Source organism: Cricetulus griseus, chromosome 6 (assembly GCF_003668045.3).
Source record: "Cricetulus griseus strain 17A/GY chromosome 6, alternate assembly CriGri-PICRH-1.0, whole genome shotgun sequence".
Classification (NCBI taxonomy): Eukaryota; Metazoa; Chordata; class Mammalia; order Rodentia; family Cricetidae; genus Cricetulus; species Cricetulus griseus.
In genome coordinates this window covers 143,541,845-143,612,137 of record NC_048599.1, presented here as the reverse complement: position 1 = coordinate 143,612,137, position 70,293 = coordinate 143,541,845, and the positions used below count along the sequence as shown (strand labels likewise).

Below are 70,293 nucleotides of genomic sequence, written 5' to 3'. Positions count from 1 at the left end.
GGTTTTCCCCAGAGCCTCTGGTCCCTCAAAGGGGAGGTGAAGGCCAAGGGCAGGGAAGGAGCTGGCAAGCCCTTGACGGAAGTGATATAGAACCGCCTTGGCTTTCACGTGGCTTTATTTTGAAAACGTGAACTTTACAAATGTCAGAGGAAGGCGAGTTCCCGTCTGGGACTGCACAGCGAACCGCTTAGCATTTGCATGGCTTTGCTAATGGAGCTCTTCTGGGTGGTGGGAAATTTATGTCCCGCCTGCTGGGGCCCCTACTGAAGGCTAAGGCCAGGGGACATAGAAAATAAAAGTGTGGATGCCAGATCTGCGTTCCCCAAAGGCGGTGAACAGAGAGAGGGGGGCAGAGAGAGGGTGGGCAATGAGGGGCAGTGACATTAGAGGTCCCCCCTCCTGCCCCTCACGGTCATGGGATCCCTCCTCAGGATGGTCCTGTCAGGGAGAACATTAGGCCCATGCTACAGGAGTAGAAACTGAGGCTCCTGGAGGCCAAGGGACTCACATAGTCAGAGAGCCAGGCAGGAAGTGAGGCTACCTCCAGCCCTCCCATGATTCACTCACATTCCCCCTAGAACAGTGGTTCTCAACCTTCCATAAAATTATTTTTATTGCTACTTCATAACTATAATTTTACTGTTATGAATTGCAATGTAAACCTGATGTGTAGGATATCTGAAATGCAACCACTGTGAAAGGGTTGTTTGATCTCCAACAGGTGGAAACACATATTGGTCCAGCATCCTTGGGTCTGTGTTGGGAGCTCCTGCTGAGCTTTGGGGCATGGTGAGCAGCCAAGGCCACCCCTGGTGGCCTCATGGTGGGGTCTCAGCTAAAATTGCTGTCTTCCTTGACTGCACCCTTCTTTGCAACCCGATTTTCTCGGGTGACTTGACTTAAAGGACAGTTAAGGATTGTGGGACTTTCCAGTGGGCCTGGGGGCAGGGACAGGGTTTGGGGACACATGGTATGTGGGATCCGTGTTTGTGTGAATGACATGTGTCTGTATATGCAGGCATGATGTATTTGAAGGCTGTGTGCATGGTGTGTGCATACACGTGTATTTGGAAGTAAATATTTGTGGGTGCGGTGTGGCTGTATGAACACATGGTATGTATGTATACAGATGTTTGTGTGTGCTGTGGAAGGCTATGCTGTGTGTATGCATGTAGTTTATAACATGGGTGGTGTGCACATGTGTGTATATGTGGTATGGCATATAGGTGTACATGCTTGTGATGTGTGAGTATGTATCTGGTATGTGAACATGTGTTTGAGGCTCTGGGGTACATGACACACGTGTGCTATATATGTATCCATCCGTGCACCAAAGTCACCCCAGGACTCCTGCTTTGTCCTATTACACACTGGAGCACTATCCCTAGTAGGGACAGTCCTGGGAGTCAGCTATTAGAGCTTTCTGTCACCACCAAAAGGGGGTCATTGCGGGCAGGACATTGCAGTTCCCATGGCCATTAGTGCTTTACCTTATGAGTGCCTGCATCTCTGTGCCTTGCATGTCTGGGCTCTTCTCATCTCCAAAAGGAACCCAAGGGGCTGGCACCCCTTCTGGAGGACATGAGCCTGTGGTATGGGTGACTCAGCCTGGGTCCTGGAGCTGAGTGCCTCCGAGAGGACACCAGTTATTCCCTGGAGCAAAGCCTCCTGTCAGGCCGCCTGGTATGCATGCAGGAGAGCCTGACAGGTGACAAATGCCAAGTGCCCGAGGTGCTCTCTGCCCACACGAGAGTCGGACACCCTCTCCTTAGCCTCGAAAGGAGGTAGGCAGAGGGATATCACAGCCTGGTGGCAGGCAGAGGACAGGCAGGGCAGGCTGCCAACTGAGGCCCCTAAATAACCGACTGACCGGCCCTTCTGCAGCTCATCCCAGCCGAGGGACAGGCTCCGGCTTCATAACGTGTGATCGATGGGCCTAATATGGGATTGGAGACGCCGGGCTGGCAGCCCCGGCCTGGCCTGCCGGCTGCCATTCGCCCATATATTTATTTATTTATGGGTTCTCCTCGGTGGCAAAAATCCAAAAACAATAAAAGAAATTGAATTGCATATCAGATAGGACATCAGAGGGAGATACGGCCATAAATCGCACCGTATTTATTCCATAAATATCAGCGCCTCACCAGTAGCCAGTGCCCGTTACGAAGTTATAATCAGAATCTGGTCCCCCTTGATACTCACTGCCAGCCCCTCCCCATAGGACAAACAGGCTGGATCCCCAAAATCCATAACAATTTGCTCAGACCACCTGCCCCCATTGAGGCAGGCATCTGTTTGTCCTGGCTACCCCACCCAAAGAGAAAGGACTATGAGAAAGGACAGGAAGTAGCTGTGTGACTGGCTGCCTAGTTTCAAATGCACACAGCTTGGGGTCGGTAGGGAGTATCCCCAGGGCCTCTGTCGCCTAGTGCTACAGACTATGAGTTGATACACCCTTTCTCATTCAGAACCACTCTTTCTATGGGGCCTTGGGTTCTCTGCCATTACTGTAACAATATACTATAACAGAAATGACAATTTATAACAAAGGAAGGTTTGCTTTGGTTCCCAGCTTTGCAGCTCTAGTCTGTCATTGGTCAGCTTTGTTGCTTTGGGCCTGTGATGGGCAGCACACCATGGCAAGAGTTGGGGTGGGGCATAATCTGTCCTTGTGACTGGGAACTCACTCTGTAGGCAGAAGAATTCAGGTGAAAGGAATCATGTAACGGGGGCTCTTGTATTGCTTTCTCATTTGTTCCTCATTAATATGTGTGAGTCACACGCCTGTCATCGATATTGTCTGTGTAGTTGTCCACTGTAGGAAGGTACATTCATTCACCAGCCGTCCTAGGTGGACACTGGACCATTTCTGATCTGAAGCTACCATGAAGAAAGCTGCTATGAACACCCTTATGTGAGACCTTTTGTGAATGCCATTGGTCATCGATGTGATATTCTTCAAAGTGGCTGTGACATTTCATCCCCCTACAGTAATTCCTGAGAATTCTAGGTGTCCCACTGCGCTCCAGCATTCAGCAGTGACTGGCTGTGCACAGGGATACCCATGGTTGTGATTTGCAATTTCACCACCAATCCTGCACAGCTGTCTGTTCAGGCTGCTTACCCCTGCCCCATGACAGCCCTCCTACACTCTGCCCTGTCCCATCAGCCAGAGGGACCTTGCTGTCCCCTCACCCCTGTTGGCTGAGGGCTGGGCTCTGGCCTCCCCACAATGCCTCCCTGGTTCCCTTCTCCCTCTGCCTGCCCTTCCTCCTACCCCCATCTCCAGCCTCTCTGGTCTCTCTGATGTTAGCTTGCTGGTAGTCACGTGACATCCAGGACCACAGGACAGAGGAGGCTTCACCCCACTAGGTTCTCCTGCAACAACAGGCTGCCTCCCCACAGACTCAGGGTGGCAGGGTCTGCCAGTTGCTAGGAGCTCAATCAACAATTGAGATAACCTGGCAGGCAACTGATAGGCACGGCCTTAGCTCCTAATGAAGGCAAAATGTGCAGTCTGTGAAACCCACTGTTCCGCTCACCCGCAGCTGTGCAGGCACGTCAGCTGTGTCACATGGTGGTCATCTTGCCAAGATTTTGTCACCTCTCATGTGATCTTAGTTTACTGCCTCGAGAGATTGACCCCCAATGTTTGCTAGGCAAACATTCTACCACTGAGCTACATCTAGCCCTCTTTATTTATTTTTTTTTCTTTTTGAGACAGGGTCTCATTCTGACGCTCAGGTTGGCTTGGAACTTCACGTGTAGCCCAGGCTTTGTTTATTTTATGTGCACTGGTGTGTGTGTTACAGACAGAATTGAAGTTACAGACAGTTGTGAGCTGCCATGTGGGTGCTGGGAATTGAATCCAGGACCTCTGAAACAGCAGCCAGTGCTCTTAAAGTCTGAACCATCTCTCCAGCTCCTCAGACTGATTTTAAATTCATGGAGATCATACTGCTCTCTGCTTCCTGAGTGCTGGGATTGTAGGTGGGCATCTCTAGGCATGAACCTCTCTGAGCTTCTCCTCCCTGCCAGCCCTAGGCTTCTCAGTCTGGAAGTCTTCCTGCAGTATAACGGATGACATCAGAATGTGCACCCGGGCTGGGGAGATTCGCTAGTTCACGGAGTGCCTGTCACAAAAGCAGAAGAACTTCAGTGTGATTCCTAGAGCTCACATAAAAACAAAAGGTCAGAATACAGCCCTGGGGAGACAGAGGCAGGAGGATGCCTGGGACTCCCTGGCCAGTTAAGCCAGCTGAATCAGGAGCTCCCAGCCAAAGAGACCCCCCTTGTGTTTAAAATTGTTTCATTACCCCGTGCGTTGGTGGTTGGTGGCGCACGCCTTTAATCCCAGCACTTGGGAGGCAGAGGCAGGTGGATCTCTGTGAGTTCGAGGCCAGCCTGGTCTCCAGAGTGAGTGCCAGGATAAAAGTTTCATTATATTTATCCAGGGTGTGGCTATGCAAATGACACAGTCGGCTTCTGGAGGTCAGAGGACGACTTGTAGAAGTTTTCTTTTTACCAAGTGGGTCCTAGGCAGCAAAGTCAGGACTTCAGCATTGGTGGCAAGTGTCTCTATATGCTGAACCCTCTTATGGACTGAGAAACTGTGTCTCAAGAAACCAGGGGCAGGGGCCAGGGAGATGGCTCAGTGGTTAAGAGCACTAGCTAATCTTCCAGAGGACCTGGGTTCAATTCCCAGCACCCACATGGCAGCTCATGACTGTCCAGTTCTAGGGGATCTGACGTTCTTTTCTGGCCTCTGCAGGCACCAGGCACACAGGTGATAGGGAGAGAGGGAGGAGAGAGGGAGGAGAGAGGGAGGAGAGAGGGAGGAGAGAGGGAGGAGAGAGGGAGAGAGGGGAGAGAGGGGAGAGAGAGAGAGAGAGGGAGAGATGCACAATAATAAAAAGTAAATATTTGAAAAAGAAAAGAAACAAGGGAGACAGTGCCTGAAAAAGGACATTGTATGCTAATCTCTGGCCTCCCACACACATGTGTGCCCATACCCCCCCCACACACACACATACCCTATAGACACGCCGGAAGTGAGCTAGCCGTGGGAATGGGATGGCTCATCAGGGCTACCACATAAGCTGGATGCCCCACTGCCTCTCAAGTGGCCATTCCGAACTTGAGAAGGAGACAGTGAAGGGCAGTGGCTGATTTTCTGCTCATTGCTGGGGGCTCTGCTGGGACAGTGTTGGGACAATCCAGGGTGACCTGGCTCTGTCATCTCACACTTCCAGCCTGTCTCCCTTCCACCCACAGAAACCTTTCCTTCCCTCTGGCTCCTAGCTGGAGGAGGGGAAGAAGACCCAATTTATTTGGCAACAAATAAAGAGCTGCCCGATTAAGAGTGGGGGGGACAGTTTAAAGGAGGAAAGATACGTCGGTTAATGCCATCTCCTGCGTCTTTATATTCTGAAGCGGATCGTTCTGGACGCGGGCAGAAGGCCTGATTTAATATCCTCATGGAAAATACTGCACCTGATCCAATTACCACGGGAATTTTGATACAGTCAGCAGTCAAGATGAAAGATTCGGAGACGCGCACGGCAGGAGTAAACACACAGACCGAATTACCCACGCTCCTCCGGGACGACTTAGGAGGCTCGGGTCGTGATGAGGGCACCTCGGGCCGGGCCAGGGGGGCTCTGAGGAGGCCAGCCGCACAGCCCCTGCCGGGAATCCTTCAGGCCACGCTTTTCTGTCCCATGCACGCGGCCTGACATGTGGGAAGTCTTAAGACCTCGCACCAGTATGATGGAGTCCAGCCTGGTGCTCTCACCCTTTCCCACTCCTAAATGGTACCCCATCTGCCCATTCATGCCAAGGCTGGACAGGTTCCACCCTCATTATCTGGGTTCCTACAGTGGCCCTGCTGTCTCACCCTGCTGTCCTCCAGGACGCCTGTGTCCCTCAGCTACTCACAGCCTTCCAGTTGCTTCTCACTGTTCTGAGACCATCCACCCAGAATGCACCTGCCAGACTTTGCCCGCCTGGTCCCACCCCCATGTCCATCCCCTACTGGCCTCCCTCTAGGGTAGTGGTGCTCAGTCTGTGAAGGTTGAGTGGGTCCACCCATGTCCCTCTTGGCCACATACACACATCCAGGAGCCCAGGTTACAGGGTAACAGGCTCCTTTACATCCCTGTTCCCATCCACCCCTGGCTACGCCTCCCTGCCTTCAGACCAGGCCAGCCTCCCCTTACTGCTTGGCTCCACCCTTTGTCACAAAGCATCCTCCAGGGCTGTCCCATGAGGCCTGTGTTCCCCGCTGGGTTTGGACCACAGAGAGGTGAGCAGTTGCTTGTCCTTGGCCAGGATGGCCCTGCAGACAAGATCCCAGCCTCCCTGAGCCTCAGGTAACTAGTCCATAGAATGGAATAACCAGGTCAGTAGGCAGAGGTGAGGGAGGATAACCATATGAGGGACTTGGCAGACCAGCTGCCCAATCAGATCAGCGCCTGGTGGTTCTGCAGGGCTGGGACTCCTCCCCTGTGACAGTAGGGGCAGTTAGAGAGTTGGCATCTTCCAGGCTCAACACAGTGTTGCCTGTAGCAAATACCAGACCTACTTTAGAGCTCATAACCCCCCACCATTGCCGCTCCTCCACCCCCACTGCCCCATGCCCCTCCCCACTCCCTGACTTGCATCCTTCCATTAGTACCCTGGATGCTTCCTGAACAAGGATTGGGCTCCAGGAATCTCCCCATTCCCTACTGTGGTAGGGTAAACAAAACCTATAAAGGCCCCGTGTGGGAGAGCAGGGTCCCCCACTTCTGGTTTGGGACACCCAGGCTTGCTTACACCTCTGAGGGCTTCCATCTCTTGGGTTTATACCATGAGGTATAGTATAAATAGGAAGGATGCATCTTTTGTTTTACTTTAGATTTTTTGGAAGGTTTTGCTTTTATTTTTGTTTGTTTTGTGTGTGGGTTTTTTGAGATAGGCCTCACATAGCTCAGGCTGGCTCACACTTGCTATGTAGCTGAGGATGGCCTTGAACTGTGATTTTACATGATTTTATTATTTTAGTTAAGAAGTGGCTCATCAATAGAATGTCTGCCTAGCACGAACAAGGGTGTGGGTTTGATTCCTGGAAAAACAATTAAAAAGAATTAAATGAAGCCAGGCAGTGGTGGCGCACGCCTTTAGACCCAGCACTGGGGAGGCAGAGGCAGGTAGATCTCTGTGAGCTCTAGGCCAGCCTGGTCTACAGAGTGAGTTCCTTGCCAGCCAGAACTATAACACAGAGAAATCCTGTCTTGAAAAACAAAAACAAACAAACAAACATTAAATGAAATGTATCTTTTGGGTATTTAAAATAATAGAAAAACTCAAATCCCTTAGGTCAGGGGTGTGTCTCAGCATTAAATCACTTCCCTGGCAAGCATGAATGCTCAGATTCATAAAAAACTAACAGTATGCTCTTAATATATACGTGTGCGTGTGTGTGTGTGTGTGTGTGTGTGTGTGTGTGTGTGTGTGTCTTGCCTGCATATCTGTGTATCACATGCATGCCTGGTACCCTCAGAAGCCAGAGGAGGGAGCTGGATTCCCTAAACTGGAGTTACAGATGGTTGTGAACCACCATGCGGGTCCTCTGGAAGCACAGTCAGTGCTCTTAATTATTGAACCATAGTTCCCCTCTGTTTCTGGTGTAGCTTTGTGCACAGAACAAAAGTTCTTCGGCAAGAACTTTGGTTTTAACACTGGTATTGGGTTGATGAGTGTCGCACACACAGATGTACTGGGGTTCATCTTACACATGACAGTTATGCAGTCAGCACACCCCAAGGCAACTCTTAAGAACTATTAAATTACTGTTTGGCCCCACCTACAGGGCTAGTCCATGATGGTTTTTAAACACTTGTAATTGTGTAAATAAACCACTAATATTTGGTTTTCTTTTTTAATGATTTATTTATTTTTATTTTATCTGCATTGGTGTTTTGCCTGCAATGTATGTCTGTGTCAGGGTGTTGGATCCCCTGGAACTGTAGTTGCAGACAGATGTGAGCTGCAATGTGGGTGCTGGGAATTGAACCTGGGTCCTCTGGAAGAGCAGCTGGTGCTCTTAACTGCTGAGTCATCTCCCCAGGCCTCTATACTTGGTTTTCTAAGTCTTCGGTGCCCAATGAGAGAACAGCCTTGCTGCCAACCCAAGTTCATCACCTGCTCTTCCGCTCACTGCACAACATGAACCTCAGCGCTGCTGGTACTTTTTTTAAAGACTGTAACTCACAATTCCATGTCTAAAGCAGGGCCAGGTGTCCCAGGGAGAGCCAGAGGCCAAGCGCCTGCCTCCATCAGGGTTCTCTACAACTCCATCAGTGCTGAAGCCACCATGGTGTGCACACGGCACAGAATCCTCACACAAGTGTCTGCTTCCCCTTATGTTTACACTGAACTCTAAGGGGCGAGTGAGGCCAGCTTAGCACTGACATGATTTCACCATTCCAGGTGACTGGAGGATTACCTTCTCGGCTGATTAATGGTCTTGCTGGCCACAGTGGCCTGGCTGGACACACCCTTCTTTCAACCCACCACCTCCAAGAGCACAGAGCCCCTGAGTGGCCAGGGCTCCAGGTCAGCCAGTCTCTAATTTCTGTCTCTGTTCTTGCTAGCCTGAGCCCCTGCCCAGGGCCCCTGACTTGATTGCTTTGGGCTAATCCATTTACAGCTTCATTCTGCTCCGGTTGCTCTGTGTCCTCCTAGTTGGTGCAGGGACTATGGAGGACATTTAATGACAATGATTGGATTCTGTGGCTCTCCCAGGGTTTTGGTGACAGGCTGAGGTCACCCCAAGTAATGGAAAGCATTATTGCCCAGGAAGAGACATGAGTGGGGGACAAAATGTGCTCCCAAGGCCATAGGAATGCCCTGTGCTGCTTTGGCCAGTTCTAGACACAGCATCTGGCTGGAGCCAGCACCACACATACTCGGGAAAAGACGCTAGCTGCAGAAAACCTTGGGCTTCGGGAGCACAGGTCTGGGGAATACTCCTGCCGCCTGGCTTTACCTTCTGACTGCTGTTGGCAAGTGGCACACTTTTCTGAGCTTCACCTATGAGTTGGAATAGCTTTGAGTCATGGCTTTACCCAATCTTCTAGACAACAAGTATGAGTGCTAAGCAGCAGGTGTGAATGCAGAGCAGCAGGTGTGAATGCAGAGCAGCAGGTGTGAGTGCCCAGCAGCAGGCGTGAATGCAGAGCAGCAGGTGTGAGTGCCCAGCAGCAGGTGTGAATGCAGAATAGAGGTGTGAGTGCCCAGCAGCAGGTGTGAGTGCCCAGCAGCAGGTGTGAATGCAGAGCAGCAGGTGCGAATGCAGAATAGCAGGTGTGAATGCAGAATAGAGGTGTGAGTGCCCAGCAGCAGGTGTGAGTGCCCAGCAGCAGGTGTGAATGCAGAGCTGCAGGTGTGAATGCAGAGCTGCAGGTGTGAATGCAGAGCTGCAGGTGTGAGTGCTCAGCAGCAGGTGTGAGTGCAGAACAGCAGTGTGAGTGCCCAGCAGCAGGTGTGAGTGCCCAGCAGCAGGTGTGAGTGCCCAGCAGCAGGTGTGAATGCAGAGCAGCAGGTGTGAGTGCCCAGCAACAAGTGTGAGTGCCCAGCAGCAGGTGTGAATGCAGAGCAGCAGGTGTGAGTGCCCAGCAGCAGGCGTGAATGCAGAGCAGCAGGTGTGAGTGCCCAGCAGCAGGTGTGAATGCAGAGCTGCAGGTATGAGTGCCCAGCAGTAGGTGTGAATGCAGAACTGCAGGTGTGAGTGCCCAGCAGCAGGTGTGAATGCAGAGCAGCAGCTGTGAATGCAGAGCAGCAGATGTGAGTGCCCAGCAGCAGATGTGAGTGCCCAGCAGCAGGTGTGAATGCAGAATAGCAGGTGTGAATGCAGAACAGCAGGTGTGAATGAAGAGCAGCAGGTATAAGTGCCCAGCAGCAGGTGTGAGTGCCCAGCAGCAGGTGTGAGTGTCCAGCAGCAGGTGTGTGCTGAACAGGTATTTGTACTGAGTGGCAGCTGCATGTTGAGGAACAGATGTAAGTGCTGAGCAGGTTTGATCACTGAGTAGGCCAGGTCCTGTGTTGCTCTGCGTTCAGGCCAGCTGGTTTTATGTCATTTCCTCTGTACTCTGCCCATGGATGGCTCGCTTGAGGGAAAGTGGTCCTTGTGATCACAGTGGCACTTTCATGCAGTGCACACTGGGCCTTATTAACCTCTCAGGGGTGGCCATCCACACCTTCTCATTGCACCTCACAAGACCACAGAGGCAGTAAACAGCATGTCCAGCAGTTCTGAGGCTCCGACAGATTAAAGCACTTGCCCAGACTCTCACAATGCAAGCAGAGCAGCTGAGATCTGCAGCAGGTGGGTGTGACTCACTGGCCCCTTCCCCAGGAGATAGGGTAGCAGACAGCAGAAAGAACAGTGTGACTGGATGTCTCCACAGTAAGAGGATTCTACCCCCTACTCCCACCCCCAATTCCTTGCTGCCAGAAGCCTGGGGGAACCTAACTTGTCAACTGGGATCAAAGTGCAGACAGCAGAGCTAGGTATAGCTCTGAGACACCAGCCTGGCCCAAGGTGAGGGTGGGGCTGTGAGGGGTGGGGTCTCCCATCTGCCCTGCCTTCTCTCTAGCCAGCAGTGAGCAGGAAGGTTGTGTTGGTAATTTATGGGAGCCTCTTGATGGATTATTATCCCCCCTGGGATGAAAGGCCCAGGTAGTCAGGAGTGGAGCAGTATGAGTGGCTTCAGCCTTTGGCTCTGAAGCTGGAGGAGCCAGGTTTGAGCATAGACAGGAGGTCTCCACCCCTAAACCCCATGATCTCAGTCTTCAGATTATAAACCCAATTCCTCCCAGGACCAGAGCCTATAGCTCTGGGATGGAGAGGCTCCTGCGAGTGCCAGAGCTCAGGATGCAGGGTGGGCAGTCACTCCAGCTCCTTCCCACCACGGTGCTTACAGATGTGCTGGGCTTTCCTTGGCTCTGAGCACACTCAGAGGGATGCATCCACCCTTTGGAAGATTGGGATGCAGAATGGTCAAATCCAGCCTGACCTTCAGGAAGACAGTCATCCAAAGAGGACTGGATGAGCTGAGCAAACTGGCTTATTTCTTCTTTTACCCCTTCCTTTTATATACAAGTCCCAAACAGACTTGAGAAATCCTCTCTCTGGGCTGAGGAGGAGCCAGAGGCTTCTGATCCTCTTCAGGAAATGACAGTAGCTTCTAGAAGGCTGGGGCATCCTTTCCATAGCACAGGTCTCTTGTCCTTGGTCATTCCTGTGCCCTAAATAACAGGGGCCTCATGGGACAGCATTTAAGATGCAGGGGTACAGGGGGTGCCACTTCCCACAATGCCAAGTCTCTGAGATTGCCCAGCATCAGGTTCCACCACTGAAATGGGTGCAAGTTGGGGAGGGGCCACAGCCACAGCTGTGGAGACCTCCTCTGAACTCAGTCTCCATGGCCACCAGTGCCTTAGATGGAGATCTGCTTCTAAGTACACACATGGGGGCTTATCAAAGTGAATGTTCCTCAGTGTGAATAAGTGGGGTGTGAATAAAGGACATTAGGACCCTTCTCGTCTCTTGCTTTTGCTGTTTATTTGTTTTAAGGCAGGCTCTCATTATTGTAGCCCAGGCTGGCCTGGAGCTAGAGATCTTCCTGCCTCTGCCTCCCAAGTGTGATCTTAGGATAAAAGCAGACAGATGGGGACCAGCCCAGTCCTTGTTAGAGATGGGCAGCCTCCTCCCCACCCCAGGAGCACTTCCCTCTCTCCTCCTACCTCTTGGTCCCTCCCTCCCTCCCCTCCTTCCTCCCTCCTCCTTCTCTCTCTCTCTCTCTCTCCCTCTCTCCCTTCTTTCTGCTCTCTCTTTCTAGAGCCTTAAATTCACAATCCACACGTGTGAATTATCTACTACAGTGTCTGGCTCTAGTAAATTATTAATGCAGTTTAAAAAATGAGGTGTCGCTTGCTCCTCTGCTGCTTCCTCTTCTTAGGGTCTACACTGAGTGCTCCGGGCCACCCACTGATGGCTGGACTGCAGGCCTGCTCCTCTGAGCCCAGAAACCACACAGGTGTCCTTGCCGAAGAAGAAGCCATACCTGAGATGTGATTGAAGGTTCCTCAACCTGTCCTCCCAGGCCTGTAGTCACCCCCTCCATGACAAATGTTGGCTGCTCCAGGCCCCAGAGGGAGTTTCCTACAACAGGGGCCATTAGCAGCAGAGTTCTCCAGTCCCATTTTATCTCTGTTCTGTGATCTCATGTTTCAGATCTGGTGGCTGCCATCCTGTTTGGCAGTGTCCAGTGCTGGCAACACACCAGCATTACTTGGTAAAACAGAAAAATCCGGATTTCTGGACTCCTCAACACAGACTTGGATCTCAGGAGGCTGTGCACAGTATTCCATTATATAAAAGCTATAGTTTGTACTTTATAGCTACACTATTTCATTCTTAGCATTGTGACAAAACATACATAAAGTCACCATTTTAGCCACTTTGTGGTACAGGACGCACTGACATTTAGCACCCTCAGCATTGTATGACTACCATCTCTACCTAGCTCCACAACTTTCTCAGCACCCCACACAGGGACTAATTGAGTGGGTATGCCCCTCCCCCATGCCCAGTGCCTGGAAGTTGCTGACTTCTCCCCATGGCTTGGTGGCTTCTGGACATCTCCCATTAAAGGAATTGTGGCACACAGTCTTTCCGGTCTGGCTTCTTTCACTAGGCAGGATTTCAAGGTTGGTTCATAGTTTAGTGCATGTGGCAGTTGGTTTTAATTATCAGCTTGACACATTCTAGGGGTCACAACCCCTTAGAGGTCACATATCAGATGTCCTGCATATAGAATAGATATTTACGTTATAATTCGTAACAGTAGCAAGATGACGGTTATAAAGTAGAAATGAAAATAAGGTTATGGTTGTGGGTTGTGGCATTAGGAAGGTTGAGAACAACTGCTCTAGAGTTAGCTGGGGACAGAGTTTCTACAAAGGATTGTCTCGATGTAGATGTGTTGGGGGTTGTCTGATGAGGGAAGACCCAGCCTGGATGGTTCCATTCCCTGGTTTTAGGTCCTTAATTGCCTAAGAGTAGGGAAAGGTGTGCTTTGTGCGTTCCTTCTCAGCTCTTCACTGTGGGTGTGGCCAGCTGCTTTGTGAAGAGTAGGTGAAGTCCTGTGTGAAGGAGTGTTGTCGACATGATCATGGCTTGTCAGTGGCCCCAGTGCCTCAGACCCATGGGAACGTCCCCTGGTCTGTACACAGATGTTGATAGTGTCTATTGGAAACATTGGCCACAGCTTCCTCCCTGTGGATCTTTACAGTAAGAGACTACTGTCCTATGAAGATTAGCTACACCTGCCTCCTTGTTCATTTGTATACAAAAAAGCCTGTCTCAGTTCAGATGCATGAAATAAATGCACTGGGTTTCCAAGCTGTTGGTGCCTCTCCACCAGACCATGTGGCCCAGGGGGCTCATGGCCCACTTGATCCCAGCTTTCCTGTATGTGTGCCTATTGTTTCTTCATTTCCCATCCCCCCAGTTAGGTCAATCCCTAAGCCATATGGGTTACAGTACAGCTTTAAGACCCTGTCATTCTCATTTTCCCACAATGATAGATGGTAACCTGAAATTCTGAGATAAAACCAACCCATTCTCCTTAACTTGCTTTTTTCACCAGGGTGTTTTGTAACTCAGGGTGTTTTTGTTTGTTTGTTTGTTGGCAGCATCAGAAGTGGAGAGTATGTGTTAACAGTTCCTTTTATGGCTAAATAGTATTCCATTGTATTGTGTGTCAACGTGACATTTTCTCCTGATTCATCTGGAAGGATGTGTCTTCACTGCCTGACTATCAAGGAAAATGTTGTCTTGGACACGGGTTTGCATGTTTTTGTGTGTCTTTGACACAAGCATGCATGTTTTTGTGTGTTTTGTGTGACTTGAACATGGGTTTGCATGTTTTTGTGTGTTTTGTGTGACTTGAACATGGGTTTGCATGTTTTTGTGTGTTTTGTGTGACTTGAACATGGATTTGCATGTTTTCATGTGTTTTGTGTGACTTGAACATGGGTTTGCATGCTTTGTGTACATGTCTATTCATTTCTGTAATGCATACACCTGAGCAGGGAATGACTGACTTAATGGTTTGCCACACTCTTCACACACAGTGCTATACTATTTGGCTTTTGCTCTTTGGGCCAGCGGCTGCACAGGTGTGAGCGCCTCTCCCAGCAGCTCTGCCTGGCATTCGTATGCACCAGAACCCTCAGAGTGCTTCTACTTGTGTGTCCCCACCTGTCCATTTCTCGGGTCATGCTGGGAGGCGAGGCTCCCATAGAACTGTCATCTGTCCTGTTCCCATCAGGGAAAGCCAGAGGTGCTCAGGCTGTGAGCCTTCCTGAGGTCTCCACACCAGGCCCAGGACTGCCACCTCTGCAGACACAGTGCAGCCCCCAGAGTAGGCAAACCAGGACTGTCAGGGTCACACCCTGCCCTGCCTGCTAGCCTTCATCCCTGTGCTGAGAATGTTTGGCTTTTAAAAGCCTTTCGAAAGAAATAAAATCAAAGATGATTGAGCAAAGTGTAAGGTGTTTGTTGTTTGGCTCTGTGGCTTTGAGGGCTCCTGCTCAGCTTAGTGGGATGACTGAGAATAGAGCCTGCCGGCCTGGAGGCTTGGACATGAGTTAAGAATGGAGCAGTGCTTCCAAGGTGTGCCTTGCCCAAAACCTAGGCACTGGCTGAAGACCTCATAGCCCAGACTGCCCTCAGCCTTGCCTCTGCCTGGGTCCCCAATATGTTCTCTTCCACTCGTCCCTCCCTCATCCCAGGAGGAGGTAAAGAATGTGACACCTCAAAGTGTGGCATTAAATTTTAATGGCGGCCGATGCATATTTAATAGGGCTTAACAAAGCGCCCTTAAAGACATCCTAGACAGCCCCTGGGGGCTAGGGGCAGGCTGCCACAAAGGCCAGCCTGCCCACCATAGCCTGTGCCCCCTCATCTGTCTATGGTGGCATCTGGGGATGACTTGGCATTCCACACTCCTGCCAGGGCCCAGCGCAGGCTCTGAATCTCTGAGGGAGCCATCCTTTCATCATTAATATTACGGAGCTCTCTGATGAGCCCCTGAGGCAGGCAGTCCACACACACGCTAGAAATCGCAGGCTCAGGCTTGCCCCTTCTCCCTTGGATCCCAGCTAGTGTCAGGGACCACTACTGGAGGTAGAGGGTCATCTGGAGACATCTGGGTGGGAGAAGAGGCATGGACAGGTCCCCATGAGGCTCTGTGATGAGGTCCCTCTCTGCCGGACCCATTCTTAGAACCCTGGTGTCTTGGATCAGCTGCCAGTGGCCCAGGCTGACAGCTCCAAGGCCCAAAGGGTCACATCAGCTCCAGGACATTTCATTCACTGTCCCCCACCCCCAGTCTACTCTCAGATTTACTGTAGATGTTTCTGGGGCTCTCCAATGGGGAACCCATCTGTCCTCAGGGATAGCCACCGATGGAGGAAGCCCCTCCTACCCTGGGTACATGGAATCCTTAAAGGCCCACCCCAGCACCCTGGCAGTACCCTTGCTTTCTGGTTGGGCAGGTGCACAAGCCAGAGTCTGTACCTGCAGCCCTTCTGGGCTGGGTGACTTGCTGCTTCCTTGCCTCTGCTGTGGGGCTTTTCAAGGTCTACCCTGGCTCAGTATGTCCCTCCTGAAGCTTCAGATTGGCTCAAACCTAGTCCTGGCCGAGCTTCCCCTCCAGGGAAACTGGTCCATGTCAACATGCTCAGGCTGAGTGCTGCTCAGGACCATTCTTCATAATCACTTCTCTGACACCCATGGCTGAACTGTCCTGCTCCAGCCTGTTGGCTCTGTATCCCACACACACAGGGGCCCAGTGATCATTACTTGTCCTGACCCCTGTACAGTGGCCAGCTGATACCACTGCAGCAAGGCTCTGAGTCCCTGGCTCTCTCTGGAGGATAAGCACCCCTCACTCCAACCCAGGTGTAGACCCTTTCTGGTCTCCAGTACTCCCCATACCATGAGGAGCTTGGGGTCACAGGGATACACAGACCAAGTGTTTCACTCTGTGCTGGTCAAGGGCTGAGCCCTAATCCTTAGACCCCAAGGCAGTACTAGATAACCACAAGTCTTCCAGGGCCCACCCTCAGAATAGTTAATAGACATCTTCTGTTGTGTGTATATATGTGTGTACATATGCTTGTAGAGTTCAGAGGACAGCCTTGGATATCATTAACCTTTTATTGTACTTATTTGTTATTATTATTTTGAGACAGTATTTCTCTGTGTAAAAAGCAGATGTGAAATCATTCTTTATTTTTTATTTTCTTTGGTTTTTTGAGGCAGGGTTTCCCTATGTAGTGCAGGCTGTCCTGGAACTCACTCTGTAGACCAGGCTGGCCTCAAACTCAGAGATTCATCTGCCTCCCGAGTGCTGGGGTCAAAGACATGTGCCACCACCGCCCAGCTTTTATTTTTAGAGATGAATCTCTCACTGGCCTGGAATTTGCCAAGCAGACTAGGCTGGCTGTCCAGTGAGCCCCAGGAATCCACCTTTCTCTACCTTCCCCAATGGGTTCTGAGAGTCGAACTTTGCTGGCTGAACTATGTCCCCAGTCCCAGTGAACGCCTTCTTCCTCTTGTCACCTGCCTCAGCTGGCATCTGGACCCTGGCTCAGTGGCCATAGCCATACAATCACTGGCGAGACTGGCACAGGGCCCAGATCTGCTTAGAATCTTAAGATTGCCTGCTACTGTGTTAGGAGAAATGAATCTATGCTGTGGACCAATCTGGGGCATTGGGGCCAGAGATCTAGGTCAATGCTTGCCTGGCACACCTGAGACCCTGAGTCCAATCTCAGCTTGAGAGGGAGAAACAGAGAGACAGAGACAGAGACAGAGATAGAGAGACAGAGAGAAAGGCAGAGACAGAGAGAAAGGCAGAGACAGAGAGAAAGGCAGAGACATAGAGACACAAAGACAGAGACAGAGAGATTGCACCAAGAAGCATAAATCTGTGCTCACAGTCTCTGGCTCTCTGAGGAGACTTCTCTGTGGGCCTATATTGTGTAACTATTGTACTCTGATGGAGACTCAAGAAGCTGGGCATGGTAGCCCATGCCTTCAATCTTCAGGGGCAGAGACAGACAGATCTCTGTGAGTTTGAGGCCAGCCTGGCCTACATAAAGAGTTCCAGGCCTGTCAGAGCTATGGAGTGAGCCCCTTCTCCGGATTTTGGCTAAGCAAATTTACAGGGCTCAGGAATCAGATGGATTTAAGCAGTTCAGAAGAGGCTAGTGAGATGGCTCAGGAGGGCAAGATGCTTGCTGCCAAGACTGAGGACTTGAGTTTGACCCCTAGGACCCAGATGGTAGAAGGTGAGAACCAATTCCTACATGCAACCCCTACACATAGGCCATAGCTTGCATATGTTCCCCCTCCAAATAAATAGGTGTAATAAAAAAAATTAAGCTCATAAAGTTGCCAGTTTCACAATTCCCCTCTTTAAAGCTATAAAAGCAGTAAGCAACTGTTAGAGAGAGGAGCCTGTCTGGTGCAGCTGCCTGGCATAGGGAACTGCCTCCCATCCTGTGGTCACCCACACAGACTTGACTGGCGTCTCGGGTCTGTCACTAGCCCTATCTGGTGAGCAGGAGCTTACTCATATCTCCCCAGGAGAAGTCAAACAACAGTAGTCAGGAGCAGATGAAGGGGACATTGAGGTGATCAGGGCAGCCCAGACTCTTCAAGAATGGCTGACCCAGAACAGCTCTGCTGTTTTCCTTGGGGCGGGGGGGGGGGGGGCTCCCAGATCATACCTTGTTTGAATGGAGCATCACAACTGAAGTCATGCCAGACACTTCATTTGACAGATGGGGACAGGATATATATGGCAGGAAGGTTCCTCCGGGAGGGGCTCAGGCGTGTCCTGGGCTAGTGGGACCCTGCAGTGCAGAGGGTAGAGGGCATTCTGCCACCTCGGAAGCAACTTGCCACATCTGGGTCATTGCTCAGAAACAGGTGATCTTGTAGCTTTGCTGCCTCCCAAGCCCACTTTGTGTTTCCACCCCCTCCCAGGCAGCCCACACACACCCTCCAAGCTGGCATGCACAAGCCAGCTTCACATGTGAGGCATGTTTTCAATTCCTCTACCATTTGTTATCTTAAAAAAAAAGACAATATCATTCTTCCAACCATCCTTAGAGGCCTGAGTTCATGTCCAAGATGCTCTGGTCCTCAGACTCTGCCTGGAAGATTCTGGAGATGGGTGGGTGCCTGTGCCTGGGACCGAGCCACACAGGCAGTGGAGTCCATCCTGGTCTCAGGACACATGGGAAATGTAAGGAAGTTCCAGTGCAGGATCCTAGCTGCTGTTTTTTTGGGGGGTCCAATTCGAATATCTTCACACATGCATTCCCCCTGTCAGGGACAGGGGCTCAGTGGAGGCCATCTCAGGTCAGTTGGACCAGGACTGACATGGGGCCTCCTCCCTGGAGGGCGGCCTATGTACTGACATACTGAGCACCCTGCCAAAATTCACCCCATCTTCCTTCCTGTGCCTGAGTGCCCTCTCCTCCCACAGGGCCTGGGAGGATGTCAGCCACCCAGCCCTGGCTCTCAGACTTGCCCTGGAGCCTCTAGAGACACAGGGTGGGCACTTTCAAGGTGGTTGGGGCGGGGGGGGGTCACATAGGCTACTACACAGGTCACTTTGGTCAGGACAGTGTGGGTAAAATTGTAAGGAGTAGATGGAACAGTCCAAGGAAACTTCCAGAGCAAAACAGTCAAATGTACTTTCACCTCCCGTACACTGTCAGTGTCCCTGAAACCCACCCTCCTCCAGGGCCTCAGGGGGAGTGGTGCCCGGGCTCGGGGAAGGATAGCAGGGCCTTGGTGAAACCTCCCTCACCCTGTCTCTTCTGTGGCGAGGGTCCTAGAAGTGGGGACAACTGTGGTTTATTCCATTGGGCTCTTTTGTGAGCCCTCTGAAGTTCTTAATTTATGGGGACTATAAGGGACAGAGTGGCAGGTGGGAGCCATGAGCAGTAAACCTAGGCCAAAAATAGGCACTTGCTTCATAATCAGGCCCCACAGGTGGCCCTGAGCTGGCATAGCTTCGGAGCCTGGTAATCAAGGAATTAATACCGGGTCTGTGAGTGGGCATGTTTTAGCTCTGTGGTACTTACTGTTCAAGGGTGCAGATTAAGCCTGGCCCCGGGAAAGTATCTGGTGTCTCTGCAGAGAGCAGGGCATGGAGGCCTGCATGCAGGGCAGTGTGAGGGGTGGTAGAGACAGTGCCGGTGGCAGAGTGGACGTGGCGGAGGTGAAGGTGCTGCTGGTGGCAGTGATGGCGGTGGTTGGAGTGGTGATGGGTGGGAGTGACGGTACAGGGTGACTGTGGTAAAGAAGGTGATGGCACTGACGACAGCGGTGATCGTGGTGACAACGGCGAAGATGAAGGTGCTGATGGTGAAAATGATGATGGCGGCGGCGGTGATGGGAGACAATGCGGTGCTGGTGGTGGTGGTGAGAGACTGATGGTGGTGGATGTCATAGTGGTGAGTTGGGGATAGCAATTTTTTTTTTCAAGACGGTTTCTCTGTGTAGCTTTGTAGACCAGGCTGGCTTTGAACTCACAGAGATCCTCCTGCCTCTCCTTCCCGAGTGCTGGGATTACAGGTGTGGGCCACCAATGCTCAGCAGTGCATTTTCATGATTAATGATTGATGTGGGAGACCCCAGCTCACTGTGAGCGGTGCCACCCCCAGGCTATTGATCCTCAATGCTGTAAGAAAGCCAGCTGAGCAAGCCACAGGAGCAAGTCAGTAAACAAACAGCCATGGCCTCCATGGCCTCTGCATGAGAGAGAGAGAGAGAGAGAGAGAGAGAGAGAGAGAGGAGGGAGGAGGAGGGAGGGAGGGAGGGGAGGGAGAGAGAGAGAGAGAGAGAGAGAGAGAGAGAGAGAGAGAGGAGAGAGAGAGAACGCACCACAGAATTGCCCATTGACCAATCTGAGGTTGCCTCTTTCCAAATGACTCTAGCCTGAGTCAAGTTGACATAAAACTAGCCAGCACAATGAGCTAGGGGTATGATGGTGATAACAATAGCCCTTGTACATGTCAGGCCCGTGCTGTACAGCCGGCTGCTGTGTTTCATCTTTATGGGTACCCAGGCAGGTTTGTCCTATTGTACTTTTTTTTAATCTTTATCTACAGATAAATAAGTTGAGACTCTAGGAGATGCTGTCTCTTTCTCTCACCCAAGGTCCCTCAGAGAAGCAGGGCTGGACCAGCACTCGGGACAGCTTGCCTCCACTGCTCTGGATACAGAGGTTGGTCAGTCAGAAGGATCCACCAAAGCCCATGTGTCTACCTCTGGTGATTGACATTCCCCCTTGCCCAGCCGCCATGTGCACCTGTGACTACTCAGGAGCCCTTCTGCAGAGTAGCTGCATGTCCCTTACCTCTTTGACTTTTGTAGGGAATTTGATTAACAGATGGAGAAACTGAGGCTGGAGAGAAGACAACAGAGGTCACAGAGTACAGACAAGGACCCTGCTGACCACATGCTCAGGGTGTCTGGCTCCCAGGTTCTCCCCAGCCTCCCCAGAGGCCAGGCAGAGCTGCCTCCTCAAGCTGAGACAGAGCAGGGTGTCTCCTGAACATGGCACCAGCACTGGTACTGAGCTCTGTTTGCCTGCCAGAAGGAAGAGGACCCCATGCTCACCCCACTGTTCCTGTGGTGAGTCCTCCAGGCGGGGTTGCCTAGCCAGGCTATAGTCCCCAGTGCCCAAACTGCTGAAGGCAGTGTGAAAAACAGAAGCAGATGTCTCTCTGAAGGCCCCTGGCGTTCTCTCCACTGGAGGCAGGACTCCCCAAATGTTGTACTTCCTCTCTCTGCCTACTGGCTGCTGTCTCTAGCTCCCCCACTGTAGGAAGACACTGTAACCACACCTCCTAAGGGCTGGCTACAGGTGTGCCTGACCACGCCTGTCAAGGCGTGGTCAAGGTGAGGTCAGCATGGGCACTTAAGGGACCACGGGCACATGGGAGCCCCTCTTTCTGCTTCTCCTTCCCCTTCTCCCTGGCCTCGCTGCTTGGGTGCCCCTGGCACGCTCTGGCTCGCGTTTGGCTGGTATTTATCTGAATAAAGGTATCTTGAATCTACAAGCCTTTTCCATCACCCCCCACCCTGCAGGTGACAGTCCCCAAGACAGGCACCTCCCAGCCAAACTCAACAGCCAGCAGGCCTACAGTTCCCCTTAACTTCCAAATTGCTCTCACTCACTGCCAGGGCTCTGCCTGTGACACAGACTTCGCCCTCCCCAGGGAGCCATACCCCTGGCCAATCTATCCACCCCTGTGCCAGGGCCCTGGTCTGCCTGACAGGTCCCACCTACCTCTTATCTTCTCCTGAGAAGCCATGGCCTTTGCCAGCCCCCAGAGGCCTCCTGCGGAGGAAATGAGGGCCAGCTGTGTTGGAGAAAGGTGACTTTTGTCACCTCCTGGGCTCAGCAGAGCAGCAGGGAAGGAGCTGGGTCTCTTGGGAGTCCTGCTGGTTTGTCCATTGGCTTGGAGGAAAGTCGGGTCTGCAAGCAGCAAGCGCTGGGTCTTGAAGACCCTCCTTGGGCTGCCCTCTCCCAGATGACCCTCCATGGCATGGCATTGGTCCCAGGGTCTCCTGGAGAAGGAGCCACAAAGGGGCTCTGGACATGCTGAGGGTCCCTGCGGGCCTCAGTTTCCTATCTGAATATCAAGAGGGCTAAGCTGGCTGGCTGTTAGCAGTTCTTCCTGTTCTGACATTGCAGGATTCTAGAACAGTCCCCCCCATCCCACCCCACCCCACCATGGCCCCATCTCCATCACTAAGAAAGTAAAAGGGAAAAAAACCCCACCACCCACCCCATCTAATCCTTTGCCGGCTTATACCACGCAGCTCAGCTCTCTCGCGGCTCCTCTGGGGGATGATGGAAATGTGAATTTAAATAGAGTTATGTTGAAAGAACATTACCTCGCATGGTCCCAGCAGGGAGAAGCCCTGCCGAGATGCCGAGGCGGCTGTGAGGCCGGCTGTTTATGAGCAAGGCCAGCACCTTTGGACAATTACAATCAGGACAGCTTGATTAGCCCTCCCTCTCGCCTCACCCCTTCCCATGAATCTCTTTAATAGCTAGCTGCTTTCTTTTGGGGCACTGGGGCCTGCTGCTGGGAACTAGCCACTGGTAGATAATCTCCAGGTGGCACTACGATGCCATTGGCCGCCAACCCAGACTCAGCACCAGCTTTCTGGGCAGCTGGCTCCCCCGCCTAGTGGGGTGACCACCAGCCTGGGACAGGATTAACATGGCTGTCTGCTCTGAGCTGAGGCTTCAGACACGGAGCACTGGGCAGAATGGAGTGGGCGTCATGAGCTGGGGACACCCCGGAGGCCCTTCTCCCAGTGCACAGCCTAAGCCTGGATGGTCTCATACTACCTGAGTGACCAGGAGAGGGACAGAGTCTGCCCCCTGGGCTGCTGGGTTCAGAGCGGGTGATGCAGCAGCACTGTGTGACATACTCTACTTGGTAGCATCAGGGTTCACTGGGAGAGGTGGAAAGCTGCAGCTGGCCGTGTCAGAGGTGCGTCCCTTCAGTCTAGAGTTCACAGTAAGCCTCCAGGGGACGGTCAGGAGCAGGGTACAGTGTAGGTATACTCCGAGAGACTAGCCGGTTAGAACTGAGCTCTAGGGTAGTTACATTGGAAGGGGGGGCACTCTGGGAGGAAACCAGACAGGCAGAGGGAGCAGGAGTGGTCTGACCCCAGCTGGCAGAGGCTAACATGGTTAAGTAGCTGTTCAAGTAAAAGCCAGGTGTCTGGGATGAGATGAGTCTGCTGAGGGATACCGTTCTTTTTTTTTTTTTTTTAAGATTTATGGGCTGGAGAGATGGCTCAGAGGTTAAGAGCACTGACTGTTCTTCCAGGGTCCTGAGTTCAATTCCCAGCAACCACATGGTGGCTCACGACTACCTATAATGAGATCTGATGCCCTCTTCTGGCCTGCAGGCATACATGCAGGCATAACCCTGTATACATATTAAATAAATAGATCTTTAAAAAAATAGATTTATTTATTTTGTATACCTTGTTCTGCCTGCATGCATGCCTGCAGGCCAGAAGAGGGCGCCAGATGTCATTACAGATGGTTGTGAGTCACCATGTGGTTGCTGGGAATTGAACTCAGAACCTCTGGAAGAGCAGCCAGTGCTCTTAACCTCTGAGCCATCTCCAGTCCTGAGGGATACAGTTCTAAGAGATACAATTGACCCCCAAAGTAGTGATGGTGATGATGGTGGTGGTGGCGATGGTGGTGATGGTGATTGGTTGTGGCAATGGTGGTGATGAAGATGACAGGGGTGGTGACAATGGTGATGATGACCATGGTGGAGATGAAGCTGATGATGATGGTGGTGACAGTGGTGCAGTGACAATAGCTGTGACGTGACGGTAATGACAATAATGGTGGGAGTGCAGCCAATGATGATGATAATGGTGGTGATGATGAGATTGTGGTTGTGATGCTGATAACAATGACGGTGAGGATGAGGGTGACATGGATTTGGTGACCCACCTTCCCTTCCCCACAGTAGCATGCTGCCTTCCCCATGTGGGGGCTGTGACACCTGTGACACCAGATGAGGGGGCTGGTCCACAGGCAGCTGCTCTGTAGCTGGAAGCAGATGAAGTCAGCATTCATTCATTCATTCATTCATTCATTCATGACCAAGCCCACTGTGTGCTGAAGCAAGCACTGTCCTTCATCACAGCCCTGCTTCCCTGTGGCCCCCGTGCAGCGCCAGCCTGCAGGACGGGACCTGAGATGTTGGGATAGAGGTTGCCCTATGTCCTTGGCGGCAGAGAAGGCTATCAGTGTAGGATAAGGGTAGGCCAAGGCTGGAGCCTTCCCACCAACCCAGGGCTCTAGACACTGTGGGAAAGAAATCCTGAGACCTCAGAAGCAAGGCTGGGCTGGGTGAGGGGATGGAGTGTCTTAAAGACAGGCTTGCCCTTTGACTCGGTAATTCTCTTCCTGGGAATCCATCTTAGGGAATAATTAGTGAGGCTGGCTGAGATGTGTGAGGCTGTTCTGTGATACAGGCTGTTCATGGTTTGTTGTTTATCAACAGCTACAAAGTGGAAATAAATGTCCAAAAAGAAGCAAGATTTACAAACATGCAGCCCTGCCATTTCAACTCTGGAGGCAGACCGCGCATGTGTGTGTAGGGAGGCGGGGGGGGCGTCCCTGTGTGGCCTTTTTGGGGCCTCTGTTCCCTCATCTGTAAATGGGGTAACCTTACTAAAAGATGGATCCCTGTGGAGGGTGGACGAGTTGGTACCCATGGAAACTTAGCCCAGCTCAGCTCTGGGCACCCAGAATACCCTCTGTACACATCACTTAATGCCAGTGTCAAACAGATTTAATTACTCAGGAAGTTTGGGATATTTAACATGGTGTCATCAGAATTTGCTACTCATATCTCTCTGTTCCTCTGCTGACCCCGGTATTCTTCGGAAGGCTTCCTAAAACCACAGGCCACACACACCCTTCTGAAAGGTCTTTGATGGGCCACATAGATGTCTCAGAGGACAATGGCACTTGCAGCTGAGCCTGATGACCTGAGTTTGACTCTCAGAATCTGCAAAGTGGAAGGAGAGAACTGATTCCCAAAAGTTGTTCTCTGACCTCTACTTGTGTGGAACACAGTATACACATGCATGTACACAATACATGCACTCATGAACACACACACACACACACACACACACAATAAATAAATGAAATGTAATAGAAATTTAAAAATAAAGCAAATGTGATTTTAAAAGCTTAAGAATATGGGGACCATGCCGAGCAGTGGTGCATGCCTTTAATGCCAGAACTCGGAAGGAAGAGGCAGGAATATCTATGAGTTTGAGGACAGCCTGGTCTATAGAGTGAGTTCTAGGACAGCCAAGGGTCCACAGAGAAACCTTGTCTAGAAAAGCAAAAAAAAAAAAAAAAAAAAAAAAAAGCAAGCAAACAAACAAAAAGAATATGGGGACCTTCTCCCAGCTGGGTAACACAATAGCATATGTAGTTAAACACAAAGGCCACCCCTGCTCAACCTGCGGGCACCCCCCCCCCTTTTGCAGCAGACACTGATGCAGCATGCCCTCATAAGCACAGCTCTTGGCTGGTGTCATGCCTTGGCAGTGGTCTCTAAACACCAGTTAGATCAGAATTCACTGAGAGTGGCAGGAAGGACTAGGCAATGCCGACTAGTCTGCACACATGGCATCGACTGCCTCGTGGGAATTGTACATGCAAAAGACAGATCCGAAGATGACTTCTGAAGCACTGAAGTCAAAAGGGGATGATTCGGGGAGGAAAAGAGACCATCATGGGCTCAAGCCTACAAGAATCCAGGAAAGAGGTCAGCACTGGCTTCCCCAAAGGTGAGGGAGCTGAAGGGGTCTCTCTGAATCATCCAGCTTCTACATGTCTGTGACCGAGAGCTGCCTTGGGATCAGGGTGCAGCCACATGTTTTGGTGTGGCAAGCACAGAGTGTCCACAGAGCTGAATATCCACAGGCCAGAGGTCTGACAACACAGGCTGTGCTGGGCTGTGGTAAATATTGATTAAATGAACTGCCATTTTCCCATCTAAACCCCAAGGGGCTGCACACTGACAAACCCTCACTCATCGTACACTCCCCAAGCATGGATTCCTAAGAAGTTTCCATCTGGGAGTGCAGTATGTCTGTGGTCTCCAGCAATGACAAAGCACGCACTACAGCTGGAGAGCTCAGTTGTTGACTGCCTACCCAGCATTCACCAAGCTCAAGGCTCAATCCCCAGTACTATATAACCCAAGTATGATGGCTCTGACCTGTAATCCAAACACTTAATAAATGGAGGCAAGAGGATCAGGAGTTCAAGATCATCCTCGGCCATGTAGCAAATTCAAGACCAGGCTGGGTTACAGGAGACCCTATCTGAAAACAGATAAAGAAAACACAGATTTGGAAGAAGTGCTCTAAATCAGTAACAAAGATGGTTTCTAGATGCAATAGTAGGTGATCTTTATGACTTTATACAAGACTGCTTGCCTCTGTTTGTGCATTAGTCAGCTATGGCTCTGACAATGCTGTATAACAAACATCCCCAACACAGCAGCTTACTAAACTGCATCTATCTCTCTTTCTGGTAGCTCAGCTGGGCTCAGGATTCTATCACAGTCTCTCAACTTTGGGAACAGTAGCTTCTCAGAGCCCTGAGAGGAGTGCCGGAGTGCTTCTTATGATCTGTGCTTTCCTGGCTCCATCCTGCTTTCTCTTTTCCCTGCTTCCTGCCACATCCACAACGATGGACTGTCTCCTTTAAAACTGTGAGCCCAAACGCATCTTTGGGTCCTTACGTTGCTTCAGGTCACAGCAGCACAGAACCGAGTGACACAAAGCCCTTCCCCTGTCTGCTGTCTGCTAGACCTCCTGGCTCCAGCTAGCCCTGTCCTACACCTGTTCCCTTGACCATTTCTTTGATCACCAAAGTCCGAGCTGCTCCACCTCCAGCAGTAGCAGCAGCCTCCTTAGTGACCTGCTCCAGATGCCCATAGAGTCCATGCAAAATGTGGAGCCTAAAAGGAACTGGCAAAGACGTCATTGGATGCTGCCTCACCTCACTGCCTGCTATGTCCACATGGCTTCCCATCATGACTGCTATGAAATCTAAACGTGTCCCCTGCCTTGCATCATCCAGACTTCTTTCTGTCTCTGATCCCATCTCTCCATTATCCTGTTCCCAATACCTGCTGGTTCTGTTGGGACCCCAGGGCCTTTGCACCTGCTACTCTCTATGCCTGGAGAGAGATCTCCCTCGGCACCTCCTCCCTTCTCTGACGGTTACTGCTCAGCAGCTCTTCCTTGGCATCATTTTCTCAAACACACACCATTTAACTGTAGCTAACATCTCTAGGCTTAAACTCCACACTTCAGCTTAATAAATATTTGCTGAAGGTGCTTGCTGGTGGATTGCCTGTGGCTGGGGTGAAGCAGAAGAGAGAGCTAGAGAGATAGCTCTGAGTTTTTAGGAGCCGAGGGGTCAGCTGAAATCTCTGTGAGGTTAGGGTATTATTTCTGCCCAGTGTCACCTGTCACTCCAACTGAGGGTCTGAGCGTGACTCAGAGCCCAAACCCAAGGCCAGCTGGGAGACAGAAGCCAGTCAGCCATGCTTGAGTCATTGTACCCATGCAAGGGTGGGTGACATGGGAGGGGGCTGGGATTCTACCTGCACTTGGGAGTGTGGACTGGTCCAGCTGTACAGGAAAGAAATCAGGCAGTTTGGGGCAGGGGACCAGTGCTGTGTGTTGGCATTGGTGGGGGATGGGCCCTGAAGCCCACAGGACTAGAAGGAGATGATTGGCGTGCCCTTCCTTCCCACTGACACTGTTTCTGAGTGTTGACCCAGGCGTCAGCCTCCTCAGAGGCACAGTGACAGCTGAGCTGCCTGCCCTGCTGCAGCATTAAGACCAGCCCTCTGTCAGGCAACACTGAGAGAGGGTATCCATGGGGGCAGCTTTCCCTGGGGACAGATACCCCTCAGTCTGAGGGTCTACACTGAATGAGGCATGCTGTCCTGCAGCAGTGTGTGTGGTGAGGTGATAGGATGAGGGAACCAAAGAACAGAGTAACAGGCCTACCTTGGGGCACATTACCACCCAGCTTCCCACTGAGCAGTGGGGAAGGGAACCAGGTTCCTGGACTCTGCCCTTTGTGCTGAGGGTGAGTGGTGGAGCAACCACCATGTACAGCAATTTGGTCAGTTTTTTTTTTTTTTTGGACTTAGACACCCTCCCACTCTGTGATTCTCCAGAGTGCCCAGAGGTCAAGTATGAGGTGTGTGTGTACCAGGAGCACGTGTACAAGTGCTCACAGCAGCTCACACCATTCCTCACAGCAGCTCACACTAGTGCTCACAGCAGCTCACAGCAGTGCCCACAGCAGCTCACACCAGTGCTCACAGCAGCTCACACCAGTGCTCACAGCAGCTCACACCATTCCTCACAGCAGCTCACACTTGTGCTCACAGCAGCTCACATCAGCGCCCACAGCAGCTCACACCAGTGCTCACAGTAGCTCACACCATTCCTCACAGCAGCTCACACCAGTGCTCACACCCTTGAACAGAAACAGACCAGAGGCCCACTGACGCAGAGACAGCAGCAGGGGAGCCACAGCTGGATGGTCAGTAAAAAGGGCTGAGCCAAGGGCATACACACACAGACAGATGAACTGTGTGGTCCAATGAAAATCAGGCCGCTAAGGTGCACCTCATGGCTCACACTTGAAGTATTTAGGAAAAGGCAAAGCAGGGTTGGATGTGGCTCTGTAGGCAAAGCCCTCACCCAGCATGCAGGGAGCCCTGGGTTCCATCCCCAGCACCACATGGTGGCATACAGTCAGCACTGGGGAGGTGGAGGCAGGTGGATCATGAGAACAAGGTCATTCTCGACAACACAGTGATTTCAAGGCTAGCCACAGCTACAAGAGACCTTGTCCAAAAAAGAAAAAGCAAGATGAATCAAGAACAGTTGTAACATTGGAGGGAATATGACCCGCTAGGAGTCAGAGATGCCAGAAGTGACCTACATGTTGGTTGGCATGATGAACAAAATTCCCCTTAAGACCTACGGATTTGAAAAGCACACGACTTTAATCCCAGCACTCCGGAGGCAGAGGCAGGTGGATCTCTGTGAGTTCTAAGCCAGCCTGGTCTACAGAGTGAGTTCTAGGACAGCCTCCAAAGCCACAGAGAAACCTGTCTCAAAGAAAGAGAGAGAGAGAGAAGGAAGGAAGGAAGGAAGGAAGGAAGGAAGGAAGGAAGGAAGGAAGGAAGCAGGCAAGCAAGCAAGCAAGCAAAGACATGCAGCTTCAAACAGGTGCTACCCTCCATGGATTTCCCTCTTCTCTTCCAGTCACATGGGTACAAGAAGGATGCTTAGAGGCTGGACACACAGCAGACACTCAAACAAGATGGCCTGGCTTCCCCGGTACTCTCTCTTCCTCCTGCTTGGCTTTTCTGTCTAGTGGTGAACTCTGTGCATCTGGGGTTCCCCCACAGCCCCCACTTCTTCTCTTTCCTGCCTTCTCTGCTCCCGCCTTAGGGTGTCAAGCTCTTGGGAAGTGCAGCACCTCACCTCCACTGCTCTGCCCAGTTTCCATCCTCCCTCAAGGGGGTAGGGTCTCTCTCTGTCCCCTTCCAACCTGGTTTCTGTGTCTCTTGTACTCTGCCCTCTCCTCCTCCCCAGTGATCCTTGAGCCTCCAATAAATGAGTGTGTATGTGTTCACACACGTGTGGATGACTTTTTTTTTTTTATTTTTTTAGGCTAAAGATCTTACTGAACATGAAACTTTTTGGTAATGCTGGCTGGCCAGCAAGAGCCAGGAATCCTGTTTCTATATCCCCTGTGATGGAAATACAGATGTGCTGCACCCAGCTTTTATGTGGGTGTTGGGATCCAAACTCAGGTCCTCGTGTTTGCAGAGCAAGCTCTTTGCCCACTGAGCCACCTCCCCAGCGCAGTGAACCTCCAATTTCAGCAACTAAATGGCCCATCAGACTATTCTGCCCAATAATCCCAGGCTTCCTCCTGAGAGAGATTCTGCTTAAATGTTTAAAATGACATATTTCCTTTGTGCCCTGTGTTTACCGAGTGCTGAGTGTGTGTCTGAGGATCTGGTCAAATGAGGGACACAGATGAAAGGTGAGGATGCCATCCATGTGTATTAGGACGTTATTGTCCAGCTCCCGGGTGCCAGTGTTAGCTGTGACACCTGAGACTTGGCACATATTTCTCCAGTATGGTAATATCTGATCCAGCAGACTACCTCAAGATGCCAAAGACTCCATCCCAGTGGACTCAGGGCACGGACACACAGCATCTCTCTCTCTCTCTCTCTCTCTCTCTCTCTCTCTCTCTCTCTCTCTCTCTCACACACACACACACACACACACACACACACACACTTGGTCCCTGCTAATTCTTGCCTTTGATGGCAGTCTCTGGCTTGTCATCATGTTGACAAAGCAAAAATAAAAAAATTAAAGAAAGAAAAAGAAAGAAAGAAATCTACCCTGTCACTCGGACTCCCCCATCCCTGCCTGGCTTGGCAGCCCCCAGCCACCCCCGCCTTTGTATTATGAGTTTGTGTCAAGGTATGTTGGATTCTAAATTAAATGTCAGCCCACTGTACATTTCTGGCTCCAGTGCAGAAAATGAGGCGCTGGCGCTGGAGACCATCCAGTTGTTCGGTTCCCCGCGCCTAACCACGAGGGTGACAAGCCCACTGAATCACTGCACAGTACCTTCCTGTGCCAAGGGGAGCCAGGATGAATTTATTTTTAATGATAAATGTGACTGTCAGAGGTGAGTTGAAACCGCTTTACCAGGAGAGTGAAATGCCCTGGGCAGTGTGCGGGGAGAGGTAGGTGGATGAGGGCCAGAGGTCCTGACCTCTTGGCCAGCTGCCCCCAGGCCTCCAGAGACAGACACATTTGACATTCGGCCCACGTTCTGGAGCCCTGCTGCTGAGCCCTGCTGGCATTGCATGCCAGCCCAGCAATGCTCTCTGGGTATCTCAGGCCAGCCAGGGAGCACTGAAACATCCGAGGAGAGATAGACTCCAGCCCTGGATTCAAAATCTGGATCTACAAACTGCTGTGTGTTCTTGGTCAAGGTGTTTAACCTCTCTGAGCTTCAGTTGCCTCATCTTTAAAATGGGGATATTAATACCATTCACAGGTCTTCGGAGAGGAAACAGTGAAATATGTTGCTATCGCAAATGAATGGTGTTCAGTGTGCGAGAAATCCTTAGTAAGTGACGATTCTGCATTAATTGCATTGTTTTAGACTGTTTGGTAAATTGTTTAATTGTATTTCTGAATATGTTTCATCATCCATGAAGGAGACTAACAATAGCTTTGATTTATCAAGATAGCTGGGGGAACCCTGCCTTCCCCGGGCAGGACTGGATGGAAGGGTGATGCCCCATGGAGTGCCATTCCTGAACTGGCACTGGGGTGTGTGGTCACTTTAGGCCCCCAGAGTGACTTGTTTCCTCATTGTCTCTCTTCATTTTTGTCCTCAATGCCCACGCAGTAGCTCCCCGTGTGAAAGCACCCAGGAGCCATGTCCTCCTGCTGAACTGTAGTGAGGTCCCTGTGGAGGACATTGAGCCAGCTGACAATTTGTGACTGATGGATCCTGCTCAAAAGGAGGAGCAGGGCCTGCCCAGACCCTCTCTCTAGAATCTCAATATAAATTTTCAGACTTGCTGCCCTGTGGAGTCATCACCCAGGGCACTTCGGGAAGAAGAAACAGGACCCTGAAGAGATGGTGAATCAGAGTGGAGTGACCAGGGCGCCAGGCAATTTTGGATGGATTAAGTCTTCGTACCCCATGAGTACTGGGTTCTATGCTCCCTGAGGCCCTGCCTGGTCCCTGAGCTGGCTAAAAGGCTGCTCCCTCAGTGGATTGGATGCCGAGGGCAGATAGACTTGTCCCTGATGCTTGGCCCCCACCTGCCTTGTAAAGAGCATAGGGAAGGTGTTGGTCTGCAATGTGGCCACTCCCCCTGGTTCATCTCATCTTAAACCCCTGTGGGGCTGACGAGCCTGTGTGCATGGGGTGAGTGCAGTGTACGAGGAATGAGTGTGCTCTTGCCAACCCTAGTCCACCACTGATCCTCCTGGTGTCACCTGAGTCAAGAGCACAGGTGCAGAGTGATAACGGAGTAAGGCCCACCGCTCACCCTTCCTCATCACCTGCACTCTAGCAGGCAGGAGAGTCGAGGACTCTTGCTGAGTAGGTGATCGGTCCCACCAGCAAACACTGCCAGGAGGAGCCGCTAGGTGGCCCCCGCTTACCTGTCCTTCCACAGGCCCAGGAGCAGATGTCCTGAAGGCTCCTATACGCACGTGCTCAAGTTCACTGTCTCCCACTCAGTGCCTGGCTTCCCTGGTCTAACCATCAAAGCAGGGTCCCTGAACCAAGTATGCTCACCCTGAAGGGGCTGACTGCTCTCCTTGGACACCCCGGGACCTTTGGACCCCTTTCCCCAGACTCCTGTTCAGGATTGCCAAGGGTGATTTTTAAGGTACACATTGCCTGGAATCAAAATTCCTTCACCTGCTTCTTCTGAGGGGACCCTGGGGAACCCCATAGCTCTGCTCCCTCTTTGTTTGCTCAATGAGGAAACTGAGGCTCTGAGAGAGCATAAAGCCTGGTTGAGTTTACAGCAGGGAAGTATGAGCCATTACCCCTTGGATACTTACATACAGTCCTTGCCTCAGAACCAGAAAAGCCCTATGGAATGTGATGCTGTTAACCTTTTGGATATAAGGGGAAACTGAGTCAAGAGACGTTCAGTGACGATACAGTCTTCTGCCTAGGCCTGAGACAACCTACAACCCTCTTAATTGGTGTGTTGTATGTGTGTGTGTGTGGGGGGGTGTTGAGGGACAGAAGTGTATTCCAAGGAGCCTCTCCTAAAACCCTAGCCTGGGGTTACTCGGCAGTAACTCCACCAGCTTGCTGGTGGGAAGTCAGGCTGGGACCGCGGGAGATGCCAACCAGCGGTAGCGCTGGAAGTTCTTGCAGACTGTCGGACCCAATTTCTGGCTGGTGACAGTCGGGGATGACATGTGGCCACGGTGCCTAGCTCCAGCTCTGATCCCAGGGTCCACTCTGCCCACGTCAGGCTCGGGCCCCACCCTCCAGAGTCCTGCCCCACGTCTCCCAAGCGCCTAGAGGGACGAGACGAGGGACGGAGACGGGGCGACAGACTGGCAGCCGGTGGGAGAGAGATGAAGACGGTGCCAGGGAACAGCACGGCGGCCAGAGCGCCCGGAGCCGGAAAACAGCTTTAGGGAGTAGCGGGAGGCCCGGGCGTCTCTGCGGAGCTGGGGGAAGGGCGGCCGGCGGGCCCGGCGAGGGGCGCGTGGGAGCCACGCGGTCGGAGCCACAACAGCAGCTCGTTAACCGCGCAGATTAAAGGACTTTGTCAATTACCTTCGAAGGCTGCTCGGGCGGATTAAACGCTTTAAAAAGTGCTGCTGGTGGGAGGGACGACTAAGAAGCCCCCACTGGGGTGGCTCACATCCCTCCTCCCGCTGTAGGGACAGCTCTAGGCCAGCTTTCGGGGACCGCGTCGACTGGGATCCGGGATAGGCGGGTGCCGTGGGGTGAGCAGGAGCCCGGCTGCGGAGTCGGAGACTCAAAGCACGAGACCCGGAGCTGGAGACCAGCGGGCCGCGCGCACACTTGCCCCGGGACCCGGATCCCAGGAGTCCCGCTAGGGGTACTCTGTCTCCTCCCAGCCCCTTTCTCGGGGATGATCCCGGACTTAGGCGAGTCCCTCCTGATAGGAAGTTTGCACCGGGCGCCGCAGGACGCGCGGGCTCCTCGGGGAGCCCGAGGCTGCCGTAGCGCCGGCTGCTGCTGACTGGTCCCCGCCACCCGCGGCCGGGCTGGAGCGGGAGTCACTCTTGGAGCCCGCGAGGTGCGCGCGCGCGCGCCCGGGAGGCCGCGGGGAGCAATAAAAAGCCCTGAGAGTCCGAGTCGGAGAAGACACGGAGACTGAGGCGGGAGGAGGAGGAGGGAGGAGGGAGGAGCGCGCGGGAGGCGCGGGAGCGGGACGCGGGGACGGCGCGGCGCGGGCGGCTCTCGGAGGCTCGCGCCCGCGCTCCCCGCGCTCACACGCGCTCGCACGCAGCCTTGCTGGCGGCTGCCGCTCTCGGGCCGCCCCTGGTCCCCTGCACCGAGGGGTCCTCCCGCGCGCGCAGCACACCCAGTGCACCTCGTGCCTCCCTTGCGCTCGGCCGCGCCCCGCGCCCCGCGGGTCCTGCGGGAAGATGGTCCACGAGCGGTGGAAGACCGTGGGCGGCGCGTCCCAACTTGAGGACCGACCGCGCGACAAACCTCAGGTACCCACGGGCGCGGGGACGGGTGCGGGGGCTGGAGTTTGGGGAGCTTATGCGGGGCTGAGGGGAACACCTGCTCTCCTCCCTCAGCGGAGACTTGAACTCGGGGCTCCCTGCAAGAGGCACTCGCTGCAGCCTGTCCCCACCCCCATCGGAGACCCCCGTGCTCGCTCATGCAGAGGGAAGAGAGGACCTATAGTTGGTTGTGGACCAGCCCTTCAGTTGGGAACAGCTGACAGACAGATGATCCGCGTGCTGAGTCCCGTTCGCCCACAGCCACAATGGGCGTTCTCCCCATTTGCAAGTCCTCAACCTGGGCCAGACTCCCCGCACATCCTCTCGGGCTTCAAGATCAGGACCTGCTCTCCCCCACACTCCTGGCCGCTCCCCCCCCCCCATCTCCCTCCTTACCCAGACTCCCAAACCCAATAGGGGACCAGAAAATATTTATCTCCTATAAGAAGCCTGGGCACTATGCTTCTCCCACTTTAATAAGACTATGAGAGCCAGGCTCAGAGCGGTCCAGCGTCCGCCCCAGGCCATGCTGCCCTGCAGGGATTTGAACCCGCATCTGCCTCTGCAGGGACAGTGAAGTACCCAGGCTTGGGGGAGGGGGGTGCCCAGGGCTGTGCACTGCACCAGCTGGGACAGAGCAGGGAGGAGCTACCAAGGGCTGGGCATCTGGCCTCTGAGGCAGAGGGGTGGCCGCAGGACTGCCCCAGGCTGAGCCATCAAGGGACTGGGATAGGCAGGCTTGTTAAGGAGGCTATTCGCCCAGGAGAGCAGATAATGGGGCTGCCCGTTTTAAATTTTAAATTTCTCCCAGACAGATGTCACTGGAGAAGGAACAGTGAGCGTTTGCCACCAGAGAAAGAGGGGGTGGCCAAGGCCCGCCCCCCACTCTTCAAAACTGCAACCTGCTTTTCTTCCTGGAGCGACACTGGTCTCTCAGGGGGAACAGCTCCGTACAGTTTGCAAAGCCCTGATGCTACCTCACTTTCTAGTCAGGGGCTCTTCACACATCACAGACGAGGATCAGAGAGGCTGAGGAATATGCCCAAGCACTTGGACCAGAGAGTGAGAACTCTATTGTCCTTCTAACCAGTCCCTTTGGTTGCCTTCCTGGGCGCTCTGTTCCTCTTCTTCACTGTGCGCCAATTCCCCCCCCCCCCCCCCCCCGCATGACAGAGCCCTTCTTGCTGAGATCTTAACTTCAGGAATTGTCCTCAAGGCTGCCCCAGTCTTCCCTCCTTTGGTACCTTACCGGTCCTGACTGCTTGCTTCCCACCCCCGGCTCTAGCCCACTTCTAGAGCTTTTCTCTCTCATTTGATTGGTGCCACCAGGCCCAACACACTCCACATCCAGGAACACCCTACCTGTTCTACGAGGACTGGAATGAGGCCACCTCTTCTGGGAGGCCTCCCTGGATGCCTGGGGCAGGGATCTTGGTCCAGGCAGTTTTGTTTTTTAAAGTATGCCCCTGACTCTAGATCCTTCTCCCCTCTGAGTCCCCCATTGCCTCCCTTAGGTCACCCCCTGCCCAGGTTGTATTCCTTCCCAGAAGCCCAGGTCAGCTGCTGAGGTCACCTGCTTGATGCTTGACCAGGAGGAACACAGGAGAGGAGGGATAGGAGCTTCTGGGGGAGACTTGAAGATGTACTGGGCCAAGTGTGGCCTCCCAGGTTCTGCTGGCCCTGGGGACCAACTTCCAGCTGCACCAGGCAAAGCTCAGCTGTCTGTGCTAGGTATTGGGGATTCTGGATACCCCTTCCATCATCAAATAATGAGCCAGTATGCTCCAGGCTGGTCTTGTGCCCTCTGTATGCTTAGACCAGGGACCAGGTCTTCCTATGAGGAACACTGAGAGAGTAGGGGTGGAAGGAGAGGGCTGTGCCTCGCTCTCTTGGGGACTTCTTCCTCCATCCTAGTATTACCTTGGTCTCTGATTCATGCTAAGTTGCTGTTTTTCACTGGCACATCTGTAAAATGGGACCCACCATCTGGTTCTTCCTCACCTACCCTAATGAGGTGAGCTAACATGGGAGTCAAGTGAACTTCTGGTGTGTTTGCAGCCCTCAAAGTGTTGTGTGCCTACACCCTGTCCCTGATCACAGCCCTCCTCCCTGCTCCCAGGGTGGGATGCATGCATACCAAGACTGCACCCCAGCATCAGACCAGGCATAGCTCACATCCTTGCCTCTCACTTCTTGTTCACACCACCACAGGAGGCTGGCAGATATAATAGATGAGACCTCTTCCCCGCCCCCCCCCCAGGGACCAAACCAGTGACCTGAGCAACTGGGGCAAAGGTCAAGGTGAAGGGGAGAAGCCTGTACCCTGAACCCGCTGCTCTCCAGAGCCTAGTCACTTGGTCAGTGGCCCCAGCCCTTCCTCACGTCCAGGCATGGCCACTCCTGGGGACCTCCTTAGGCCTGCCCTGCCTGGCTCTGTTCCTTAACTGTCTCCACATTGGATGAATGACCTTGGCCAAGTGGCTGACTCCAATTTCATTAGGGTGTCTTCCTGTCTCCTGCACAGCAAGGGTCTTGTATGCCTTGGGGCAGGAAGACACTGAAGTGATATTTGCCAGGTGTTCAAATAATATTCAAGAACTACACACCAGCTTCCGGTCCTGGAATGTCTGAAAGACGTTACCCTGAACCATCTCCTCTGAGGGAGTGGTAGCCCAGCCATGCCCAACCCTGTGTTTCAGTTATTTCAAAACTTCTAGAAACATTCCAGAAAGCAAGCAAGCTATTCTGTTTGGGAAGTCTTTCCTGAGGTTTGGGAAGTCTAACCTTAGTCCTTGCTGCATTTAATTTATTCCGTGGCTATTTACAGAGACCCTACATTACACCAAGAGATTCAGCCCACGCCTCAGGAAACATGGAGTCCCCTAGTGACAAACCCACAAGTCAGGAACTGCCACAGGCCATGGTGGATGCCATACAAGAAAGATCTCTCTTTCTTCTCATTTACTAGAGCTTGAGAAGTCACCACATCAGATTTGAGGTGAGGGAGGAAGAGACCATTGAAAACCCCCACTTCAGCTGTCTTTTGAGTCAGCATGGCCTACCTGAGGCTCCCAGGTGTGGTAGAAGTAGGCAGAGAGAGTCACATAGAGCTGCTGGTGACATTTGGCTAAGAGGGGTCTGGGTATGTTTGGCCCTGGGAAGGGAATAGCAGACACCAGGTGTGTACTCTTGGGGCTGGTCGAGGCTAAACTTCCAGTATCTGGGGCCTGGAGGGATATAAGGGGCCAGTGTCCTGTCTTCTCTTTGTTCAGGCCAGGGGTGACACTCAGTGACTCTGAGGCAGGTGATGAAGATGTGGCCAGCTTGGGGGTGCAGAATTAAGGCTCAAGTGAACCATGTGGTGGAGGCCAGAATCTGGGGTGGCAAGAGCCAGGCCAAGGATTCCCTGGGGAGTGAAAATGTAGGTGTCTTGAACCTCTAGAAGGAATGGCTCAGGTGGCTCCCACATCATCTCTGTCACCTTGGGCACCTTCAGCGGCTGCCCCTAGTACCTTCCAGAAAGCCAGAGCACCCCAGATCTCCAGTGCAAAGTCAGCAACCCTGGTCCACCCTAAGTGCAACCACAGCCTCTGGCTGAGGCTCCCGGGATGGGGAGACAGAATGGCTGTCCCCTGACACCCTGCCTCCCTGGTCCACAAGAGACCTCCTTATTCGGGCTGGTGGTCAAGATGAGGCTTTCTGTCTAGGACTCATAGGACTGGGCTGCCAGGGAAAGCAAGAAGAGGGCACGGGTGCCATAGGCAGGGATGGAGTTCCCAGGGTCCCTTGGTATTGAATCTGCTACTGTAGCTACCCAAGTTGTTCCCAAGGACTGGTGACTCCAAAAAGTATATTGGACGAATGTCACCTCCCCATAGAGATATTCTGGGAGGCTTTTGCTTCCCTCCCAAGGCAAGCCCCACTTAGCCTTCCATTGAACAAGTGCTTACTTTTTTTTTCTATTTTTATTTACTTCATGTAGTGGGCAGCAGGGTTACACATGCCACAGTGCATAGAGGTCTGAAGACAACTTTTGGGAGCTCCTATACATGAGTTCCAGGCATTGAACCCAGGCTGTCAGGCTCTACAGAGAGCACCTTAACCTGCCAACCATCTCAAGGCTTGCAGGGATCATAGACATCCCTTTAGCTGGGAACACGCAGGCCTTCAACTCCATCTCCTGACTCGGGCTTCTAGGCTCTATGCCTTGTCCTTGGGAGGCTCTGTGCTGTGCTGCCCCCACCGCCACCGTGTATAGGAGGGTTGGGGTGCACCTTGTTCTGCCTGGCCAAAGACTGATTAATAAGCTCCAGCCTGAGGCACAGCGCTGGCCGCCTGGCCTGGGCCCCCTTATTATCTTGGGCGATTTCTCTGCGAGGCACGTAAGCCGCAGCCTATAAAAACGAGCAGCTCTTCATCTTTAGAGTTGATCTCTAAAGACTAATTCTCCTCCAAGAGCAGCCTGCTCCATCACTGAGCTCCCATGCCACACTGGTTCCAAGGGACCCTGCAACTCCCTCCACCCTCTCCTCCTCTGTCCCCACTCCCCTGGGAAGACTTGTGCCCAATCCATCAGGATGAAGTCCTGGAGACCCATTGGGAGATGTTGAGCCTTCCTCCAAGCTGGCTGGGGGACCTCAATGCCACACAATCAGAGGACAGGGCTTGGAGATGCTCAGGCGTGACAGGCACCTAGCTGCCAACACAGCTTTGTTCCAGCCTTGCTTAACAGGGAAGGAATGTTGGGGAACATTCAACCCACAGCCCCCAAACCCCAGGTTGTCTCTAACATTCCCCCAACGCCCGTGTCACTTTGGCATTGGGTCTTTGCTCACCGAGCCTCAGTTCCCACATCTGCACAATGAATTCAGCCGCAGCCTTCACAGCAGGGGGTGCTTGCAGGCTTCAGAGGCATGGACATGGTGCATGACTGAGGGATGGTGACCATAAGGAACCTATGGGCTACTGGCCCACCTGGCCTGGGGTGGGGGGCGTGGTACAGCCTGGGGCTCCATCCATTCTGTGTGTGCCATCATGAAGAGGAGGCAGCCGCATCTCAGAACCTCAGGCTCAGGCTCTGCCGGGAGGTCCTGAGACTCTGTGGTGCCAGGTGTCCCAGCTTGTCCCAAAGGCATGGCCTGGCGCACCTATTCTCCCTGTCTCTGTATATCCATCCACTTCACAGGTCAGAACTTAGCTGTGCCAGGTGGTTAAACTAGGGGTGGGGCCAAGATCCAGGTAGGTGTCCTTCCCATGTCTTGCCAGTTCCCGGATCCCCCAAAACTGTGAACTCAGCCTTTGTCAGAGCTCCAAAGGGATCATGTCCCCAGAGAGTTGAGAATCAAGTCACTGACACAAATACCCCTGGAGGGACATGGGGTCTGAGCCTCCACTGATGTGTCTTTTGGAAAGTCCCTGAGCCTGGCTCATGGGACTTCCTTTAAGTGGAAAAGTGATGAAATGGGTGACTGAATTGAAGGTGATAAAATCTGTCCTGAGCAGCACTGGGGGAGAAGCCACTGCAGGCTGGGGAGAGAAGGAACAGTCAGGGAGGGCTTCCTGGAGAAGGCAGCCCTTTGCCCCCAGCCCCTGCTCCTCTCCTGCCAAGAGACTTGGGAGCTGTCTGTGGTATTGGGATTTGTGGGAGTGAAGCAGTTGGCGTCTTAGTAAACACAATGGGTATTTTCTATATGTCAGGAAAGCAAGCCGGCAATCAGCTACACCATAAGATCTTACCATGTATGAGAAAGGGAAGGTGTCCTCCCGATGCAAAGGACACACAGAAATAACGCTTCGGGTGGAAGATAAAAACCACCTCCAGATGCTCTGAGCACATTGATCATGAGATAATAAAAGCCACTAATATTTATTGCAGAAGTGTAACGTGCTAGGCACGGCTCCAGGGGCTTTAATATACTAACTCATTTAAAGAGGCATCTCAAATTCAGAAGTTGAGAATGTAGGGGCAGTGTGTGTGTGAGAGAGTTGAGATTTGGTTACAGGAGGTGCCTAGCCACTGCCTCCAAAGGCAGGAGCTCGGAGGTCCAATCAGAACGCTGTTTCCTAATTGGCTGTGTGATTCTGGGCAGGTCCCTTGCCTTCTCTGGACTTCAGTTTTTCCCACATATAAATGCTCAGAGGCTGTGAGTGACTTGGTAGAATGAGTAGGTCCCAAAGCATTGTCACCACACAATCATGGCACCATTTTTAATTACAAATTATACTCTGGCTTTGGCTTCGGTTGTTCTTTGGTTGTTCAGTTGTTAGGACAGCTTGTTGCACCAGCCCTGTCTGCTTTCCTTGTCTCTCTCTCTGACCCAGGGCTGCGTGCAGCTTTCTTGGGGGGGGGGGTGTTCTCTCTTTCCTTCCAGCCTCCTGAGCCTCTCTGGGCACAGTCACAGGCATAGGCTGGCTTCTAATGCTTCCCTTCCTTTCTCCTGTCTGTCTGTGTGTCTGTCTGTCTGTCTGTTCTGGGCTGACCTACAGAGACCAAGCTGCAGCTATGTGCTGTGCACAGTGCTCCTGTCTCTTGCAGTGCTGCTGGCTGTGGCTGTTACTGGTGCAGTTCTCTTCCTGAACCATGCCCATGCGCCGGGCACGCCCCCTCCACCCGTCATCAGCACAGGGTCTGCAGGGGCCAACAGTGCCCTGGTCACTGTGGAGAGGGCTGACAGCTCCCACCTCAGTCTTCTTATCGACCCTCGATGCCCTGACCTCACCGACAGCTTCGCTCGCCTGGAGGGTGTGCAGGCCTCCATGCTGCGGGCACTGAGTGACCATCAGGCCCAGCCGAGGCTGGATGGTGCCCCTGAGCTGCTGGATGCACTGGCTGACCAGCTGCCCCGGCTGCTGGCCCGGGCCTCTGAGCTGCAAGCTGAATGTGCTGGACTGCGCAAGGGACACAGCATGCTGGGCCAGGGCCTCAGCACCCTGCAGAGCGAACAGGGTCGCCTAGTCCAGGTAAGGAAGGGCTGGGATCTACATATGCCCTCTGGTGGAGGGTGTCTTGATTTGAGAGGTGGGGTCACTGGCTCCTGTACTGAGTGTGTAACGCGTGTAGCCTCAGTCTCCAAGTGCTCCAACCTGGGCCTTGTTCTTTCCAGTTGTGGAGGGCTGTGTTCTCACATTCATGACCAATATCCCAACCCAGCTTTTCTCCCACTTTCCTGGTAACCGTGCAGCCTTGTAGACCCAGTGCTAGAGGGGCTCCCAGGCCCACTGAGAGGCTGTAAATTGCAAGCAAGGCAGACATTGCCTCTCCGCCTTCTCCCCTGCCCCCCATGATTAGTTGCAAACTGAGGTTAGGAGGGCGAGGCTTGCTCCCAGTCTGTCTTATGACAGCTCACTGTCCATGGGAGCTGTCACTGCTTCGTTCTGAGCTGACTACAGGTTTCCAGGGATGCAGGGCCATTGAAGGGAACCCAGTCAGGCCCTTGACCTCCCAACTCCTCCATCCCCAACCCTACCGGGTACCCAGCCAGGTTCCTGCAAAGATCAAGTAAAGTTGGAGGACAGGTTTTGGGTTTGGCTCTGCCACAAGGCCCGGAAGGCCCTCTACACCAGCTAGATGTGCTTGGAGGAGGAGGGACCCATGACTGCCCTGTTTACCTCTGCTGTTTTTCAGAAAATTTGAGGCTTGGAAAGTGGTGCTGGTGTGTCCGTGGTACCCTGCCCAGCCCCCAGCCCTGTGCCACTTCACCCCTGTGACTCAGCCTTAGGGCTGAAGTCAACCCCACCCCACTAGCCATCACAGCTGTTTCTATACTCTCCTCATTTGGACACCCAAGGTGACCAGGCATTTGGTCATCCATAGCTCATGAGCGGTCGCCCTCTTCCCTCCCCTTGAAGGCTGCAGCTGGAGAAATTATAGCCCTTGTCACTCTGTCTGGGTGACTGACAGGGTGATGTGTCCCCTGGGTTGGGGGAAATACAGCCAGCTTCCTGCTGCTCCTCCCCGGGCCCATCAGCAGAACAAGAGATTGCCAGAATCTGGGTGACAGGAACCCCACTCTGCCTTCCCTGAACTCAGCCCTGGTGAGCTCAGGCTGGCTACAGATAGCCCTCTGAGCAGGAATGTCCCCCACGTAACACAAGATGGATAGTGTCCCCAGTCTCCAGTGCTGCGACTCACCTGGTACAGTACCATCTGAGATGTTTTCTGTCCTTTGGGATCATTCAGAGACAACCAGCCACGTTCCCTCACCCATCTTGCAGCACCTTCCCGAACCCCTCGGCACTGTTCCCAAAGCCATAATTGCTAGAGGTCTGTTGCTCACTGGCCTAGCTAAGGTTAGCAGTTCTTCCTGTGGACTTGAGCTTCAGGCAATCTTGGGTGGAGCACATCCCCTCTCTAGGTAGGTTCTTCCCACCTGTTAAATGGGGTACCAGGCCAAGCCCAAGGGGATGCTGGTATTGCTGATTGCACAGAGCACAGTAGGCCTGCAGCATGTAAAGACACCCACTGCTCACTCCATCTGTAGACTGCTCATAGGGAGCCTCCACTGAAGACCCTTTGTGAGTGGAAGTGATGGTCCACTTGCCCAGGGGCAGGGGCCTTTGTTGCCCCACTCTGCAGAGGGGCAGACTGAGGCTCAGTGGTGAAGAGCCTGGTGAAAGCCTGGTCACTGTTGAGCCTCGCTGGAAGCAGCTGCCCTGATTTCACAGCCTCTGGTCGCCGCCAGCTCTTCTCATGATGCTTTGTGCGGCTCAGCGAGCAGGGACTGACTCCCTATTAATTCGGGGCAGGTTTATATGTTTCAGTGGTAATCATTTGCTAGTTTAAACCGAGGTCTCCTCTGCCTGCCAGGGAAAGGGAGGGGCCGTGCCTGAGCTGCTGAATGTCATGGCCATGGTGACTCAGAAGGATGGGCTGTGCACTGAGGGGTCTTTGCCACCTGCTCACCAAAGGCTGCCTGTGTCCCCACAGGGACTCCATGGAGTCTGACCATAGGTCACTGTGGTAAGGGCAGCGGGCTCCTCCTGCTCACTGCAGTGCTCCTGGAGACCACTGAATCACCTGCTCAGCAGAGGGGAAACCAACAAGGCCTAGAGCTTCTCAGGGCCCAGTCTTCGGACGAGCAGAGAATCATATTTTGTAAACTGCTGGCTGGGTGTATTTCTTTCTCTTTCTTCGATGGGCTATTATCTGGCGAGTGACAGGTTCGGTGAGCAAGACCTAGCTTACTTCGTGCTGCCAGCTGCCCACCGTCTCCCCCTCCACTGGGTCCCATAGCTCTCCGAAGCCCTGGGTGAGGATGCAGGGGACCCCCACACCCTGCATCCAGCCAGCACAGTAAGGGGTTCCTGGGGGAATCGATGCTGCTCTATTGAGCTCCAACCCATGGATAGTGATGGAGGGGAAAATGGGAGAGGTACGTGTTACCTCAAACGGCTGGAGACAGTCCACCCCAGAAAGATAGGCCCCCTCCTCCTGGTCTGCAGACAGGGTAGGGAAGGTGTCACACAACTGATGGAGCACAGGACTGGAGCCACAACCCACTCAGGGAACAACAGGGTTGTTCCCCACCTGGGTTAGTATTACCATGATTGCTCCCTCCCCCTGCCACCCATCTGCCCTGAGGAGGCGGCATGAACCCCGATTCTCATCCATACTGGCATACTGATGGGGTCTTTCTCCTTTGAGGCTTCAGGTTCCCTCTGGGAACATGGAGGTAATGGTCTCAAGTCCTGGCTCTTTGCAGTATGAGGGGGCCCTGTGAGGTGATGGACATCGGGCATCTATGGAGACTCCCTGCAAATGGGGGTGGTGGTGAAGGGAACAGAGGGTGTCCTTGCTTAGGACCCAATTTGAACCCAGTGACTCGTGCCCAGGCTCTATGCCCTTCCCAAGACTCAGGCCCGTTTCTCCAAGTTCAGGGAACCACCCTGCCTTAGCCTCCTCATGTGGGAGCTTTAGAAGAAATGGTGGCTGGGATGCACTATAGCCAGGAAGGTAAAGCAAGGACCTCACTGGGGCTAATGCCACACTGGTGCTGTGTGTGTGTGGTCACAGGTCCCCACAGCAGCTAGGCTGGGGAGATGACGATAACTCATTTCCCTCCTAATAACCGAGGCTTGCTGGGGTGTAGAGTGTGGCTCAGTGGGTAGTGCTTGCCTGTGAAGCAGGAAGCCCAGGCTGGGTTTCCAGCACTGCATATACTGGGTGTATTACAGACAAGTATATGGGGAGGTTGGGGCAAGAGCATCAGAAGTTTAAAGCCAGCCTGACCCACACGACACCCTGTCCCAGTGACAGAATGAAGGCGGGCAGGTTCAGGAGGATGAGCTCTGCCTAATGCCCACGGCTGCCTTTCCCTGCACTGTCCCTGGCAGCTGCTGGATGCATGGCAGTGGCCAGGCTTCCACCAGAGCCCTAGCCCTCTGAACCCCTTAGAGCTCTACTGACCCTTCAAATTGCCATAAACATGACCCTTAGGCCAGGGCAAGGGGAGGGTCGAGGGGAAAGAGAAGGCTTCCCTGGCAGGGGGCTCCCCAGGTCTGTGTCCCCTCTAATGTCTTCTGTGCTCTGCAGCTTCTTTCTGAGAGCCAAGGCCACATAGCTCACCTGGTGAACTCTGTCAGTGATGTCCTGGAGGCTCTGCAGAGGGAGAGGGGGCTGGGCCGGCCCCGTGTCAAGGCTGACCTTCAAAGGGCCCCTTCCAGAGGAGCCCGGCCCCGAGGATGTGCTAATGGTAAGGGAAACATGCTTGTTTTCTCTGGGTGGCTCTGGTGCTCAGTTCCAGGGAAGAAACTTGTAGTGACGGTTGTCTACCGTCCTCTACCGCCTTGACTCTGATAGAAAGGACATGATGCTGCTATAGAAATCAGACTTCCTGTGGGCCAGGTGACTCAGAGTCTGACCTGGTGAGCCATGAGCCCATTTTCCAGATGAGGAAAGCAAGGCCCCAAGGATTCCCTGAGGGTTTGTGCTCTTGACAAGCACAAGGTGAACAGACTTGTCAGAGAGAGCTGAGGAGCTCTTTGGAGGGAAGGGATGACAGAATGTAGCATCTGGGCCACCATCGCCCTGATCTGGCTCCCCTGTCACAGGCTCTCGGCCCCGGGACTGCCTGGATGTTCTCTTGAGTGGACAGCAGGATGATGGTGTGTACTCCGTCTTCCCCACTCACTACCCAGCTGGCTTCCAGGTCTACTGTGACATGCGCACTGATGGTGGAGGCTGGACGGTGAGTCTGTCTTGTGCATTCGTCTGTAGAGGCAGCCCCCCCCCCCCAGCATGCTCTACCTAACTCTAACTCCAGCTCCTCCCATCCCCTATAGATACCAGGTGAGTCTGCTCTCAGGGAGCAGAAACCAGGTAAGAGGCACCGTTGCTCCTGAGCCCTGAACACCCATGCCTTGGTTCTCAGGGTGTGCCTCGGGGTGCGGTGACCTTGGGATAGAGATGCCTAGGGACCTGTCACTCACATGGACTGAGTAACACTTCTTTTCTATGCAGGGTAGGTAGATGTTGGGGAGGAAGGAAGGGACTCTGAGCCCTGTTCCTCCCGAGGTCTGCCTGATTGGACAGTGTAAAATTGGGATTCTACCAGGCAGCAAGGACAGCATAGCCAGCCATCTGGGCCACCTGAGGTTCCTCTGAGCTGGGGGAGCTGGTGCATCCTGCAAACCAGACTTGTCTGCAGAGCACCCTGCAGGAAATAGAGGCTGGGGCTCAGCTCTGACATCTGCAGGAGCCATGGTAGGGGAAATAAGACAAAAGAAAAGGGCGTGGCTTTGTCTCAATAGCTGGGCTGTTCTCACCGAGATCTGAATTTCACAAAATGTTCACATTTTCTTCAGTACTACTGGACATTAAACAACAGGCACCAGGCAGGAACCATCCCATGCACTGTGACTTGTTGTCCTGGTCTAGAGCCGAGGGGTACTTCAGGAATGAGTTTGCAATCCCTTCCCCCCAGTGGAGGGTTCTGACCCTCCCAAGAACCTCCCAGACTCCTTTGCACCATTGACCACTGTGTGCAAATTTAAAAATACAAATCTGGAATCTTTAGTCCTAGCACTGGAAGGCAGAGGCAGGTGGATCTCTGAGTTTGAGGCCAGCCTGGTCTACAGCTCTAGTTCCAGGACAGTCAGGGACACAGAGAAACCCTGCCTCAAAAAGCAAAGCAAAACAAACAACATAAACCAAAAGAATAACTTCAAGATATCAGAGCTATATAAATCAAAAATAGTAAATAAAGTGCAAATCCCTTCTTCCTTTATGCAGAAAGAAGTGCTGTCTTAACCTAAGGAAGTTTGCTGTGTTGGCTTGGTTCCCTTGAACACTGCATGCACTGGGGACCTTGGAAGTGTAGCCATGGGGAAGCCTCTGCCCTATCCAGTCAAGGGGCTTAGTGTGTGCAGTGATTCAGACTGGAAGTTGCTGTGACAGGGGTAGCCTGGGTTAGGCTCGTAAAGTACCTGGAAGCTGAGAGGGGCTTTTGGGCACAGGCAGTGAAGAGCAGGTGACATCCTCAGGGCACAGAGCCAGCTGGGGTGTGTGGCACAAGAGGAGATGAGTCAGAGACAGGCACTGGGGAACATGGCCGGGTACTGGCGGGAGAAGGAATGAGGCTTCAGCAGGGTTCTGTGTTCTTAGGCAGAGCTGGGACACTCACTCTCGTGTCTGCTGATATGGGTGGAGGTCACTTGGCAGGGCTGTGATGTAGTCCCTCTGCTGAGGAGGCAGTGTGGCCTATAAGTAATACTTATGGCTCTGCCATTCATCAATGGGTCTGGCAATGATGTAGCATTTGCTGTGTGATCTTATGTAAGTTACTTAAGTTCTCTGAGCCCTGATTCTTCACTAAATTGTTATTTATTTATTTATTTATTTTGGTTTTTAGAAACAGGGTCACTCAGTGTAACCTTGGCTGTCTTGGAACTAGTTTTGTAGACCAGGATGACCTTAAACTCACAGATATCTGCCTACCTCTGCCTCCCAAGTGCTGGCATTAAAGGTATGCGCAACCACTGCCCAGCTTCGTATTTCATTTTAACTCTGTGCACTTGTGTATATTCACGTAGGACATGTGCATGTGAGTACAGGTGCCCTTGGAAGAGGCCAACAGATCCCCTGGAGTTAGTGTAACAAACAGTTGTGAACCACCTGGTATGGGTGCTGGGTGGGACTCGAACTCAGTCCTCTGTACTATAGGTTCAGGTTCTTAACTACTGAGCCATGTCTCTGGCCATAGTATTAGAACTTTTACAGGCAAGCACCAGAAAGTGGCTGACAGGAGTACAAGGAATGTATGGAAGGAGACAGGAGTCTGGAGACACCAGGTCAGGTCACTCGGGCAGAAACAGACTTCCAGGCCAGGCCGGGGTTGGCCTGATATGAGCTCCAGTGTCCCAGGCTGCTGCCACTGGATGTTAGACATTGTGACTTCGAAGTTGCCCAGCCAATCACTCAGAGTCTCCTCCCCTAATGGGGAGGGTCACAGTGTGATGCTGGAGACTGGGGGTTTAACAGTTTTAGTCAGGCTGTGATTTACCTGCACTCAAGCCAAACCTCCAAAGTCAAGGAGAAACCAAGTCAGCAAAGTGCTTGCCCCACAAGCCTGGTAGCGAGCGTCTGTCCGCATCCGGCACCACGTGGAAGCTGTGTCTGGCTGCTGCTCAAGCCTGCAGCCCCAACTCTGGGGAGGTTGACACAGAAGGGGCCCTGCAGCCTGCTGTTCGGCTAGTCTAGCTAATCACTGAGCTCCAGGCTCAGGGAGAGACCCTGTCTCAAGAAAATAAGGTAGGGTGCCATTAAAGTGACACCTGAGGTCACCCTGAAGCCTCCACAGTCTCAGGCACGCATGCACACACATACACACACAGAGAGAGACAAACAAACCTTTGTTTGTTTTACTTTTGTTTTTTGAGACAGGACAGCCCTGGCTATGTAGACCAAGCTGGCTTTGAACTCAGAGATTTGCCTACCTCTGCCTTCTAAGTGCTGGGATTAAAGATGTGTGCTGCCATGCCTGGCTCATGCAGTTTTGTTTTGTTTTAAAGGAAACTGCAAAGTCCACTTCTGTGCTTCTAGGGGGTAGTGTGAGTTCTGATTCAGGATGAGCAGTAGGCCAATCAGTGTCTTTACCATGGGCCGGGCTCTGGGGATGACATAGGCCACCACAGCAAGCCAGATGGTTAATGCCACTCCACTCACACAGACCAGCGGCTCCCAGTGGCCAGCCAGTCTCTCTTCAGTCTCTGACCTTGGCCTCACACAGGCCACCTCCATTGCTTACCCAAGACCCTTGGCATTGGCACCAGATAGAGCTACAAAGAGAGGGTAGGGAGTGTATCAAGAGAGCACTTGGGACTTGTAGGGCAGGACAGCGCGAGTCAGTTCTGAAAGGGGTCAGTGTCCCCAGCAGAGGGGAGATGGAGGCAGAGGAGGGCAAAGCCTGCAATTAGGAACGAGTCTGAGTGCAACCACGGATCCCTGGAGACCCTGAAGATGGACGTATCTCTAAACTTGTCTTCAGGCTCTAGGGGAGAGCTTTTAAATGTACTAGATCCATGTCTGGGGTTAAAAGCTCTTTTGTTTTTCTAACTGCAAAGAGGCTGAGTTATGGCCTCTGCCTCTGGGATCCCTAGGCAGGCAGAATGGCCAGCGCCCCCCCCCCCCCCGTGAGGCCCAGAAATCAGAATTAAGGGTTAGGATGGGTTTGTGCCTGGCTGAGGCTCTGCTGTGGCCATGAGTCTGTCTTCCACTCAAGCCGACTTGGATCCAATCTCCTGGGAAGTCAGTCAGAGTCTGGGTCTGGTAATGCCTTCGGCCTTGGCTTCAGGGACGATTAGCAGGAATGGGTGGGGAACAGCGCCTGGCTTAGACCCGATTCCGGGGGGCTCTGCAAGAGACACTGGAGTGGTCTGCAAAGTGCTTGTGAGGCTGGTAAACGTTCATATCCATTTGGCTTCCGTCAGAAGCAATCTTCCCCCAGATGCCTGCAGGCACCTGTCAGGATCAACCCTCTGCCACACAGAATCTCCTGGACACTCAATTGTTGTTTGGGAGGGTGCTAGCCTCTCAGGCCATCCATCCTCATTAGATTCCCCATCAAAACTGCCCAGCTTCAGGCACCAACACTGCATGGTCATCCCCAGCAGACTGGATGCTGTGCCAGGCCCCAAGCCCCTGAGAGGACTCAGCAGGCACAGCCTGCCCTCTGGAGACTGGAGTGGAAAGAATAGGGCTCAGTCTGAGAGGCACTTTGCCGGCTTCCTACGTGGCATTGCCCTATGCCCTTTCTACCCCCCAAAGGCTGGCAGGGTAGCCTGGAGATGGCAAGAGTTTACCTCTGCTGCCCAACCAGCCTAGCTAGGGAAAATCCAGGCCTCCCGAGGCAAGTCAGTGCAATTAATTGCTACTGAACAAATTAATTGAGCACCAGCCACGGGGAGCCAGCTGGGACTGAGGCGGAGTAGCTCTCAGCTGGGAGGGCAGATGGACAAGGGGGCTAGCTTGTGTCAAGGCTGAGGGTCACTGGAGAGGTCCTGATCTTACTCTAGAAACCAGGTGATGGGGGACAAAGTGGTGCTCAGTGGGAGCCACAAGGCTTGTTGGAGTCTAAGGCAGCTTCATGTCACTGACATAGTTGACATAAGAGGGTCTGAGTCACAGGACAGTTGGTACACGTGGGTGACAGGCCCACAGGGTTGGGCTCTTTCTGGGGCTCAGTGAGTTCTCAATATCAAAGGGTTTCCACAGGGAGGGGTGACCCTGACGGCAAGGCAAGGTGAAGGAGTGCAGTGAGAGTTGAATAAACTGAAGCATGGACCTTATGGACTCTGAGTCCTGGCTTCCGGAAGTGGGGTGACACGTGGGAACTATTGGGGCTCTTTGACTAGCAGGTTGGAGAGACCTCAGAACAGATGGATAGATGATGTTTCAAGATGGCCTTTAGGCTCACTTGGTCCCTGACCATGACTAAGCCATGCTCACTACAGGGGTGGAGGGGATGGGATGGAATGTCAAGGACATTGCTAAACTTGACACCTACCCCTACCCCAGAAAACGAGGAAGGACAACCATGGATGATCTTGTGAACCAGATCGGAGATCTTCCTCACTGGGCCCAGCCCAACCCTAGCCATGTCCTCTGGGAGGCCTCTTTGACTACCCTGGTTAATTTCTACACCCCTTCCCTACACCTATCACAGGTTACCACCTGCCCCCATGTTTCCTACCTCAGTCTTAGGCAGGGCAGGAATTGTGTCCTCTCTTGTTCACCTGGGCTTGGCACAGCACCTTCACTGTCCCCATACGCTAACACTTCTTAGACAAATGACCTTCCCCTCCCTGAGCAAGGAAGGAAATCCTGCCGTTGCTAAAGCCTTCCCTTTGTGTAATCATAAGTGGGTCTCACATCTCCAGCAGGGACTCAGGGTACACACACACCTCACCCCACCTGACTATTGCATACTACACACACACACACACACACACACACACACACACACACACACACACACACAAACATACACCACCCCACCTGACTATTGCACAGGCACACATACACACACAGGCACACATACACACCCCACCTTGCCTGGCTATTCTATATACAACACACACACATAACACACACACACACACACACACACACACACACACACACACACACCACCTGGCTGTTGCACACTGACACCCCTGCTATGCAGCCTGCTCCACCAGGCACCAGGGTTTTCCCACTGAGAGAGTGGGGTCAGGGGTTCAGATATGCCTCTAATTGGCTCCATACAAGAGAAAGCCCCCCCTTCCCCACGTCCTCTTCTCTCCTCCAAAGGCTGTGGGGCAGGAGGAAAGTCCTGCTCTCCCTGTAGAACTTCAAAGGAGCCTGGCAGGCAGTGAGTGCAGACAGATGAAAAGCTCCGGGGACCCTGTGCTGGGGAGGCCAGGCTGCCAGACTAGCAGGGGAGACTATGGCCAGCCCTCCTCCCCTCACAAGGACCAGAGGCCTGCTGTGGCATCAATGGGTCACAAAAATGTCCCCATGCCACTGAGCAGAGCCCACCCACCTTCATTGTGACTGGAGACTGGTACCCACCCCTTCCTGTTCTCCTGAGGAAGCTGCCTCCACCTGGAGCAGGTCAATTTCCCCAACTCCAGCACTCATCAGGTAGCGCACAGTGTCCATGGGACACCACACGTGAAACACTCAGCACAGAACTTGATAAATGGCAGATCAGAGCAGTGTTTTGCCAGAGTTGGCAGGCATTGGCTGCCAAGCCTGGGAAACGTGGCAAGGTGCCAAGCCTGGGGGTACCATTTCCAGTCACAAACAAGGAGTGGGCTGTTTCCTTCTGGACCCAGCAGCTGGTTTTGGAGGGGCAGCTGTCAGACCTACTGTGTGCCATCAGCTGGTTTGGGGCAGTTGCCAGACCTACTGTGTGCTACCAGCTGATGGGGGGTCAGCTATCATACCTACTGTGTGCCATCAGCTGTTTTGGGGGCAGCTGCCAGACCTACTGTGTGCCATCAGCTCATGCTGACTTTGGTTCATCTTCAGGAACAAGAAAGGGGCTCAAAGAGGGGGAAACATGGCGTAGGAAGGTTTCAGGACTTGTCTCAAGTCAGGAAGCCCCAGGAAAATGGCAGAGCCTCCCGTGGGGGCAGGGCACATTTGGGTATACTTCCAAGTTCTTTGTTCTAGCAAAGTAAGAGTTAGGAGCTTTTTACTGGCTCCTCCTCCCAGAATCATCTACTAGGCAAGCCTGGGAAGCTGGCTGAGGCCTCTGCCTGTCCCAAGGTCAGCAAGCCCCTCAGCCTAGGAAAATCAAAAGTGACCCCTCCTGGGGACATTCTAAGGTTTTGGGAGCACCGCTGCCCCAGAGTCATGGTCTGTGGGTGAGCATCCCTTCCCTCTGGTTCTCAGTGCCTCAGTTTCTTCAAGCAGCCCAGTGTACCTCCCAGCACAGCAGCCTCTCTGAGCACCCCACTCTTCACAGAGGGGTTCCCAATTGCTCAGAGCACCCTTGAGCCATGAGTGAATGCAGTGTACCAGTACTCTGTGTGTGTGTGTATGTGTGTGTGTTGTTTTGGTTTTGAGACAGGGTCTCATGTAGCCCAAGCTAGCATCAAAACTGCTGTATAGCCAAGGATGACCTTGAACTTCTGGTCTTCTTGCCTCCAGCTCCCAGGTTTTGGGATTTCTGGAGCTCTTCCCCTGCACCAGGTGCTGAGGATGGAACCCGGCTGGGGTTTTGTACATGCTAGGCGAGCACTCTATGGAGCCTGCACCCATGGCTCTTGAACCAGCCCCCTGATTCCTCACATAAACTTTGGAGCCTGGGCTGTCAGACTCTCCATCTAATAGATGAGGAAACAGGTACAGGCCTAAGAGGTTGGTCGCAGCTGTGCCGTGTCTGCCGGCCTGTGTGTGCCTGCCTCTCTGGACTGCCAGCTCTGAATGCTGTGCTCATCCATGTACGCCAGCACACAACAGGCTCAGTGGCAGCATTGATTCCAGGTGGGAAGCCGGGACTTGGGAAGTGACACTGAGTTCAGTACTGTGGCCCCTGGACACCACCCTAGAGTACTCCCTGGAACTGAGAGACAGCTGGACTCACAGGTATGCAGACTGATTTTCTCATCCACCAGGCCACAGGACATCTCCACAGGGAGTGCCCTGCCATCTCCAGCCTTTGTGCACCTCACACTCCAAAGGTCACCCACACTCCCAGTTTTGGTCTTGCCAGCTGCTAGATGGGAGCCCATCCCTTCATGACTGTGGTGTGAGCTCCGTTCAGTCTGTCTGGTACTTAGGATACCAGCTCCGTGTCCTCAGTATTACTGCAGACAGGGGGTGGGCCAGCAGGCTTATTCTGCAGACTTGTGAAGAGGGAGGCTGAGGAGGCACCACTGTGTCTATGTGGCCTCTGGCTCTGCAGATGCTCACTGGACAATCAACTGCATCAAGTGCAGTTGCTGATTCTCCTTTGAAGTTGCCCAGCACCGTCTGCAGGACCATGTGGACCGCAGGCTTCCTTGGCAGAGCCCCTGGGTGGTACTTCCAAGCTGCACTAGTGGCGGCAGGAGGCTGGGTTTTAAGAATGTGAACCAAGAAAACACGTGCTGTCTGCCTTCCCACTCATGGCACCTGCCCAGGAGGCCTCGGCGTCAGTGAGTATTTCTCTGTTGCCTTCCAGCCGGAAGCCAAGTAAAGCCCAGGAGCTGGGCCAACACCCACTGCAGGCCCAGAGTTGATCAATAACTATTTTGCTTCTGGTCTTAGCTTCCTCAGCCTTTGTCTACCTGGGAAGCCTGGGGCCGAAGGAGGGGATGTGGACACTCCAGGCTCGTGGCTGGCATCCTCCTGACCAGCTGATCCTTGCTCTTTAATTAAAGCCTTTGTCCTGTTGTTGTTACTAAAATCCAGCTGGTTTTTCAGAACTCTAAAGCCACAGCTGCCATTTGCCCTGGGCCCCAGAGTCTGGTGAAACATGCCCACGTGCCCAGCACCTTGGTATTGTGACTAGCTGGAGCCACAAGGACCTCTCAGGATTTGTCAAGCCACATAGTGCTCTGCAGCAGGTGCCAGTGTGAGTTCAGGGCCACTCAGTCATTCGATATTTGACCTGTGGCTAGCACAGCCCTTGTCAGAACCCAGAAACTTGATGGCAACGGTTCTTAAACTGTGGGCCCGGATCCATCGGCAGGTGGCGAAATCAATTTCCTGGGTTGTGATCAACGTTGCTTTTTTAAATCGAATGGAGTGGAACAGAGGAGGACACAGTAGGAAATGGCGCAGCCTGCTTATTCCCCACACCCCGAAGCCTCGGTTTCCAGTGTAAACTATACATCTGGCCTTGGGCATGGGAAGTGGGCTTCTCTGAGCCCTGGTCCAAAGATCTCAAAGTCCCACCTCCAAAACTGTGGCAGGGGTATGTAGTTGCTCCTCAAGGGTGGGCAGGGATGTGCAGTGGCCCCTCAAAGGGTGGGCAGGGGTGTGTAGTGGCCTCTTAAGTGGGTCATTGTCTGTCTCAGTCCAACTGCAATGGCCTTGTTGGCAAATGGTAGAGTTTCTTTGTATTTGTGCATGTGTGTCCATGTGTGTGCAAGTAGAGAACAATGTTTGATGCTGTTCTTCAGGCTATGTGCACTTTTTTTCTCTCTTTTTTTGAAACAGGGTCTCACCATGTAGCCATGGCTGGCCTTTAACTCACAGAGATCTGCCTGCCTCAGCCTCTGTGCTGGGGTTAAAGGTGTGTGCCACCATGCCCAGTTTATATACTTTTTTTAAAAAAAATTGAGACCTAGTCATCAAGCTTGACAAGTGGGAAAGATCAGCCATCCATCCCCAGGGACCCACTGTCTGCCTCTGCAGAGTGTGTCCTCACACTTGGCTTAGCTTCGTATGTGTGTGCATGTGTACAGGTGCATAGTGCGTGCACGTGGATGTATAGGTGGGTATGCGTGCCAGTGCTTGTGATGGGAGGCCAGAGGAGGGTGTTGCACGTCATCCTCTATTGCCCCCCCACATTATTGCCTCAGGACAAGATCTCTCACTGAACGGGAAGCTCGTTCTCCTAGGCTGGCTGGTCACTAAGCTTCTGGGATCCACCTGTCTCTGTCCTCCAATGCAGCATCTAAAGGTGCATATAGCCATGCCCAGTTTTCTACATGGGTGTTAGGGATTTGAACTCAGGTCCTTTGCTTGCAAGGCGAGCAACTTTGACCGGATCTATCTCTTCAGGCCAACACTATGGTTTCTTCGGGGCCAAATCTAACAAGAATTAATAGCCATTCTTCATTTTGGTGTCTCTTTGCTGGGTAGAAAAGAAGCAAGAGACCCTGGTGGGCCCAGGATGTGTGTGTCTGCCCCAGGTGACCATTCAGGCAGAGCTCATGGTGCAATGGGGACAGTGCAGTGGCTAACAGCTGAGAACAACGGTGGGACAGTGGCTGAGGATGTGGGTGGCTACTTTGCCACTGTCCCAGCTTCTATCTTCTATAACAGACAGAACACAGAAGAAACAGAGAACTCATCTGTGCTGGAGGACGGATTTGGTGAACAGCAGGTGCTGTGGAGGGAAGTAATGGGCTCAGCACCGTCTGATCTGATGGTCGGGACGCTCTTTACTGTGCCCTTTAGGGTCAGGGAAAGGCAGAATCAGGCCAAGTTCCAGGAACTATAGCTTCGGACTGTGGGACCCTTGCAGTGTATCTGAAGAGCAGGCTGGGCCCGGCCCACAGCTCTGAGCTCTTTGGGGATGGGATGCACAACTGGGAGGCTCCATCCAGAGACCTCAGTGGTCCCTCAGTCCTTCAGGAGGGACTCATCTGGCCCCCAGTGCATTAAACCCTACAGCCTACAGCCTAAGCTGGGCCTAGCTGCCTGAGAGAGGCGCTGTTCCCTCTCTGACATGCCTCTTCTCACCAGGCCTCCCTGTTTGGTCTCCACTAGGGTTTCATTTCCTGTGTGTGTGTGAGGGCGGGGACTGGAAGCCTGGCATCCCACCTTCCATTTCACATTAGGCAAGGCACTAGAAGGGTGTTCTTTGGAGGTCCTGGGACACAGAGCTTACTGTGAGGAGTAAGGAGGATGGACACAGCTGAACTAGTAGCAGGTCAGTGTCTGGGCCAGGGCTCTGCCCCGCCTCGCCGTCCCAGGCAGCTGCATTTCTCTGTGCAAACCTGTTTTTTCTCTGCTCTGTGTCCTGTGTGTGGTGGCGGAGAGTCCCAAGGTCCCTGAGGACAGAGTCTGGACCTTGTGCGGTGGACTTGGACTGACTGGGACTGTACACCTGAAAGAGGGTAGCAGCAGGCATTGCACAGGAGGGCTGGGGAGGAGACCCGCGGGGCTGGCATTTGGAAGAGAGAGCAGGGTGGGAAGGAGAGGGACGCAAAGGAGACTGTGGGCAGACCTACAGCGCTCATGTTTATCCAGCTAGCGCTGACTGCACACCTACTATGCATGAGGCCCTGGAACCTCACAGCCCAGGCATGGTCTTTCACAGATGACAAAACAGGTTTAGAGAGGTGAAGGGTATGCAACAGCCAGGCTCTGGAGTCCAGACCCTTAGCAACTCAACCCCTCCCCTTGACCCGGCTGAGTCCCGGGGGTGGGGACCCTAGGGCCTCCAATAGGAGGTGAGCCTGCTAGGGGCTTCCAGCCTGCTGCTCCTGCTGATCTCCTCCTCCTCCAACAGAAGCAGGCTCAGCCTGCCTGCCGCCTTCGCCTTCCGGAGGGCCTAAGCTTCTGCCAGGATTAAGCCTTTCAAAGGGCGCGTGCTCAGGGTCCCAATGTGCGGCCGTCAATACGGCTCTCCACACCGCTCAGATCTCCCCAGCCTTATCGAACTTCTTTCCATCCAGCAGGTCCCTCCTGAGGACTTGAAATTTCAGGGCAGGACCAGGTCGGGGCAGTAGAAAAAAAAAAAAGTGTCATCTTCCCCCCCCCCCAGCCCGTGACGTCAGAGCTGCCCAACTGCCTGTGACTGACGTGTCCCTGGGGACCTGGTGCATCTCAGCGAGCAGACGCTGCTGCTCTGCCTGGGTACCCGGGAGGTTCCGAGTTGCCGGAACCGGGCTGCTTAGTAATGAGAGCGGCAGCCAGAGCTCTGACATCAGACACAGATGGAGGCAAGTGGGCGCTGCCTCTGCAAATGAGCAGGAAAAGGCTTGTTAAACAGAAAGGCGGCGTGGGCCAGGCGGCTCCGGAACGGGACTGTCAGCGATCGTGTAAATACTCGTCAGCTGGGCCGGGACCGGCACGGTCCTTATTTCAAGGCAATTTAACCAATGGGACTCCAGACTCCCAAATCGAGAATGTTATTAAAAAAGAACAGAGGCGGCTCTGGTGGCTCGGCGGCTGGTTGGTACCCGAGTCACACCCGATGCCTGCTCTGGGCTCCTGGTCCTCGCTTGAGAAGTGACTTGGATTCAGGGTTCCCAGGCCACACCCCCTGGGTTCTACCAGGAGTGTATGTTTTGGGGAGAGGAGTTGTGTAAGAGGTGGGGATCAGGGGGTCAAGTCTAAGATGAGGAGTTGCTTAAAAACTTGAGAATGGATGACATATGGTAGTGTGTGGTTACAATTCTAGCATTTGGGAGGTTGAGGCAGGAGGATTTATTGCTATGGGCTGCGTAGTGAGTTATAGGACAGGTGACTACAAAGTGAGAACCTGTCCCCAAAACAAGCAAAACAGACAACAACGCCTATAAAGACTCCAAGCATATGCCCACCCCCCCCCTCATTTCTAACTTTCTTTGTCTCTTTTAGTTGTGACAGCATTTCATGAAGCCCAAGTTGACCTTGGATTTTCAGTGTAGCCACGGATGACTTTGAACTTCTTCTCTTCCTGCCTCTGCCTCCTAGTGCTGTGCCACCATGCCTGGCTTAGGCAGAGACAAAATTCAGAGCTCGTGCAAGCACTCTACCAGCTGAGCCACAGCCTCAGGCCTCTGCCTCCTGGTGAGAACCAGGAGGGGCCCAGCGGAAGTGGGCTGGGCCTGGGAGCTGCCCTGCCTGCCTGTCCATGGTGACCCCTCCTTGTAGGGACATTCCCGGGATCTGTGGTGGGGCAGCCAGTCCTGCCTCTGGCCAACACAAGCTCCTGAGACCCAGGGCTACGCCAAGTCCTAGAGCCAGGAGCAACTGAGGGACTTGGAAGGCCTGTTCTCCATCCCACCCACCCCATCCCTGTGTCCCAGGATCCCAGGGCCAGGGCAGCTTGTGGGTAAGGGCAGGAGCCTAGGGGCTAGAGTCCTGAGGTGGTAGACTCCCATGCTTTCCCTTCCCTTCCCCTTGCAGGTGTTTCAGCGCCGGGAGGACGGCTCTGTGAACTTCTTCCGAGGCTGGGAGGCATACCGGGAAGGCTTCGGCAAGCTCACAGGGGAACACTGGCTGGGTGAGTGTCCTCACACTGGGCACATTCCATACTCTGCCCCTGCCCGTTTCTTGCCTTTCTGTAAATGCATTCCATCATAGTCTCAGGAGGGCCAAGTGATGGAGACCATGAGAATAGAGCCAACTGAAGAGCATTATACAAGTGGGTCCCGTGGACCAGAGCTGTTAAATATGATGGAGAAAGCTGGGTAGAGTGGCCCTAGCACCCTGGAGGCAGGAGAACCCCAGTACCAGGCCAGCCAGGCTACATAGTTTAAGGCCAGACTGAGCTGTGTAGTCCAGCAAGAAAAACAAAAACAAAAGCTACACATGATAGTTCATGCTTGTAACTCCAGCACTAGAGCGGCTGAGGCAGGAGGATTGCTATAAGTTTGAGTGTGGCCTTGTGTGCATAGGATTTCCAGTCTTGACTGTGGTGCTACATATTAAGATCCTGACTCAAAAACAATAGTGTTGATAAACCAAAAAACGCCAGGGAGATAAGTCAGTAGGTAAAGGTGTTTGCCCCCAAGCCTGGTAACTGTAGTTCAATTCCCAGGATGCATCTGTGGAAGAGAACTGGTTCCTACAGGTTGTCATCTGATCTCCAAATGCATGCTGAGATGCAAACTAAATGAATGGGAATCGGGAATTGGGAAGGGACAGATGGAGGATGCCGAGGGTCCCCAGTCCCTTGTACACCAGGTGGGGAAGGGCTGTTCCAGTGACTCTAGGTCAGAAGCAGGAAGCCTTGACCTGTCTGGCAGCTGGCTAGCTCCCTGCAGTCCTGGGTCACTCCAGCGATGGTGGGTTCAGGGGCTCCATCTCAGGCATCAGGAGGACTGGGGATAACCGAGACATTGCCCCTGCCCTCAGGGTCAGCAGTAGTCATGCGGGGATAGTGAGCAACCCTCAGTGAGTGGCCAGTCCACTTGGCACTTTCATCTTCATCTGAGGCGCTGAGATCCTGGGCGGAGGGTGCCGGATGCCAAGAGACTTCCATGGACACCCCTGTGGATGTGGAAGGCAGGCCCCATGGCAGGGTGGAGGAAGATGGGTGCTATAGTCAGCAGCCTGCCGTCCTATGGCACCAGTTAAGTTCATGCTCCTTGACCGGGGTCTAGGAGGGTAGGACTTGCCCCATCCCAGTACCCAGATGGGACTTTCCATGAGGAGAGGCCACACATCATTTGGACCATGGTCCGAGTTTACTGAGAGCTCGTGCCACACATCAGTCCCTGGGGCCTCACAGCAGCTGGGAGGGTGGTCCTGTTCCCAATACCCCTTCTACAGGTGATGGACCTGAAGCCACGAGTCCCATTGGATATGTTAGGTATGTGGAGCCCAGGCAGGCGCAATGGGTAGGAATGTGGCATGCTTTGATGATATTTTAGGAGAAGGGACTGCAAACAAGGATGGATAGGAAATTCCTCCTCGCCCACCCCAAGGTAGATATGTGAAGGAAAAATTGTTGGCAGCCAGTTAGAGGCCCTGTCCCCGCTTCCCACCCATAAGCTTGGATCAGGGTTGGCGCCTTACTGCTCAGTGGCATCTTAATTGAAATCTATCAGCGGCTGCAGAAGGTGGGGAGGAAGCATTTAAGCAAGGCTTTGATTAGCTCTGCAGACGAGAGCAGCCCTGACAAGAATGTCAACTGTGAGGTCTTCAGCCTCCCATGGCCTCACCTCTTCTCTCCTAAACCTGTCACCTTCTTGTGGGGGCTTCTTCTGTTCCTATTGACTTACAGATGCTCTTTACATACTGTGGCTATGGCTACACACCACACGTTCGCTTTCATTAATTTACCTGTCAGCCTTTTTCCGATATTGTTTACTCCTGAAGTTTTAGTTTTTGTATGTGGGGTGGGTGCATGGAGGCAGGTAGGTGTCTGTGTGTGTGTGTGGTGTGTGTGTGCTAAAGGTTGACCTCAGGTGTCGTTCCTTAGGCACTATTTACCATGTTTTAAATTTTCATTTATTTGTTCTGCTTTGTGTTTTTATTTTATTTATTTATTTTTTTAGATTTTATTTATTTATTTACTATGTATTCAACATTCTGCTTCCATGTATATCTGCACACCATAAGAGTGCACCAGATCTCATAACATATGGTTGTGAGCCACCATGTAGTTGCTGGGAATTGAACTCAGGACCTCTGGAAGAACAGTCAGTGCTCTTAACCTCTGAGCCATCTCTCCAGCCCTGTTTTGTATTTTTAAATTTAATTATATTTGTTACCATTTATTGTGTGCATATATGTGTGTCCCATGGTGTGTGTGTGTGTGTGTGTGTGTGTGTGTGTGTGTGTGTGTCTGTGATGACAGCTTATGGGAGTCAGTTCTCTCCACTATGTCGAGGGATTGAACTTGGGTTGTCAGTCTTGGCAGCCAGTACCTTTGCCCACCTGAGCCATCTAGCCAGCCCCTTAGATTCAGCTCCCTGGAATGACTGTGTGCAGTGTAGGGTACTCTGTCACTCTGAAGGACAACTGGACTGCATCATAGCTCCCAATCCATTGTTCGGGGATCAGAGACACGGCAGGCAGTAGTCTCAGGCTGGTGAGAGCTGGAGCTTCCTAGAGTAAAGACATGAGGAGGCTGAGAAAGGGAAGGGAGAGCACTGAAGACAGATGAGTCTCAGAAGCCCCACCCACTGCCAGACAGCTTACCCAGCAGCCCCAGTGCAGGCACTAGGCAGGTGCATACAGAGCCCTGTACTGTTAACCCAGCTGTGGCATGTTGACTGTAGGTCTTTGGACCCCAGTGACCATGTAGTGATGGGAAAGGGCATCTCTCAGCACCCCTGGGAAATGCCTGGCTAGGCCTGAAAAAGTCTGAAGCATTCTGCCTGGGTTCAAATCCCAGCACAGCTGCTTGCCAGCTGTGTGATCTGGCCAGGAGACTCCACCTCTCTGAACCTTCCTTCTCCAGCCCATACGATAGGGGATCGTTGTGCCTGCCTTGCTGAGTCCTTCCCCACCCCAGCCGGTTCTGGGCAGCGTGCAGTGGGCTCAACCACTGGTCGTGCCGAGGCTCTGTAATTAATCACGTTCTGATGTTGCCTGACTATCACTATGCAGGAGGTGCTTAGAACGGTTCCTGGCTTCCAGGTGAGGATTGTTGTCATTGTCACCTGCTGCCTGTGCATCTGTCCATCAGCCCTGCACAGGTGTGCAAGCCATGTGCAGAGAGAGAGAGAGCAGCTTGCCTTGATGCCACCAGCCCTGGGGTAACAGCCCAGGCATAGAAACAGGATGTGGTGAGATTGCCTGCTCTTGCAGCTCTTGAACCCACATCCTTCAGGTCTCTGGGTTGAGCTGAGTCAGCAGTTCTGAGTGGGGTAAGGGGGACCAGGAATCCTGTGATGGGCTACAGATTGCCCGGCAGAGGAGACCAAAGCTGAGCAGGGGAGGGTCCACAAAGCTTTTGTGCACATAGTAACCTAAATACTAGCCCACGGGGAGGGGCTGATGAACAGTGTAGGCGGTGAACTTGTGAGGCGTTTAATTAAGTGCCCTCTTAATCAAGAGTTGGTTGTGAAGGGAGGGAAGTGTCCTGTTTGTGTGAGACCCTGGGATGGCCCAAGGGCCAGAGAACAGGAAAATGGGAGGGAGGGATAGAGGCAGGAAAGACGGGTTGGGTAGTGGGGGGGGCAGAATCAGGACCTGGGGATAGCAGGAGATGCAGGCACTGCCTTCGCTCCATGAACTGAGAAGTATTTATTGAGCATGTGTCATGCCAGGTCCCACCGTGCCTACTGGGGTCACAGCAAACACTGACTGCAGAGTTGTGTTTAGGGAACTAAGCTGGCAAGAAATTCACAAGGAACCTGCTAGAACCAGAATGATGAATGTTAAGAAGAAGGGGGGTGTCTGGATCAGCAGGGGAGGCCAGCCACCTTCCCTAGGCTGAACAGAAAGGTAACAGGGTGCTAAGGAATAGGTAGAGAAAACAGCTCATGCAAAGGCTTGCAGGCCAGGTTCAGATAAGGGGCCACCACCCCTATCTGAACTTCACGTCCTGACTATCTCTCTACCAGCTGTCGCCTCAAAGTGCCTATGACTGGGGGCTGTGCAGATGGTCCAGTCAGGAAAGAGGACCCAAATTTGGGTCTCCATACCCTTGTAAAATGCTAGGTGCAGTGTCATGTGCCTGTCTTCCTAGCTCTAAGGAGGTAGAGACAGGGGTGGGGGTCCCTGGAGCTCTCTGGCCAGACAGCCTAGCTGAATCCATAAACTCCGGGTTCAGTGAGAGACCCTGTCTTACAAGGGGAGGAGGAGAGGGTCAGGGGACACCTGACATGGCACATACATGAGATGCCAACACACACTACATTTGGAGAGCAAGGCCCGATATAAACACGATAACTCAGTCTCCCGCATCTGCCAAAATCATGCCTTCGGGGAGAAGGAAGTGGCCCAGAGCGCAGAGCACACACTTAGCAGTTGTCCTGAGCATAGGTGATCAGTTCCGTTTGGTGGGAGGGGTGCCCCTGTATCCATGACCTCCTCCATCTCCCCCCACCCCAGGGCTCAAGCGGATCCACGCCCTGACCACACAAGCAGCCTATGAGCTGCACGTGGACCTAGAAGACTTTGACAATGGCACTGCCTATGCCCACTATGGAAGCTTCGGTGTGGGCTTGTTCTCTGTGGACCCTGAGGAGGATGGGTACCCACTCACGGTGGCTGACTACTCAGGCACTGCAGGTGAGGCTCATGGTGCAGCAGGGGAAGCTGGCCTGCCGGGTTAAACCCCTCTGCCTCCCGGGGTCACAAGTTCCATGGGCAACCCTGAGTAGTTTCCATGTTTCACAGTGAAGAGCTGAGCCCCAAGCAGGATCCAGGGGCTTCCTGGGGTTGGATTCTGTGGGGCCATCAAGTTGTAGAAGAGACCTCTGGGCTGGCTTTCTCCTCTCAGATAAAGGAATGGGAGTTCCAGAATGCTGGGAGCGGGTAGAGGCAGCCTGGACACAGGAACAGCCAGAAGGCATGCTTGTGGTGTGGGGTTGGCAGCAGAGCTCTTGGGCACAGGTTTGAAGGGCGGCGTGCACACACTCACACCCAGGCTCACACGGTTGGTGGACAGTGTTCCGGGGCCTGTGTATACCTCTGCCCAGATGTCCACCCCTGTGTGCACATGCCATACAGGTGACTCCCTCCTGAAGCACAGTGGCATGAGATTCACCACCAAGGACCGGGACAGCGACCACTCAGAGAATAACTGTGCCGCCTTCTACCGAGGAGCCTGGTGGTACCGCAATTGCCACACATCCAACCTCAATGGCCAGTACCTTCGTGGCGCTCATGCCTCCTACGCAGATGGCATCGAGTGGTCCTCCTGGACTGGTTGGCAGTATTCACTCAAGTTCTCAGAGATGAAGGTCCGGCCGGTTCGAGAGGACCGCTAGACTGGCACACTGCCCAGCACTAGTGTCCTCTGCTTATGTCCAGTCCCCACACATCTCACCCCGTGCCCACTCCGTGCCCGCTGTTGCAAGAACATTTTTCTGCCCACCTGTGCATGGCTGACCTGCTCTTCATTAGGAATGGCTTAGGGCCAGCCCTTAAACTCAGCTCCAGGAGCCAGTGACAACACCCTTCACAACCAGATCCCTATTTATCGGCTGACGTGATTTCGTTTCTACCAGTGGGACTGGCACCTGGCCACCCCAAATCCCACCTGCCCCAACTTTAGTCCCTGTGCTGTGCCTGTTGCCTCCTGGCAGGGCAGCATCCCTGCTTTTCCTGGCTTTGTGAAAACATACAGAGTAGGGGTCAAACAGCACTCCGGACCCCTCTGGCCCATCAAAGCGGAAAACTCAGGCCTTCTGACACCTGCCTGCCTGACTGCCTGCCTGCCCCAGGCCCACTCCCTCTGGGTCTGGAGACCCCACCTCTTATCAGATACCCTGAATAGCTGGGGCTGAGCATTGCTTGTTCCTGTGGCCTTGTGGCCAACTGGCCTGGGGCACAGCTGTCTACAAAGCCCCAAGGCTGAGGCCAGCCCCCTAGGCTGCCTTTCCCTGGGCCTCTGCAGACCTGACAGGTTTCTACCCTGGCTGCTTTCAAAGTTGATTGGCTTCTCCCCACTCAAAGGAGGTCTACCTGGCTTCCTGCATGGCAGCCATGGCTCCTGCCCCACTTTACCCGCCTTTGGGGCAGGGGTAGGACTGATCTAACCAATGAAAACCACTTGAGGTGGGGCTGTGCTAGGCTCTTGTGCTCTGTTAACTTCGGAGGACTGCCTCTAGGATCCTCCCAGAAGCCAGAGAGTAAAAGCAAGCAAGCCACGGAACTCAGCATGGCCCGAAGGCTGCCATCTCTGCAGAGAGTCTGCCCCCTGCTGGTGATGATGGCCACTGCCATCAGGGCCTACGGGTCAGGAGACGGAGGAATCAAGCCAGCTGGACATCTGGACCTGCACCCCACCAGTGCCCCCTACAGGTGATCTCCCAGGAGGGCAGGCTGCAGCCCCAGCCCTCAGCTACCTGCTTGGCAGCTGAGCAGCGTCTGTGTCCTGTGGGAAGCTGATGGGAGCTTTGAAAAGACTGGAAGGTAGGATGGCAATGGTGACCCTCCTCTGGCAGAAGGAGGGGACACCTGGAGGCAGGCAGGCAAGGACCCATGGGACCCAAGGACCCTTCCCTTCCACCAGACTTGTAGCAAAGCCTGAACCCCACTGATGGACTGTACCACCCGCTCCGTCCCTCATGTTGGGCATTGGGCCTTTTGTGAAGGTCAAAGCTGTCCTATGTACTGGAAAAGACCAGTTGTTGCTTACTTGGTCCCCAGCTGGTGGCAAGAAACGTGGATCCAGCCCAGAGTAGCCAGGGTTCTGATGGGACAAGGGACACACAGGGAAGTCCCCTCTCATTCCCTCTCTCCTCCACTCCTGGCACCTACTCTCACTGCAGAGGTGGGTCCTGGCAGACACTACCCACTGCTGCCGAGACCGGTGCTGAGTAGCTTCTGCTGCCAGCTGCCTCTGTCATTGCTGCTCAGAAGTGCTGAGCGCTTTCTGATGTGTCATCAAACAAACTCCTGCGAGTGTGATGTTAACAGATTCACAGATGTGAGTGTACGACAGAAGGCGTGGGCTCCAGGCCACGGCTGGGCTGCAGAACACACGAGCTGTTCATCCCAGTGGGCCGCTGTGGCCAGATGAGGGTGACATGCATTCCTATCCGGACACACTGGGGACAACAGTCCTTCAGAGCCCAATCACTGACCCAGGGACACCAAACCCTCCCCTAGGCCAGGCTGGTACTCTAGGGGGTGTGGCTTTGCCAAATACTGGCCGAGTGGGCACAAAGCCATTCAGAGTGGGGAGAGGTCAGGCCAACAGCCCTGCCTTCCCCTTCCTAGTGTGCACCCTGTGAAGACAGATGGGAACACTGACACTGCACACTGGGCCACAGCCTCTAGCCCCAGCTTGAGGAGTTTACTGGTCTGATGTCTGTGCAAGATGCCTGTCACCTGACATTAGAGTGTCCACAGGAAGCAGGAATGCTGGGAAACTTTGGGGGGCAGGGCAGGTCCACTTAGACATGATGGATGACATTATCAGGCTATGGTCACTGACCCACCAGACCTACTTTGGTTTGACAATGGAATTGTCAAATTTACCTGAGTGAGTCCCATGGTGTTACTTGGCCACACCACACCGCTTTCCTTCCATGCCCACACTAGGGTCTTGGCAGCATGGCTGTCTCTACTTGCAAACCATCGAAACTTCATTCCAAGCCCAAGCTGGCTCTGTGGATTCCACCAAAGGCCCCCAAACTGGCTATATCTGTGTCATGACAATGGCCACCTAGCTAGCACGCAGTGAGTGGACAGCTCCTTGGTCCCCCCACCCCCAAAGCCTCTGCTGGTGGGAGATCAGCTTAGAGCCCTGTGCCTCTCCTGTTTCATTGGTGGCTCAGGTGTTTGTGGGCGGAAGTAGCGTCGCATCACCACTGCCCATGGCTTTCTTGTCCCCTCATCCTTGACACCACAAGCCTCTTGGTGGAGCACAGGAGTCTGTGGCCATGGTCACTGCAGGTCCTGGCCCCCAAGGAGCACTCCTGGGAGAGAGCAAGGCCTTAGATGACCAGAAAGACTGTGAGCAGCAGTGTGACCTTCCAGCTCCAACCAAGACGGCTTAGCCTTGAGGCAGGAGATGTGGACAAGGGGCAAGAGCAATGACCATGGCCGCCCTGATCCCTGTTCTGTGATCTGAGGGGCAACATACTGGCAGAAGACCCATGGAGGCCAGAACTGAGGTGAAACAACATTGAGCCAATGGTCTGGGGGCCTTGGAGAGCCTCGGTTTCTTCATCTGCTTCGGGGGAAGGCTGCTGGATGCTATGGAACCACTGCAGGGGATCCATAAATCCAAAGGCCTGGGGTCAGGCTGCTGTGGAACTGGGGATGGGGGAGGGGCCAACCTGAGGCTAGCTGGGATAAGCAGGGCAGGTGTGCCTGCCGGTGGACGGACGGTGGCCGAGATGGAGCCCTGGGACCTGGGAGGAGCTCTGAGGATCAGCACCATACCCCATGGGCAAACAGTGAGGGGCAGTTGCTACTTGGGGTGGCGTGCACTTGATGTCTTGTATGTCCCTGTCTCCAATAAAGTCTTGTGGTGACCCAACTCCAACACTGACCTATAGTCCTTCCCCACTCCATGTTACAGCAGAGCTAGACAGACACATGCCGCTCTGGGACGGCTCTGCTCAACTTACCAGGTAGCTCTGTGCTCTCACTGAGTGAGAGCTAGGCAGACACAGCAGGCCTGGTCTGGAAATCTGGGTCTCACTGGTTCACCTATGCAAGTTTACTCTCTGCATGCTACGGGTGTCTCTGTGGTGGTGAACCTCCTTACGGGGGATGGGTCCTGGGGTTCTGAGGGGTTGGCCCTCCTAGGAAAGAATTAACAGTCATTTATTCCTCAAATCGACTTGACGCTTCAACTTGAGGCGGTGTTGATTGAGCGCCCGCGCTGGAGGAAGGCGCCAGCATGGGGACCATCGGAGAGGCCTCCTCACTCTTGTACTGTGGGAGCGTCCTGAGTCCAGGGCGCCAGTTCCCACTCTCTCCACCAGTTCTCATGGTCCTGCCTCTAGGCATCTCATTCTGGGTCACAAGGCTGGAAGGACAGAGATGGGGATGCCTGGGGATAGGACTCCTGAGCCAGGACACAGAAAACCACGTTGATTGTGTCCGCCTGTCTCCCTGTGGCGGCATATCACCCATCAAGCCCAGACACTGTTAAGTCAATGTCACTGAGGGAAGAGAGCTCCGCAGGGCTCTGTGGGGAGACTAGGGAGGCCAGAGTGGTGGTGAATGCCTGTGGGGTGGGCACCCTGCTAGCCATGCCCACTTAGTGGGTCCACATGACCTTCATGACACGAGGACTGCTGTGACATTGATTCAGAGGTTCAGGGCTGCCTGAGATCATAGCTGGATGGGCTTCCAAGCTGGGTCCTATTCTGGGAGGAATCATGTGGCTAAATTCAGATGAAGCCAAGAGCCTGAGGGCTGGATAAGTGCCTGGGAGGGCATGGCCCAGACTGGCTGTCATGAATATACCCTTTCACACCCAGTCCCAGCCCTCACTCCATGAGAAGCAAGGACAGGTCCATAAGTCAGGCTGTAGGCAATCTCAGATGGGCGGGATGGAGCCCTGTGCCCTCAGGAAGCCTTAGAACCTTCTGGAAAGTGGCTTCCTGCTTTGCTCAGTCTCTGACTTTGATGATGCCTGTATTGCTGGATGACATCGCAAGTCCTGGATATGGGGTGGGTGCTGGCAAAGTCCATGGTGGCAGGTAGTGGCTAAAGAAAAGGGCTCAAGAATCAGAGGGACAGAAGCAGGCGGGAGCCCAGGAAGTATGCCTGGAAAGTACTCTGGGAGTCTGGCTGGCCCTCAGAGGCAAGATTAAATCAAACATCTGAGCTAGCTTCCTGGCCTGAGGGGCACAGCATAACATGTGGGATCTGAGCTGAGGAACATGTTGGCCACCAGGGGACCTGTCTGCAGTTGCTGAAGCCTCAACTGGGATGGGGGGCACTGTCATTAGTCACCAGAAGAATTGCACCAAGTAGTGGCCCTGGAATGGGCAGTGGCCAGACACCGTGGGCGGCTTCCAGAGGGTGTCTCTGGTAAAAGGGGTGGGTCATGGAGGTACTGTAACACAGCCCCTCTAGATACACACTCACTGTGGTGATGCCAGGCTCATAAGAACAGCACCCAGCCTTGGACTCTGCAGGGGAGAAACCATGGTGTGTGGTGAGGGGGGTTGGTGTCAACAACCATATCCTCATGGCAGGTGCCAGTGCAGGACCTCACCACCTGCCCGCCTGCCTGCCTGCCTTATGCCTTTTTTTTGTTTGTTTGTTTTTTTAAAGATTTACTTATTTATCATGTATACAGTGTTCTGCCTGCATGTAAACTGCAGGCCAGAAGAGGGCAGCAGATCTCATTACAGATGGTTATGAACCAACACGTGGTTGCTGGGAATTGAACTCAGGACCTCTGGAAGAGCAGCCAGTGCTCTTAACTTCTGAGCCATCTCTCCAGCCCTATGCCTTTGCCAAGGTCCACACCTAGCTACCACAATGCCCTGCATCCAGGCCACCATGACAGCCACTGGGGAGGTGGGTGTGATCAGACTCAGTTGGGGTTCTGAAGGGCAAGCCCTGTGGCTTCCTATCAGGATGGGTAGCCACGTCTGGGGTAAGTGCAGACAGCAGGTACAGCCCAGTCATGGGGCTGGATGGTGAGACAATGCGCCATCTGTGGGACAGACTAACAGACAGTGGTGCTCGAGCTGAAGCCAGACAGGACAGCGGAAGCTTAGTTCCTGGGTTCTGTCCCAGGACCCCTCTGAAGCAAGAATTCCTGCAGTTTCACCTCTCCTAAGGCTCCAGAGAGGCTGCCTCTCTCTGGACAACAGAACACCTCACCTTCCTACAGAAGGGACGGGATGCGTGTGAGCCTCCAGCCCCCGAAGCAGCGGGGAAGGGGTCTCTTGTAAGGCCGCCCTCTCTGGAGGGAGACCACAAGGGTGGGCAATGATGTCTCCCCCCAGGTCTGCCTGGTCTGTGGCCACAGTTCACAGGCAATGATGCCCTCCCAAAAGGGCAGCGCCTGCCACTTTCATCAGACCACATCCTGTTTGTATCATTGTGTCATTATCCCGTGGCCCACACTACCTCCCCCCACCCCCACCCCCGCCTTCACCACCAGCAACCCGAAAGGAATCCTAGGGCTAGGAATGCACAGCAATCAGGCGGGCTGGGGGCCATGACACAAGGGATCTGCATAAAACAGGGAACCCCCAAGGCCATGCCTACTGGACCAGGACCCAAGCAGCTCTGCCTGGCACTGGGGCCCAGGGATTCACCTGCCCTCCCGACAGCAGCCCACAGAACAGTGAGTATGGGGGGGACCTCTCTAGGTGGGCTGGGTGCAGGCAGACATGACACCTGGAACCACACAAGGGAAGTGCAGATCGTGGGAGACCTTTGGCTTCATTTGCATCAATCCGACCCAGACCCATGCAGGTCAGCCCTAGAAGCCAGCCAGGGAGCATTTACCTCCAAGGATAAAGAATATTCCTTGGTCCTCATGCATTCCATAGGGAGAAGGGAATGAGGCTTGCCTGTCCCCTGAGGTTGGGGCTCTCCACTGGGGCCTGAGGAAGCCCCTTTAGTAGCAGCAGGCTGGAGGCTACTCCAGCCCCTGGGGAGCAGGGGCTTAGCAAGCTGGATTTGGTTAAGAAGCCAGGCTGCTTTTGTTGTTGTTTTTGAAGCTTTCTGGCTGAGCTCACTTCTTTGAAATGTTTTCAAGGAAGCAGTTTCTGGAAAGAATGCCTCCTCCCTCTTCTATTCCAGCTTCAGGGGGCTCCTCAGAGGGTGAGCCAGCCCAATCAGGCTCACCCATGGTCATTGCAAAACAGACTTCCTCTGTGAGGGAGGGGAATAGCTCTCAACAAGGCAGAGGTGTGGGGGGACCCGGTAACAGTCATGGGACAGTCATGGGTAAAGAGTAACGAGGGTACCTTGAACTCAGCTCCCTCCCTTATAAGGCTGTAGGATCTAGGGCAAACCCTGCACCTTCGAACCTGAGGAATTGGGGGGGGGGTGGCATTCTGGTTGGCAGACTGGATGGCTGTGTGCAGGAAGCAAACATGTCCCTGAGTCCTGGTACTCCAAGAAGCCACATGGACATTAGAGGCCTGAGCCCCCACTCTAGCAGTGTGATGGAGTGCAGTTTGCTAGACAGACTTACTGTGAAGGTAAGCCCATTCAGAGCCTGTCCTGTCCAGTCAGCCCTGTCACTGGCTCCTCCCCAGGTAGGTGTCTAAGTTACACAAGGACCACCAGACCCATTTCCCCCTCCCAGAAGCAACTTGTCCCTGAGTTAGGGAGACAGTGGGGT

The 70,293-nt window shown here is 53.4% G+C and overlaps 2 protein-coding genes across 3 annotated transcripts in view; both read left to right on the top strand.

Moving 5' to 3' along the window:
- Positions 1–33,958: 33,958 nt before the first annotated feature.
- Positions 33,959–63,280, top strand: Fibcd1 (fibrinogen C domain containing 1). Its single transcript, XM_027423867.2, has 7 exons — positions 33,959–34,030; positions 40,529–41,002; positions 44,574–44,733; positions 45,092–45,228; positions 57,798–57,894; positions 62,400–62,579; positions 63,021–63,280. The coding sequence occupies exons 1-7, from the start codon at positions 33,959–33,961 to the stop codon at positions 63,278–63,280; spliced, it is 1,380 nt and encodes a 459-aa protein (XP_027279668.1).
- Positions 63,281–69,092: 5,812 nt separating this feature from the next.
- Qrfp (pyroglutamylated RFamide peptide) overlaps positions 69,093–70,293 on the top strand; it is a 2,207-nt gene continuing 1,006 nt past the window's right edge. Inside the window, exons 1-2 of one of the 2 annotated variants that reach the window (XM_035446008.1) lie at positions 69,161–69,285; positions 70,015–70,150. In XM_035446008.1, coding sequence (XP_035301899.1) covers positions 70,043–70,150 — 108 coding nt within the window. In that variant the 5' untranslated portion in view covers positions 69,161–69,285; positions 70,015–70,042. Of the gene's footprint in view, positions 69,286–70,014; positions 70,151–70,293 lie in introns of both variants that reach the window. The other variant, XM_027423868.2, reaches the window with a different exon arrangement.

Excerpts from the sequence above, each read along its gene's own strand:
- Fibcd1 (XM_027423867.2), top strand. The coding sequence starts at position 33,959 with ATGGTCCACGAGCGGTGGAAGACCGTGGGCGGCGCGTCCCAACTTGAG. Across the intron at positions 44,734-45,091 it reads GCCCCGAGGATGTGCTAATG|GCTCTCGGCCCCGGGACTGC; the intron begins GTAAGGGAAACA and ends CCCCTGTCACAG. Across the intron at positions 62,580-63,020 it reads TGACTACTCAGGCACTGCAG|GTGACTCCCTCCTGAAGCAC; the intron begins GTGAGGCTCATG and ends CATGCCATACAG.